Below are 72089 nucleotides of genomic sequence, written 5' to 3' on the forward strand. Positions count from 1 at the left end.
TAAAGACTTGTTGGCATGTCTTATGCATATATGTTATGGCCTTTACAGTGATTAGAGTTTCAGATTCTATCAAACTTAGAGGGGCATCTACTGTGATAGAATAAAAGACGCAGAATGACCTTAACAAACTTGAATGGTTGACTGGAATCTGCGAGATGAAATTTAGCAAAAAGAATCAAACATCTGGCCTCGTGTTTGTACAAATAGTTGATTCTGATTTGGCAACAATTTATTAATAAGAAATCTGAAGTTTTAATAAACAATCAGCTTACTAAGCAACAGTGTTAAAGCACAGGAAATGAAGTACACAGATGAAGACCCGAGGGCCCATCATTAGTTAAAATTAAGAACTTGAGGCTGGAGAGATTGCTCAGTGGTTAGTGACTGAGAGTGTTTCTTGCTCTTGCACAGGACTAGAGTTCAGCTACCAGCCCCCATCAGGTGTTTCCCAGCTGCCTATAACTCTAGCTCCAGGGGACCTGATGTCTTCTTTTGACCTCTGAGGGCATCTGCACGCACATATGCATACGTACATATGCACACACACACACATAAAATTAATCTTTAAGAAATAAAGAACTCTTAGGGGGCAGAATTATACAGGATCCAAGAAAATTGGATTAGGTTTTATCCAAAAAAAGCCAAACTTAATTAATCAGAATATATTGTGTTATAGCTAATTAGTGAGCCTGAAATATAAAGCTAAATGGACTGATATAGAAAAACATACTCAGAAAGCACACTAAAAACAAAACCAAAACCAAAACCCACTCTTTTCCTTGTTTGAAATATTTTTAACTAATAAAGGTAACATGTGATTGCTATATTAAATGCAAACAGTGTAGATGGGTCTACTGAAAAGTCAAAACCTGCTTCCTGTGACATGGTTTCACTTCCTAATAATGTTCTCTGTGTATAGTGGTAGGTATATCGTCATATTTTTATGTTTATTTATGAGTCTATAATATGAATTTTTTAAAAACAGAAATTAAGTTATACTACATGCAAAAATGTTAACATAGACAACTCCCATTCTTTGGGTAGAAGACCTAGGAATTCTAAGAATTTATGCATCCCCTTTCCATAGCTTATTTCTTTTAAAAAATTAAGAACAGTGCTGCAAGTGGGTTGGGGAGATGGCTCAGTTGTTAACATTTTTGCTGTGCAACCACAAAGACCCAAGTTTGATCCTCCATGTTCATATAGAAGTCCAGCAGTGGCAAAGGCCTGTTCCTGGTCCAGCCAGTCTAGCCTCATTGATCAAGAGGGAGATCCTGTCCCCAAGGAAGCAGGTGGCATTGCAGAAGCTGATGCCAGAGGTTGTCTACTGGCTTGCACAGATATCCACACACACATACACACTTTCATTAAAAAGGAAACTATTACACTTGTGTATGTATCTTTATAGCTGCCCCTGGTTGGCCTCTGTGCTGAGAGCCCAGAATCTTGATCATATTAGGCAATTAGAATCTTCCTGAGCTTGGTATTTTACAGTCCTTGGAGAGGTGAATGGCTGAGCCATTCTAGAAACACAAAGCGCATAATCAGTATAAATGGTAAGTATACATCACACCTATGAGTATTAGTGTCAACTGCTGCCCAGGATGAAGCTATTCATAGTTAGACCCACTCTGGCCTGAGTAACCTTCTCTTTCCTTACTTAGGCCTGAGAATCACCACTGAGGTTGCCTACTTGATTACACAGGGGTGCTCATTTATTGACTTTTTTTTTTTTTATCTTTGTAGTCAAGGGAAGTCATATCAGGGGAAGGTTTTCTTTCCTTCACGTTTGGCAAGATGCTTGCTACCTATTGGGAAATGGGAGATACTGTGCGGTGTAGTCTCCACTGACCTCTCTTTAACCCGAGAGCTCCATAGATCTAGCTCACCCACCCAAAGTGCTATGAGAAATGTTCTCTGATGAAACTTCATTTAGGGTGAACCCTAGCCTGGGCTGAGCCCAGAGCACTTCCTAAAATTCAGATTCTGGTTCCAATGGCCTAATGTGGGTCAGTGCTGGTCTCAGGGCACATCTTAGAGTCACCTAAGGAGATATTTGTTTGTTTGTTGAGGCAGAGTCTGGTTGGCCTGGAACTCACTGTATAGACCAGGTAACCTTCACACTCACAGAAACCTACCTGCCTCTGCTTCCTGAAGGCTGACTGAAGGTGTGCACCCCACCACACCCAGCATTACAAGAGTTTGTAACCCAGGTGAACTAAAATTGAGAGGACCTCAGATGTCCTTCCTAACTGCGGTACTTAAAAACCAATTATAAAAAGACACATATGCAAAAATAAATCCAATTAGCTATGACCAAGGGATATCTTTAAAAACATTCTGGCCACTGAAATATGCTAGGGTTAAGAGGCCTGGATGTGCCACAGCGGTTTTCAAATTCTCCCTACACGGAAACAACAAAATCTCTGGGGACCTTGTTAGACATGCAAATATCTCAGGTCCTTCCTGCCTGCCAAGCAGAAACTCTGATTTGGGTGGAGGCCAGTGGTCTGCTTGAATAAGCTCTGCAGGGGACACTCTTCCTTGCAAAGTCTAAATGCCTCTGGTACCACAGAGGGAAGCACAGTATTGCTAGCAGAGCCCTTCTCCAAGATTTGGCTCTCTGGTCCAACAGTCTCTGGCTGGAAGTACCTTTTGGTACATTTCCGGATGCCTGAAAACCTTTCTTTCGGTAGATATAGATAGAGATATAGATATATATATATATAGATAATATATATATATATATATATATATTTTTATTACATTATCTCAATAGTTATCCCATCTCTTGTATCCTCCCAATCCCTCCTCCCATTTTCCCCTTACTCCCCTCCCCTATGACTGTGACTGAGGGGGACCTCCTCCCCCTGTATATGCTCATAGGGTATCAAGTCTCTTCTTGGTAGCCTGCTATCTTTCCTCTGAGTGCCACCACACCTCCTCATCAAGGGGACATGGTCAAATATGGGGCACCAGAGTTTGTGTGAAAGTAAGTCCCCATTCTCCACTCAACTGTGGAGAATGTCCTGTCCATTGGCTAGATCTGAGTAGGGGTTCGAAGTTTATTGCACATATTGTCCTTGGCTAGTGCCATAGTTTGAGCAGGACCCCTCAGCCCAGATCTGCCCGTCATAATGTTCTTCTTGTAGGTTTCTAGGACCCTCTGGATCCTTCTATTTTCCCATTCTCCCATGCTTCTCTCACCTAGAGTTCCAGTGGGATGTCCTTCCCCCTGTCCCACCTTTCTGATGCCAAAGTTCTGCAGGGATATGTGGCTTTAGAAGCAGAGGGTGCTGACTCTGTGGCTGAGCAGAGATGGCAGCTCCCAGCCTGAAAGGTGGCCTGACTGTTACTGCCTGACTTGGGCTGGATCTACTTATCTTACATGCACTGACCCCCATCACATTCAGGCATGGTGATATGCCGGGAACCAGACCCACCATTGCAGAGAGAGAGAGAGAGAGAGAGAGAGAGAGAGAGAGAGAGAGAGAGAGAGAGAGAGAGAGAGAGAGAGAGAGAGGGGAGAGAGAGAGAGAGAGAGAGAGAGACTGAGGAGTTGGGTGAGTCACGACCATGCTGTGGGGCCCTCAGAAGCCTCTGCATGAGATGTTTACTAGCTAACTTTGTGAAACTTGAAATGCATTTATAATGCTAGCAAGTGCGATATGGTCTGCTCAGTTCCTCTGAGAGAAAGAGAAATGGTTTCAGGCTTTGACTTAGGCAAAGTGATGCTCTTTTGGGTGTGAAGAAGACACGATCACACACAGCAGGTGCTTGGAGAGTAGCATGGTCAGACAAAGGATACTCAGCTCAATTTCACTTTATAAGGAATTAACAAATTGGGTTTTTAAAAATCATGAGTATGGCCCCCAAATATTGCATAGGACATTTACACTCAAAATTATTTACTGTTTGATGAAATTTAAATTTTGCCAGTTATTTTAAAAGGACATTTAAAAATTATTCTTGAACAATTTCATAAAAGTATGTGATGTATCTTGATTACATCCAACACTATTCCTCCCTCCCACTCCTCCATTTCCCCTCCCACTTTCATGTCCTGTTCTACTCCTTTGCTTTATATACTGTATAGCCCTCTGTGTCCAGTCACTGATGTCTGCATGCCCATAGGTGTATGGATAGTCACTGGGCATGGGCAACCGACCGGTGGCCACATATCCCCCTAAGAGCTCCCCTTTGCCAGTTGCTCTTTAGATAAGGGTGGGTGGATCCTCATAGGCCCCTCTCCCACCCATGCTAGGGTGTTTGACTGGCTTGACCTTGTGACCCAAAGCTGCTGTGAGTTGATGTCATGTCCCGAGGACAGCATTCCTTCCCAATTCTGGCTCTTTCTGCCCCATTTCCTGCAATGTTTCCCGAGTCTTGAGGAGCAGGGAGAACAGTTGATATCGATGTCCAGTTTAGGACAATAGCCATCCATCTTCAGCACTTTAACCAGAGTCTCTTTATTGATGTCTGTTGCCCACTGCAAAAGGAAGGCCCCCCCCCCCCGTATCACGCCTGAGCCCAGCACTTATCTGGAAAAACAAAGACAAATATTTAAAAGACAGTTTGGTAACATTCGAAAAACAGACAATAGTAGCATCTCTTCTGGGCCTGTGCATTCTCCGGCTATGGGCTTCTGACCAAGTTTACAGTACCAGGCATGGATTTCTTCTAGCGGAGAAGTTGGCTGTGTTCAAAATTGCTACACTAGGTAAGCCAGTTAAAGCGGGTGCTTTGCTTGCTGTCTTCTCTCTGACTTTTAAAAAGGATGGATTATTACTGTAATTATTTCTATTCTTTTGAGATGGTCCTTCACTGTGTTGCCTAGACTGCTCTCGAACTCCTGAACTCGGGTGATCCTTCTGCTTCAGCCTCCTAAGGAGCTGGGACAACAGCTGTACATCATGATGGCTGCTGAAAAGAGAACGAATGTTACTGCAGCACCCAGGCTGTCCTGCAGTAGACAGACCTTCACAGCCATGCCTCACCACTTTGTATGGATCATTGCTTTCATTTTGTTTTTTGCTTTTTTTTTCTTTTCATTGAAATAAGACTCATGTAACTTAAACTAACCATTTTGATGTATGTATTTGATGGAAATTAGCACATCACAATATTGTGCTACTCTCTGCTACCTAATTCTGAAACATTGTATCATGTGTGATGGTTAATTTTCATTGTCAGCTTGACTAGGCTTGGAGTCATCTAGGAGACACTTCTGGGCTAAGTGTGAGGATGGTTGCAGAGAAGTGTAACTCAGGAGGGAAGATCTGTCCTGAGTGTGGGTAGCATCCCCCCCCCACCACGGAAGAGGGTCCCAGACTGAATGAAAAGGAAAAGGAGGAAACCAACCAAGTATCAGCTTTCACCAACAGCGACCAGCACCTCATTCTCCCGCTGAATGCCTTCTCCACTATGAAGGACCGTGTCCTCTCAGACCGTGAGCCAAACTCTTCCTCCCTTAAGTTGTTTATTGTCAAGTATTTTGTTACAACTGTAAGTAATACATCACCTGAAAAGGAAACCCCACACTCACATAAAACTATCACTGCCCCTTCCTCACCATGGCCTCTAGCAAGCACAAGTCTGTATTCTGTTCTTAAGGGTTTACTTCCTGGGGTCCCTGGAATAACACGAATGGATCTATTTGTGTCTAGCTTCTTTTACATAGCGTAATATTGTGAAATTCATTCATGTTCCTCTCATTCATACTTTTTAACAAATATTTATTGAAGATGTACTATACATCAGGCCTAGGGGATGACATGATGTAAGTTTGTGGATCTTATGTGCTGTTGAGTGAGACAAATGATAAGACAAGCAGTATGTGAGGCATATTAGATAGTGACGCATAGAAAAAGAGAAAGAAAGAACAGGGAACAGAGGATATGAAGGGTTGGAGTGAGAAATTGAAAATTTTAAACAGAGGCCAGGAGAAAACTGTATTTAAAAAGTGACCTTGGGTTGGGGAGATGGCTCAGTGGGTAACAGTGCATGCCATACAAGCATGAGAAATGGAGCTTGAATCCCTACCACCGTATATAAACCAGGCATGACAGCGTGTACCTCTAGCATCAGCATTGGAGGGAGACACAGGTGGATTCTGGGAACAAATTGGTTAGCCAGTACAGCAGGGTTGATGAGCTTCATTCAGGCTCAGTGAGAGACTCTGTCTCAAGGGACTAAGGTGGGGATCAATACAGGAAGATACTGGATATCCTTCATTGGTTTTCATATGCCTGTGCATGAGCACAGACACACACCTGAACACAGACATGCACACACATACTCCTCTCTTTCTTTCGTGCATGCACACATGCATACATGAACATGTGCACACACACTCACGCATATGCACAGACACACACACACATGCGCACGTGCGCGCACACACACACTTCTATCAGCTCTAAAACAAGTGATCTTGAGACAGAATGGTTGCTTAATCGCCCAGCTCAAGAACGTCTGTTCAGTGACATCTGTCAAAGGCAGAGGACTATTTTGGCTGTTGCCCTCGTGAGCAACTGTCAGAACCCTGAAGGAGGACTTCCCAGCTCTAGAATGACAAAATGTACACCTCTGTTTTTGAAAACATCCAGGCTATGGGATTCCATGACAACAAATGCACCTTGGTAGAAAGGCAAGAATTGCCTTGGTTTGGAGCTTAGGGTTCCCTAAAAATGAATGGACTTCACCTTTGAGGATCATGCCTCACTGTTAAATTCTGAGACCACACATGAACAGCGATCACTCTTGAAGTGAAATGCTCCATGAGTCTGCCAACTTAAAAACTTCCCAATAGCACACAAAGTTCCCACCCATCTCTAAGAGGTTGAAGTACAACTGCTGGAGAGATGGCTCAGGGGTTAAGGGCACTGACTCCAGAGGTCCTGAGTTCAATTCCCAGCCACATGGGTGGCTCACAACCATCTATAATGTGATTTGATGCCCTCTTCTGGTCTGCAGGTGTACGTGCTGGAAGAGCACTGTATACATATTAAAAACTAAATAAATCTTTGAAAAAAAAAGACTATCTGTTCAGTGTATCTTGGCATACACACACACACACACACACACACACACACACACACACACACACATATATCAAAAAAAATAAGAGCCAAAAATAAAACAAGCAAAAAATTGCCTTAACAAACAGCTCAAGTGAAAGAGGGAACAAACATCTGGGGAAGAATGTCTGCTTGGGACGGGAAACCCCAACTTAAAATGTTGTAATACACACACTTAAATAGTTAAAAGGAACAAGTGGAGTGGACCTTAATATTTGTATGTGGTATATCATGTATGTATGTAAGTGAAGGAGAGATAAACCTGTTTTTTAGGATCCCAAGTGTGGGATCGGAATGGACTTTTGAGAGAACAGATGATGTTAATCCACTAGAAGACCAGCCACCTTGTGCAGGAGCTTGATTGTTTCCAGCTGAAAAGATCCCATGAACAGACTCTGGGAGGAGATATATAAATGAGCCATGAACTGGAGGTGAGGCTTTTTGGAGAGTTCGGGTAGTTTTGGCTGTTCATCGCTGCACTTCAAGATGCTCCTAGAGAGAACTGCTCGAGGGAAGGCTTTGTGGCTCTGGCTCCAGCTGACATTCCAGGTTCTGGTTACTCCAAGTTCCAGAAAAAAAAAAAAAATCTTGCTGATTACACCAGGAGAATCGTTCCTTGGAACGGATATCCTTACGGTTTTGTTAGTGTGTTCCTTAATCCCTTTTTCCTATTGTTTTGGTTAGTCGGGTTATAAGTGATGTACGCTTGGTTAATAAGTTGTAATAAAATATATTGGTTAAGAAAATTAAGCCTGGGCTGGAGAGATGGCTCAGTGGTTAAGAATGCCACCAGAGGTCCTGAGTTCAATTCCCAGCAACCACATGGTGGCTCACAACCATCTATAATATGATCTGATGCCCTCTTCTGGCCTGCAGGTGCACATGCAGGCAGACCACTGTATACAAAATAATAAGTAAATCTTAAAAAAAAGAAAAAAGAAGAAAAGAAAATTGAGCCTACATGTAAGTGTGCATGGGGATACATATGTATACCTTTAATAATATTTTATGTTTTCCAGTGTGTATCTCCTTTATATTTAAACTAGTTTGTGTTGAATTTTCTGTGACCTTCAACTTAAGGGCTCTTAAATTGATGCAGTACAAGTAAGTCTACCTTGTTTTGATTTATACACACACACATACATATATATGTGTATATATACATATATACACACATATATGTGTGTGTGTATATATATATATACATATATATACGTATATATATGTCATACTATTTTACCAGGTTGGTCTTTAACTCACAATTGCAGGTGATCTGAGGAGCTGGGATGGATAGTAGGCGTGCACAGTCATGCCTTGCTTCTGTCTCATGTTCTTCATGGGCTTTGCTTTGACTGCATCACAGCCTAGTTACTGGAAATTAAGATATTACTATGGCCATTTCTAGTACTAACTCACACTCGCATTCAGGTCTATCAGTGTGATAAATTCTTAGAAGTCAGGTTGGAGCTCTTCAGACGATATCTAGGGATACGTTCTGAACTGTGAAGGTAAAAGCCTCTAGGCCAGGAAGTTTGGTGAATTAAGGATGAATGCTGCTTTTTGGCTTGTTTCTCTGGCTTGCTCAGCTACTGTTGCTTTGCTGTTGTTTTTCTATATCTATTATCATTTATCACTTGTACAAAATGATGGGTTTCATGCGTGCATATACAAAACTTTGATCACCTTCAATACCTGATTACCATACACTGCCACCGTTGCCACATCTGCCACCATGCCCTCCTATTGCTTTTGTGTATGACCTCTATTTCTTTTTTTTCTTCATTATTGCTAGATGTATAATACATATAAACATATAAATACAACCTGCTGAGCTCATTTAGTGTTGCTTTTAACACTATAATACATGTTAGGGCTGGCCACTTGGTATTGGATAACCAATTTGGGGGACTCATCCCCGGGGGGGGGGCGGGGAACTGGTCTTCTCACAGCAGGCATTAATTGCTTGCAGCTCTTCATTTATGAGTGGAGGCTTGTGAAATGTCCCACATCATCCACGCTGTGGCATCGATTGATATTGTCATCATTCCGGTTTTGTTTAGGCGCCCATGGTGTTGAGATTTCAATATAGAAGACACAGCCTCAGAGCAGATATCTTGGTTCCACTTTCAGGGTGTTATCTGACCCTTGGGTGTAGGAGCTGTGTTGTAGTTGGGGTTGGCGTCCCTCTCCATGGTCAGTTGTTTTCTGAATTTTGACCGATTGTGTATTTCTGTGGTGCTCTCTACCTGCTGCAAAAGAAGCTTTCTTTGATGGTGGGGGAGAGCCACCCTCATCCCTGTGTATAAATATTTAGAATGCAATTAAAATACATACTGGCTTAGGAAGCTGTCAGTAGTAGCCTCTTCTCTAGAGTCCACAATCTCAGCAGCCATGGGTAGTTGGTTAGGCCTGCAGTTCTATCATCCTTTTGGGCAGGCCTTAAGTCTAATTAGACATCTGTTCATTATCCCCAAGAATAAGTTCCACTGTTGTACTTTTGGGAATAGCTTATTGTACTGTTGGATGTCATAAGCATTATAGTTACTTTCCCCCCTTGGAAGCTTGTATGGCACCTTACAGTAATATAAAAGCTAGTCCTAAGGGAGGCGGCTTCCAAGTCAGTTCCAGCAAATACCTCCAAGTCCTGTATCTATTTGTCTTCTTTCCCTGGAAAAAGCCATGTGGTGAGTTGGGGTGGGTGGGTTCTGGGCAAACAGTGTTTAGTGGAACTGATTTTCTACCTGTGAAATGTGTTGCAAAATTTCTTTTTGTTAGTGGTGGCTTCTTTGTCTTATTATTAAAAAAATAATTATACTAAATAATGGATGCTCTCATTTTTCAGTTATCTCTATTTTTTGTTTTTTATTATTTTACTTTTTACATATACATTTATATTATTAGTTATATATACAATAAACTACCTGCAGCAAGAATAACAATGGAACAATCAGGAATTATATAAATGTTACATTCATAGGGGTTTTTTTTCTATTTGTATTTGGCAACTTTGAAGAAAACTTATTTTCTATCTCGGTGAGTCTAAAATTCTGAATGTAAATCAATATCTATCATAGCTCATCTCTATCAACTTAAAACATTTAACTAGTCCTAAAAACGTCTTCACCCCTAAAGAACTAAGCTGAATTGTAAAACTTAACTATCTGGTCTTCAACCCCATCAGAGACTTGAGAAGGAATAAAATTTATTACTGTTATCTCCATTTTATATATATTTTATTTTTTATACTAATTCAAAATGTATGCAAAGTGGAGATCATAGCATACTGAGCCCCCAGGACCTGTCACTCAGTTTTAACAATGATCAATTTTTGTTTTCTTTTATACTGCTACTTTTTTTCTCACCAAAATTTTATTTTGCAGCCAGTTTAAAGTCGATTATTTCTTTGTCTCTGGCAGTCCTGCAGGTTGAAGACAGGTGCATGTCCAGTGGCTGCCCCACCAGTATGTGCAACTTCTACAAATATTTGAGTGTGTTATCAGAAAAGTTGTCTTTTTCTGTTTCCTAGAAATACCAGAAATATAAGTCAGGCCATCAAGCCCAGTGTCAAGGCAAATGCTTAGGCATTTAATCTGATGGCTTGTTCATGACATGAGCAACCAGTATTACTATTAGCTCCTGATTTATGAAGCCACATGTTCAGTTGTATGACGGATGTCATTAACATCGGCGTGGCAGGTTCATTCATCTGTCTCTGCCCAGAGCTCTTCAGTCATGAATGCACTCAACAGATGGGGAATTTCATGGTCCCAAATGGAATTGTTTATCCTCTCATTGTTCCCTTGTCAGCAATCAGACTAAACCCATTACCCACCAATAAAAAGATCAGCCTGCTGCCAGTTCAGCTGTGGAAGGAGCGAAGCTATGTTGAAGGGATTTAGAGTTTTAGAAGAGATAAAAGATGCAATAAGAAGCCACATAAAAATTAAGACCCCAGAGGGAAAAAATTGAGTCTCTCACTCTAAACCCACAGGATTAAGGGATTAGGAAAAGAAGAGCTAGTAAGTCTCCTTTTTCTTTAACATAAGTACTATAGAGCCCCATTTAATTATAAACATTGCATAGCTTCCACTGTATGCTGACGACTTTATTATGTCAGCTTAAAGTTCATAAAACACTCAAAATGTTTTCATTTTTCTTTTGTGGGTGTTGTTTCTTTGGCTGGTTGGGTTCGGTTTTCCACAGGGCTTCTCTGTGTAGCCTTGGCTGTTCTGTGTGCTGGGAAAGGCAAAGTTTGCTTTGCTTTGGTGTGTCTGCTGTCAGTAAATACATGGCTTTAAGAACTGAGGTTCTAAAGAGCAGTCTCCAGACAACAGAAGAAAATTCCAGGGTAAAGGCCTTTGCTTACCAATACTACAAGGTGAGCAAACCACTGTCTGCTCGTGGGCAACAACAAAAGACAGCCATCTAACCTGGCCTCAGGACCTTGTAGAGCCAAGAGGAAAGAGAGACAATGTGAGGTCCCTACTCAGACTGATGGCTATTTATAGCTGAATGTTTTCAAGGGTCTGCATGGCTAGTGGTGAACAAAAGTGTTGGAGAAAAAATACTGATAACATCCAAACAGAAGGTGTCTTATAATGGAATAATCAATATGAGAAATATCAAATAGTTTCTACCCAGTATTAAGTTTAATTTCTAATGCACTGAAGTTGGCTATCCATTAATATTCACATGGACTAATTGGTCTACTGTAGTTTCCCCGTCCCTTTTTTTTTTTTTTTTTTTTTTTAGGTCTTCAAACAATTATTTCACTTTAACTTGTACACTTCCACAAAGCACTCGTGACAATCTGCAGACTAGTTTCAACAGACAAATAACACCTCTAAGCAGACATGACTGCCCTAAATTGTTTATTGGGCATGAATCTTAGAAACATTACGTGTCTTAGCGGTGATGGTGGAGTTGGAGAGTATTGCCCTTTCTCCGGGCTGCATGGCCAGAGCCACCGATAGTGTAGTGGAAGTTGTGGCCCCTTTCCAAGTCCACGGCTCTTGCGGCCAGCAGATGTCAGCCCACGCATCTCTCTGTGTTTGTGGACTGGTTTGGTGATCCACTGGGTGTCAGGATTTCTTCTGATAGCTTTATGGGATGGATCAATGAGGGTAACCTCAAACAATTTATATGTGGAATCTTCGCCCACCTAGTAGGAATTCAGGACTCTTAAAGCCCCACAATGGCATCCAGCTCTCTCTTCAGCAGCAGACTGATGGCTTCGTGCAAGTTTTAGCTGGTTAATACCGTAGTGGACAGGCTTGCCTTAAGTTGTACCCTTAGGAACTGGGGGCATTTGTGGCTACCACGGCGGACACAAATCCTGTAAACGACATGGCCTTGCTTGGCCTTGTATCCCTGCCTGTCAGTATTGCCAGCCGCGGATCCTAAGAAGAAAGCGCACCACGTTGGACTGCTTCTTCTGGGATAGCTCCTGGATGTATTTGTATGCACCCATCTTGGCTCATCTGATGGCTGCCGGCAGAGAGAAAGAAAATGTTCTATTTTTGAAGACTATCAAGAAAAGTAAAGATGTTTTATTGGTCAGGTTTAATGAGGTGAAACAAAAAACAAAACAAACAAAAAACCCAACCCTGTATTTACATTAGCTACTGGGTCTCAGTAACCACCCATGACTTTTCCTCTGTATAAGTACCAACAATTTAAAAATATCCAAATCTGTAAGTATGCTATATACTTCAATGCTTTTGTGAACCTTTATTATGAAATTTTCAAGAATAAAGCATCATAGAAATGTGGAAACAAACAGACAAACACTCAAACTGGGCTTTGAAGCAAGAGGAAACATCAGCTTCATAACAGGAAGGCTGCTGAGGTGGACGCTCCTCGGGACTGTCTGGACACTTTATGTCAATAACTTTGCTCTTTAGAGAGGGCTGCTCTCGCTCAGCTTGCGGGTTCTCTGTCCACTGACCTGGTAGATCTCAGGCTCCCCCAGGCTGATCTAGCATCTGAAGTGGACCATGGAACCTTGTTTTTAGGATGTGACTTCTGGAACACTCCTTACCTTTTGTTCTAATACGATATTATGGGAAAGAGGTGTTGGCTCAAGCACTCATCCATGCAGCTGAGGATCTGGGCACGAAGCCTTTCTCACTCAGGATGTGAGACTTCAGCCAACAAAAATAGCCTGTTTCATTCTTGTTCTATTTCTATTCTTCAAATACATATTGCCAAGTTACTGCTGTGGATACTGGCTATAACAGGAGAGGATGAAGATCTTCCATGATAAAGACAGACATAAAGGTCCTTTACCCCTCGTTTACATATTAAGAAGAGAAATGGGGCAGATAATAAATGACAGACAGGCATATAGATAGGCAACAGCCACACAGACAGACAGGCACACACACAGACAGGCACACAGACAGACAGGCACACACACAGACAGGCACATAGATAGGCAACAGCCACACAGACAGACAGGCACACACACAGACAGTCACATAGATAGGCAACAGCCACACAGACAGACAGGCACACACACAGAAAAGCACAGATACAGACAGGCACACAGAGGATGCTCAGAGGCCACTTCAAATCTGGGTTTCTTGATTTCTATAGGGAGAGAAACAGCCCCTGAGAGATTTTTTTTTTCCTTTTCTGTTCCTTCCTTCATTCCTTTCTTCTTTTCTCCTCTTTTTTGCTGTTGACTGTGTGGATGATGAAACCCAGGAACTCACTAATGCTACTCAGATGCCACTGAGCTGTGTTCCCATCCCCTACTGAAAGATTTCGACGAAAGTATATTTTATGGTGACCATTCTGGATCCATGGAAGGGAACGGCATGTAAAATGTTTAGAGATCGAGGCAAGAAAGTGCTTAGAACAGTACTTGTGTAATCTAACCTCAGTGTAATCTCCTATTTTTCTCTTTGGGACTGTCTTTTCCAGCATGGACTATTATAACAAGTATCTGTAACCTAGGTTATAACATTTATTTCTTACGGCTCTGGAGGCTGGGCAAGCCAACATGCATATTCTACCTGGAATAACCTCTTGAAAGGAAGGTGTCCTATTTCTTACTGGATGTTTATGTGTAGAGAGAAAGAGCTGTGGCTTCTTTTGCTTAAGGAGCCATAGCCTTATGACTTCAATTAAACTTAATCATTCCCCAAAGCTCTGAAGACACTTGGAGTCCTGGCTTCAGCACTGGGAAGATACAAATAAGTGGGTCCATGGGCGATGTTTCCATGGGTGGAAAACTAGGAAGAGTGAAACAAGAGGGATGGTTACAGATTGGTGGGGAAGAAAGGTGTGGCAGGAGGGACATCATCCTCCAAAAGGGTCTCTAGGGGCCTCTGTCCTACAGGGAGCCCTCCTTGTTGTTGAAGGCCAGCAAGGTGGGAGTTTGGGGACAGAGAGGTCACAGAGAGGCTTGTCTGTTTAGTGCCTGGAACTAAGCTTAGATATTGTGTGGAACTAAGAGTTTGCCCTTTTTTTGTGGGTGACAGGATTCCACCATCTCTCTCTGTCTTGGTAGCCCATGGCACAGCACTCCTTCTCCTTCCTTCCTTTCATAGTTTTTAATCCTTGTCACACAGTCGCAATTGTGAAAACTGATGAGAATGACAAAGCAAGAGGGATGACTGGGCTTAAGGAACTCTCCTTCTAGAAAGTAGAGAGAACACTGCCTTCTTTATAAGATACTAAAAAAAAAAAAAATCAGATCTGTCCAAGAGCCAGCATCACGGTCTCATTCTTACACTTAACTGTTCAATCTACACATTCCTGAAGGTCTCCACGGCAACTTAGCAATTACTTCTATGATTCAAGTGATGACACTTTGTTTTTGATGGATGGCGAGCTCTTTAAGGGGCAGGACTTTATTTTACTAGTCTCTGTAGTCCCAGAACCTGTCATAAGCACTTTATACTGGGAGGTTACCCAAAGCAAGATCTGTATGTAGGGCCAAATCATTTGCCAGCACTGTGATCTTCATCAAATAATGTGACTTCTCTGAGGCCCGGCTTTATCATCCATAAGATGGAGACAACTTTAAGCTTTACAAAGCTGTTTTAATCAGCAAATGGTGCAACACATGCAATATACATCTAGTGACCAACACAAGCATAAGATCAATATTGGGTTTATGGTTAACATTGCTGAGTTAATGTCCTGGGGCCTGGTTTGACAAGGCTGCTTTGGGGGTAAACTCTGGCAAGGCATTTTACCTTTGGGAGCCTCTATTTTTTAAAACGACCATCTTCATTTGTAAAGGATAGGTGGCAAACCAATGTGGGACAAGATGTTCACTATCATGTCATGAATCAAATCTGTGACAATAGCTCCCTACAAATCTGCTAGAATGACTGTGAGAAAACAACCGTGTAGGTCTCAGGATGTAGCGTAGTTGGTGGAGGCTTTGTCTAGAATGCATGGAGCCCTAGGTTCAATTCCCGGTACCACATGAACCCAGCTGTGAGGGTGCATTGCACACTGGTAGTGCAGCAGGCTTGAGGCTAGCTTGAGCTATATGAGCTTCTGTTTTTAAATAGAAGAGTAGTTTGTCTTATAAATATTTGCCCTGTAACTATTGTCAATGCCATCAAGGGAGCATGTACACATCTAGCTTCCAGAAGTTTCTGATTAGAGAAGCAATTTAGACCCTTGGGGCCAGGGGCGGGTCTTGGGGACGGCTCTCTGTCTCTCTCTCAGCTCTCACAGGGCAGCAATCCTTGCACTTACACACCCAGATGACTAGTAGAAAAAAGCATTTGTATATTGTTCTCAGCTAGCAAAACCATGGCTCATGACTGTGATAATGCAGGCCTGTTGTCTAGGGAACCAATCCCAGGGGTCCAAGAAGGCAAAAATAATTAACAGATAAATAAATAAATAAAAATAAGGCAAAAAGGAAAAAAATTGGTGGTTTATAGTTTCATTTTCACTTCACTCAAATTTTATAAGTTGATTTGAGTTCATCTGAGCTGTGCACTGTCAAGCTATCCAGTCATCTCTCCATCTCTATGCATTCTGCAGATTCAAGTGAGCCTAGAACAAAAATATTCAGGGGACAATCGCACCTAAGGCCACACACACTATTGTTCTTGCTATGTAGTGTCTTGTGCCCCAGCAGGTCTCTGCTAACATAAAGACATCACCAAATGTAGTCCTAGATCCTGCATCTCCACACACCTGCTTCTGCCATCTCAGCTCAGTGGCGCCTCCAGCGCACTGAATGCCAGCTGAAGGCAGCAGGGGTGGCAAGGGAGGTGTTTCCTATTCTGTGGCTTGTTCCAAGATGGCTGCCTGCAAACCAGGGAACAGGTTAGAGGATGTCTTAGTATAACGGGCCTTATAGTATGACACTGATGGAAAAAAGGATGTGGTCAGAAGTCCAAGGAACCCTTACTTTGCAGAGGACTCTTCAAATGCCTGGTATGAAAAAAATAGGTAAGACTTTATCACTAATCTTTGAGCAGGAAGTCAAATTAAATTGGCTTGAGAGGGGTCCCAATCTCTCTCTCTCTCTCTCTCTCTCTCTCTCTCTCTCTCTCTCTCTCTCTCTCTCTCTCTCTCTCTCTCTCTCTCACACTCACACACACACACACACACTCACACACACACACACCTGTGTTAGACATATACAGACTTTCCTCATGCTTGACATTCCCTAAACAACACAAAATAATTTTTTATACTGTATCAGACAACGTAAGTCATCTCCAGATAATCTAAATTATATGGGATTATAAGTAACATCTATATCATTTTATACAAAAGACTTGAGCATCTTAAGATTCTGGTACCCAAGGAATGTTCTGGAAACTCCCTGGGTACCAAAGGCAAACCGTCCTGACTTAAAACACACACACACACACACACACACACACACACACACACACACACACACCAAAAAAACAACAACAACAACCAACCAACCAAACAAACAAAAAGTGTGAATGAACCTCACTGCATCTGTCATGGTGCTAGGGTTCATGCTGAAGAGAAAGACAAGGAAGGGCATGAGGAGGCAACCCTAAAGTGAGGTACTCAGTACATTTACAAATATGAGTCAAAAGCTCATGCTTAAAATGTAAGACTTCAACGTGGGGAAACTCAAGAGAGGGACTGAGAGTGTGAGAACTGCACAGATACTTCCATCTTCCGCGTCAGGACTCCACGGACACTCCCATCATCTGCCCCTGCTCTGCTGGGAGTGGAAATTTAAGTCATCTCAGTCACCTGTATTACAGATGACTGATTAAAATTCCAAATTGTGAACCACTGTGTGCCTTTTAAAGGAGTGATTATGAAGATTGTGTGGAAACATGGGAAAGCTTAAAATGCTGTATCTCCTGGGAAAAGAGCTGAAAACTACCCATAACTCCCATGTGGGGACAAAAATGGAAAGAGAAGATGACACGACAACAGTCGTGTTTGGGTAAAGGGATCATATGCCAGTTTTCTTTTCTCTTGAGTATTTTAATTAGTTTCCAAGGTATAAAAATGTCTACAGATTACAAAGTGATTAAACCACCCAGTTAAAAATTGAATATTTAAAGCCATAAAGAATGAAGGTTTGAAGTTAGCTGTCCTGGGTGTTCTCATGAGGGCTACCCCATGGGATGTCTAAAGCAGTTGTTGCAGTTTGAAGGGAGATTTCATTTAAGCTGAGAGTGATTGGAGTTGAAAAATCAGAGGAGCAATAACAGAAGGAACCTGGCCCTCCCAAGCCAGCTGCCAGCAATTCAACCAAGGGCTTTAAGAACTAATTTCAGTCCCACTCACTGTGGTTGTGCTCAGGAGACCTGCTTCCCCAGGCTATTGTAATGGGGATGGCCTTGTCTGCCAACGGCTCCCCGGGGGCCAGGCACTTAATGGCAGCTGTCTGCTTGGGGTTACTGGCATCAGAAAAATCACATGCTGTGCAGTGTCTACCCGGAGGTGAACAGTTGTCCTATGCTCACACCCCCTCCCCAGGGTAGCGTGCCTCATTAGGGTACAGTTTCTAATGCAAACAACCATTAATCTTTTTTATTTTTTTCAGGGTTAAAAGGCCAGAAAAGCAGTTTTGTGCACACGCTTGCTTTCTGTTTTGAAACTGTATTTGTGTTTTACAAGAGCAGAATCACTTTATTGAATACTTAAAAAACACCCTACAGCTGTGTCCAGAGTTATACAGACAATGCCAAACTCAACATAGCCCCTCCTGGTCATGGAGAAGGGACAAGAGAGCAAAACCAGTCATCTGTTTATTGTGGCGTGTGACAATAAATCATGGTAACGTGGCCTAACTGAGAATGAATTAGCAATGTATGATTAAGTAAAAATGCTATCATATGTGATAATTCTATGAATGTAGCATTATATAAACTCTTAGATGTTATTTGCTTAATTTCCCCTTCTTTGCCAAGAAAACCAAGTAAACCTGCAACTTTAGAAATGTTTTTAAAAGAAAATCAATAGAAAACTAGGATTTGATTTTTTTTTTTTTTTTTTTTTTTTTGAGCCGGGGTTTCTCTGTGTCACCTTGGCTGCCCTAGACTTGGTTTGTAGACCAGCTGGCCTCAAACTCACAGCAATCTGCCTGCCTCTGCCTCCCTGAGTACTGAGATAACAGATAACAAAACACTTCTTTTTCCATTTTTTCAAATTGTAAAGAGCAAAATGATGAACAAAATTAGGGAAAAAAAAAAAAAAAAAAAAAAAAAAAAAAGACTTCCTAAATCTGTTTCTTAATGCATGGCCTTTAAATTTTTCCTTTGCAGAGTCATTGTCAATACGAACACCAGACATTTCTGGTGAGTCACATTTAGACATCTGGCTACTGTTAGGAAAAAGCATCAAATATATGAGGGATAAAGAATTCATTTTTATATCTCAAATTGTTTTTCATTAATTTTCTTGAATTCAAAATCTCACATTCAAGAGTAGGTAATGAATAAAATATATTCATAATATTTTCAAGCTAAAGAGGGCTTTGGCTAAGTAAAGTAAGATTCAGATGACAGAAAAAAATCCAGCACCTCGAAGTCTTCATGTTGCTCCCCACCTTGTGTTTTGAGAAATGATCTCTCATTAAACCTGGAGCTCACCAACAGATGAGGTAGCTGGCCAGGGATCTTGGGACAGCCTGATGTTTCTGCACCCCTGGAGGTGGGGTGCCAGGTGCACACTGCTGCACCAGCTGTTAATGTGTGCGCTGTGGATTCAAGGTCAGGTCCTCAGGCCTGTGTGGCAAACACATTACTAACTTTTGCCTTGCTTGTCGTGTGTGTGTGCGTGTGTGTGTGTGTGTGTGTGTGTGTGTGTGTGTGTGTGTGTGTGTGTCTACAGTGCATGACTGTGTGCATGTATGCTTTCGTGTGCATGTGTAGAGGCCAGAGGTAGACATTAGGTGTCTTCCTATTACTCTACACCTTATTTGTTGAGACAAGGTCTCTTGATGAATCTGGCCAGGGTGCTCAGTGAGCCCTGGGGATCTGCTTGTCTCCAGATGCCACCCCAGTGCCAAGTTTACAGCTGTATGAAGCTGTAGCTAGCATTTGCATGGATGTGGGGGAAGGCTCTGAATTCAAGTCTTCATGTATGGATGGCAAGCGCTTTACCTGTGGAGCCATCTTCCCAGCCCTGCCTTCCCCCTTTCAGATTAGAAAACTGCTTTCTTTAAAAAAAAAACCTAGACAATATAAATATGTATAGAACACAAAGTGAGAGGACAGGCTTGGTGTGGTGTGCATTTATATCTCAGTGCTGGGAAGACAGCAGTAAAAAGACCCAAGATTCAAGAGCAGCTTTGACTATGTAGAAAGTTGAAGGCAGGCCTTAAACTACAGCTACATATCAAATTTGAGGCTATTTTGGGAATGGATACAAGAGATTTATTCTCAACAAGCAAACCAACAAACTTGTGATGTCTGATGCCTCCCCATTCTAGCTGCTTTAAACCCCAAGAGCTGAGGATGTGGCTCCATGGTAGGTCACAGCCTAATGTGTGCAAGACCCTGGGTTCTAACCTCAGTACCTTAGAAGAAACCCGAATGCATAAAACACTAAGTGCACATTTCACCTTTGTTTTCTATTCCTCCAGTTTCCTGATGTCTTTTATTATTTTGATCTGTAACTTTTCTCTATATAGATACATTTATATATAATTGAAGAGTTAAGTCAGAGTGCACCATTATATAATTTTTCTGCCACCTGTTTTCTGCCAACACTCTTTATGAAACAGGCATATTTCCAAGAGATTTACTTCATCTTTATTAACCTACCATGTACTATATTAGAATGTATACATGAATATTTAGATCGTTTTAATTTTTATTACCCAAATAGTGCTGTCAGACATCCTTGTCATATTTCTTTGCACACTAATGCTAGTATTTCTTTAGGATAAATCTCTAGACCCTGCAGTGTCTAGACATAGGCTACACATATTTATGCATTTGGTGGAAGGTTTGGTCCATTTGGCACATGGACTGAGAGGCAGAATGTGGAGTGGGGTTTGGTGCAGGAACACTGACCCCTGGGGTGTGGCCCATTGGTTTTACAGATTGAACGGCAAGGACTCTCCCAAAGGATAGAATCATATCACATTTAAATTAAGTGTGGAGATAAAAAGACAAAGGTGGAGCCTGATCAACGTCTTCTCTCTGTAACCTGTTGCCAGGGCCAATGGTGATTCTTCCCAATAAATGGTAATTAGTACAGTTTCATCGATGCCTCAAACAAAGCAGACAAATCCTCTTCGGAATGAGCACGGGGTGCAAGCTTCGTTACCCTTTCCTGAAACATTAAATAAAAGGAGTTATCTTGGGCTTGGGAACAATAGTTTGCCAATGCTATGTGGTTATGTAAATCAGCTTGGTCATTAGGGACAATGGCTATATGTTTTCAATATCCTATGGAAATATCTTGGTGTGTTAATACATTCCTATAACCCAGTACTTGAGAGGCAGGTCAGGAGGGTCATGAATTCAAGGCCAACCTGGGCTATATAGAAAGATTCTGGTTCAAAACAAGACGAGCAAAAACAAAAACAAACAAACAAACAAACAAACAACAACAAAGACCAACAACAACAAAAAACTCGTACCCTCAGGTCTCAAGCCATATTCCTTGAATGGTCTGGGTTAATTCTCAACTCTCATTTATCAAGAACGACTTTTTTATGAGGTCATCTTCTGCTCAAACGTCCAAAACCAACCCAGCCTGTACACCGATCAAACTGGGCCAGTCAACAGCCTCTGGCAGCTGTTGCTGTACAGAGAGTCTATGCCTGGTAAGGACAATGAAGCAATGCTAAGAGAAATGTAACTGCTTTTCCTTGATCAAGGCCACTTACTTCAGGGCTTGCTTTTAAGACACAGCCAAAAGGACTTTCTGCAGGACATGACTGTTCAGGCTAAGTGAAACAAGGAATTCAGTTTTTTCCCCCCCTTATTGGCCAAAGTTTTATATTTACTTTTCCAAACTAGTCTGTTTAATTTCTCCAGTGATTTTTTTGTGGGTGGAGCTAGTGATGTCAACATCCTATGGCTGTATGTCCTCTCAATGGCTCCACAGCCTTTTAGGAGCCATGGAACTAAAAGATGATGGTCACCTCCCACCCAGACAAAAGGAACAAACACAAACTCTTGTGGGCTCCGTTTTCTTGTGGTAAGCAGGGGTTTGGTGTATATCCTGTTAGCAGGCAAGCACAGGAAGACAGAAGCCCAGCTGTGTTTGGTGCTCTGGCCATCTTCATCGTAGTGCTTAACATGCAGTAACTGTATTATCAGCAATAAGTTGTTGAGTTAATGAAGGTGGTCGGCAGAGGGAATCTTGGCATCTGACAGGTCACACATACAGGACAGACTTCTGACTCTACTCAGCCCTCCCATTTTCCTTATTTCAGTTCAGACCAAAAAAAAAAAATAAATAAATAAATAAAATAAATCTCAAGTATATCTTTACGTGAAGGTTCCCTTGACCTGAAATTTCAGTCTATCAGCAAGTCTTTCAGACCAAGCTTCAAGATGAGCTATGTCCCCTTGCACCACAATCTATCTCAGAGGCATCACCATGCCCCTGTCCTAACAACAATCCTGCAATGGGTTGTTTCCAATTTTTGCTCCACTATCGCCCTCTAGTGGTTATTCTCTCGACAGTAGCCGGATCTCCTTTACCCTACAAGCAGAGACCTGAATGTACAAATTCTGGATAACTTCCTTTTGTGATGAGAACAAATTCATGGGGCTGTCTTTTAGCTCAGAAAAGTACTTGCCTAGCATGCAAGAAGCCCAGGATTCCATTTTCAGTACAACAGATCTAGGTATGGTGGCTCCCACTGCTAGTTTTAGCACTCAAGAGCTAGAGGCAGGTGGGCCAAAAATTCAAGGCCATCCTCAGTTACATATCAAATTTGAGGCTATTTTGGGATGGATACAAGAGATTTATTCTCAACAAGCAAACAAACAAACCTGTGATGTCTGATGCCTCCCCATTCCGGCTGCTTCTCAGCGCCCCCTCTCCCACTGGCTCACTTCTCCTACTAGTTTGCTGGAGAAAGAGTCCTTATGTAGCCCAGACTAGCTTCAAACTCAGAATTCACCACAGGCTAGTACTACTGATCCTTCTGCCCCTGCTTCCTGAGTGCTGATGTTACAGGTTCATGCCACCAGACTCAGGTCCATCAGCCCTCTTACATTTTAGCCTTTCTCTCCATCCTTTTCCTAGTTGCCATGTCTGGATTGGGCGTGTCACACGAGACACTTGACTACCCTCACTGGAGTTCCCTCCATATTCTCCCCATGGGATTTCTCTCTATCACATTACTCAGGCTCTCCATCCCACTAATGATCATCACCTGAAACTCCTTATACCTCACTCGCCGATGCAGATGCTTGTCTTTCCATGGAGAAAAAAGGCAAGCCCCAGGCATAAACCCTAAAACCCTTGAAGGAACATATGAACAGTACATGTGATATAGTAATGTCCAGAATATAAATATTCTTAGAGCACAAGGGCAAAAATACCAAATGGACCAATCCAGAAATCAGCATTTCTCCAAAGAAAAATACATAATTGGTGCCTAGGCACAGGGCATGATGGTCGGTAGTCTTAGCCTGTAGTAGGGGCACAAATCTAATCCACTCCACACCGCTTAGGATAGCTATCACAGAAATAATGGAAACTAACAAGTGCTGGCAGGATGAAGAGGGCTGGAACCCTTTGTGTTGTTAATAGGAATGTAAGTGACGCAGACACTATGGAAAAATTTTACCAGTGCATCAGAAAGCTAAAGACTGGGCTGAGATTGGAAGCACGAGTTGGAAATCCCAGCACTTGGCAAGTGATAGTGGAGATCACCACTCTGTAATCCTGGCTTACATAGTGAGATCCTGTCTCATACGAACCAAACCAAGCAAGATTAGCATAGGAGTAAGCTGTTGTATTCATAGATACTTACTCCAAAAACACTGAAAGAAGGGACGCAAGCAGACACTTGTACACCAGTGTTCAAAACAGCCAGAGGTGGAACCAACCTAAGTGTCTTTTAACACATACATGAAATGGATAAGCAAACTGTGGTGTATCCACACAAGGAAATATTACTCAGCTGTAAACAGGAACAGGGTTTGACACATGCTACAACACTGGTCAACACATTAAGGTAAAATAAACCAGTCACAGAAGGATTGACAGTGCACGGTTCCATGTACATGGGGTGCCTAGCCTAGGCACTTTTAGAGACAGGAAATAGATCCGAAGCTACTGTGAGAAGCAGGCTGTGAGAAAGGCAACAGGACATTTGTTGTTTGGTGGGTGTAGCGTTATTTGAGATGCTAAAAAAAGTTCTACAGTGGATAATGGTTTACTGTGGATGTGTTAAATAGCACTGAACTATACACATAAAAGTTATTAAAATGATAAATTAATATTACTTTATACAATTAAAAATAAAAATGAGGATGAATATCTTGGAGAAAGTGGGAGAAAATGCTGATAAATATGAATGATACAAAGGCAAAATTTTTATATTCTAGCAGATCTTGTTAATAGTTATTTATCAATCTGTCATTTATCTACATATCTATCCTATCTATCTTTATGCTGTATCTGATTATTTATCATCTATTTGAAAGCAATTGTCTATTTCTTATAATTAATCTATCTATATCTATTTATCATCTATCTATCTTCTATCTCTTTATTATCTATCTATCTATCTATCTATCTATCTATCTATCTATCTATCTTTCTGGTTTGTGGCAGGATGAAGAGCTGAATTTCAGTGTGTGTTATGACCAGAGACATCTTGTTACAACAAAGAAGAGTCCCCTGACGAGCTCAGAGTCTTTCACCACGATCTATCCTGGACTTCCAGGGGCAGCTGAGCCCAAGCCTTTGCTAGCTTTCCCTTTCACATTTCTGGCCCCAGTGATTAGGCAAATACAGACAAAGTGTCTGATCCTACGCCATATAAAAGGCCAACGATTTCAGAATGAAGATGTGTTGAACAATGTGCTATTATTTACAGACAGGAAGACCAAAAAACAACTGATTAACATGGGCACTGAAATAAACACTTCTACTTTTAGCACATTCATAAAATAGCACTGTTTCAGCTGGTCCGTCTACCAAGCGTGGGAGTGCTCACGCTTGGGCAGACAGCTCTCCCCAGTAATGAAATGTTTTGATTTGAAATGTAAATGTTTCTTTCCAGAGGTTTCAGAAATCCAGCTCTGAGGATTAATTTGTTCTTGCCCACTCCCTCTGCAGCTGGGCCACGCAGTTGGAAGCCTCTGTGTGCATTTTCTGCCACTCGCACAGGCTGTGGTATTTGGTTAAGAATACTGGCCTGCTCGTTCCTTCTAGAGAAAACTGACCCCTGACTGCTGAACATAAAAGAGCCTTTATCAAACACAAACCATATTAAACAACCTTTCTGGCAAGGCTATTTGCAGGAGCTAGTATATCCTGCTACATTAAATCTGATAGATATTAATGAGTGAAGATTGGCCCACTGTATGTGTAAAATTCTGAGGTTGCCACCACATTCCTGTAATGTGTACACCAGTTCTTCGTCTACAAGTTACTTCTGTTCTCGTGACAGATCTCTGCTGCTGCGATACAACACTGACCAAATCCACCTTGGGGTAGGGGGTGGCTTATTTCACCTTAACAGCTCTCCAGGCTGCAGTCTGACACTGAGAGAAGTCAGGGCAGGGAGGCAAGGCAGGCACCTAAGGGCAGGATCTGACACAGTGACCGCAGAGGAGTGCTGTTTCCTGGCTTGCTTTCATGCTGCCAAAATCAGTACCTCGTGGGAGACTCTTACATATAACCAAGTTTGGCTACCAGCTTAAGATGCAGCCTTGGCCCACTCTGGACCACAGATTCTGTGTGCTGGCCCTCAGGAAATACATCCCAGAAGATCTTTCAGTGCTGTCGGTCTCTGATTAATCAAAGCTGATTTTTCAGTCCCAACTAACCAGAAGCCACAGAGTCTTACTTCAAAATGGCAACCAAATGGCCTGTCTTCCCTGTGAAACTCTGTGAGCCAGTGCTCCATCATCCGCCTCTCTCTCTAAAATGCAAGCTCCCATGAGAGCTTTGTAAGCCCTGAGGACTCAGTGGCCTCAAGCCCAAAGTCTCTAGATCCTTCTACAAAACTCTCAAAACAATATGGCGATGTCTATCACCACAATACCACATTCTCTGGTACCAATTTCTGTTCTAGTTTGGTGTCTGTTGCCGTGAGATAAACACCACACTCCAAAGCAACTTTGGGAGGACAGTTGTTGTTGTTGTTTTGAATTGATTTACAGGTTATAGTTTATCACTAAGCGAAGTCAAGGCAGGCACTGAAGCAGAGAACAACCGGGTGTTGCTTACTGGCTTGTTCTCTCTGTGGCTTGCTCAGCTGCCCAGGGGTAGCAGTATTGCCACTCCCTGTGGGATGGTTCCTCCCATGACACTAATCCCTACAAACAAGAGCACAGGCTGCTCTGATGGAGGCACGTCCTCAGCTGGGGTCTCCTCTTCCCTGATGAGTCCAGTTTGTGTCATGTTACAAAAACCAACTAGCACAATAATGCTTGGAAGTAAGAAAAGTCATATTCTTTTAATTAAAAAAAGTCACATTGTTATTTATTATGTGCACTATGGTACATGTGTGGTGGCCAGAGGACAACTTGTGGGAGCCAGTTTTCTCTACCATGTGGGTACCCGGATTGAACTCAAGTCATTCTGTTTTAACAGCAAGCACCGTTACCTGCCCAGTCACCTCATTGGTCTAAGAAATTCATACTCTTGAAATGGTCCTGGGATAAACTTCAGAAAAGACTATCCCTGAGAAAATGCCATGAAGCCAGAAGCCACATTAAAATCATGGTGGCCACTGGGTCTCTGGAATTTGTGGACAGGCTTTCATGGCTGCCTTGGTTTCACTCAGTCGTAGCTAACACCAAGCCACTCGCTCACCTGGGCAGAAGGCTTAGGAGGAGAAGCTTCAGGTGTGATTCATTCAACATGCCAACCATCTGCCAGGCTGTGCTGGGTGCAGCCGAGGAGGGAGGGGCAAAGCAGATCCCTAGGCTTGAATAAAACAACTACAATAGCTATACAAGCTCTTACATTTGCCTCAATAGGCTGCAACTATGGATTGGCTTGGCACCAAGGCTCCTTCTCAAGACACTGTTTTTCCTACTCATTTACACCATTAGATACCATTGGATCCACTGGGCTGGAATCTAAGTCAGAGAAACTAGTAGTCCATAGGCCATATTTCATTAGTATACTGAGAGGCCACAGAACTGGGTGCATTAAGCCCTCAGTTGATGATTTTCTTAAAAGTTGGAAACTTTTAAACTACTCACACAGGAACCTAAATTTATACTTAATTATAATATAAAGGCTGCTCATCCAATTACATGGGTCATTTTTTCCCAGCTCACTGAAGTTCCCTACTCCCTGTTACCTCAAATTACTTTGTTCACTGCTGTTCCCCACATTGCTTCTGTGGACACATGAACCTGTGAGCTAAAACTGTACAGGCATCCTCTGTGAGTGGTGAGGTCAACAGTCTGATCAGAGATAGAGTGGGCAAGAACGTACTAGTTTGAGCCCTTGCTTTCCTGGAGTGGGGCGAGGAAAAGGCACCACTCTTTCTGGTAAACAAGCTGGTACTTAGTGGATATTCTAGCTGCCTGCTGTCTCAGTGTCGGGGGTGGGGGGGGCGCGGGGTGGAGGGTTGGGGGTGGGGTGGGGTCTGTGAGTGGCTAATGCTGGACAAAAGAGCCCCATGGTGATTCCAGCTCTCCTGCTTTCCCTACTGACAAAGAGGACATGAGGAGCACACTGGGAGTGGTAAGCATGGTGTGGTCCATGGACCCAGGATCTGCAATTTATGGTAAATTGCAATAAATCAGGATCATTGCCTATTACAATCTGGGTGGACTAGCTCCAGAGAGGTCCAAACAGACCACATCTTCATGTGGTTCTTGAGAGACGGAGTTTTTTATCCATAATGATTCTATGTTATAAATGGGAGTGATTCAGTTCACACTCTTTAGCAAAATTTAAGTGAATAAAATAAGGCGTGGAGGGACACAGATGTGCATGAAATATATACAACGCCCCCAAATGTTTCCAATGCGAACTTGGAATAGTTTCAACTTAAAAGCAATGCTGTATTCCACAGAACAGTTGGGATCTGTGATGTTTTATGGCGGGAAATCACATTGGTGGTCCTTTTGAAATGGTTTTGCACCGTCTTGCAAGGGAACTTATGAAACAGGAGCAATGTGGGGAAGGCAGAGGCTTCCATAGCTCATGTCAGTTTGGCAGTTTGCACCTCGGATTTTCATAAAGGATCCTTTTAGTTTTGCCACAATTTATGGACCATCATAAAAGCACAGGGGCCAGGCTAGTTTTTCACTGTGGGTTCTCTACTGGCGGTGAGGGGTGCTGCAAGGTCACGAGGAGACCTGATTGTGGTCCCCTCTGGCTCTTGGGCTTGGCAAGCATGAAGGTCGTGGTGTGACTCTTACCTGGGGCAGTGTTCCTTTCACCAGTGAAGGGATGTCATCCTTGGAGTAGCCAAGGGCCGAGAGACCATCATCAACATTTAGGTCAAATAGGAATTTTCGGAGGGTATCTGCCAACACAGGCCCAGCATCTTGGATCCTGGCAGTGCGGATATCAGCTCCTGGAAGACAAGTTCAGACCATAGCAAGAGAGAGATGTAGCTTCCAGGTGTAGCTCAGTTATGATACCAGCTGCGTATGTAATTTGTACATGATGCCACCTCCAAACACTGAGGTCCAAGGCACCACTAGAATTCCCTGAGATGTTTCTGTAATCAGTGGTCATGCCCACGCATGACACACTGGCAAAGTCAGGCTGAAGAACCAACAGCTCTTTAAGACGAGTTGACTGGGGACTCTGGTTCCTCCCCGTCCCCCACCCACTTTTGTGGTGGGGAGTAGAGTGACAAAGCCAAGAAAGGAGGTGCTGAGCAGAGAGAGAAGGCAGGAAAGATGGCTTGTGCCAGGATGAAGAGATGACGCATTTTTAGGGGGCAGAGCTTATATGGCTTTCAGGGCTTAGCATTTATTGACAGCTAGAGGTGTGCACGTTCAATGTCTTTTTTAACAGCAGCACAGAAAAACACAAGGCTTTTGTAAACAGCCTTAGGTAAGGACATAGAACTACAAATGCCATACATTGACCACCAAAAAAAGGAAGAAAATAAAAGGACAAAACTCTGTTATGTGTGACTGGGGAAAGAAAGGTTTCCTCTTTATATCTTAAAAAAAGTTTTTGGTCTATGTTGCCAAAGGACAGGGCATTGCAGCTGGGCAGGACCAAGAACACCAGACTCAGGGAATACTACTCCCTGTGGACATAATGATACAAAGGTGGTTGCCAGGGTTTGAAGATTTGTAAGGACAGAAGTTTCATGATTCAAAGCATAAACAATAACAGAGATGCCAGTCTGGAAAAGGCACTGGGTTCTGTTCTTAGGCAGAGCAGTGGGCAAATTCCCAGGGGAAGGAACCAGGTTTTCCCACCCTTCCTTAGCCCCCACCCATCGCCCATCTAAGTGGACCACGTGAGCTGCCCACAAGGCTGGCATTCTGCAAGCGGAGGTAGCATTGGAGGTCCTATAAACAAAATGCCTACAAGGGAGGGAAGCTGCCCACCCCCTTTCACTGCAGCATGCCATAAATCAGATCTAAGCCTCTTCCCTCTGTGAGGGTCAGAGCTGCTGCTTTAGTTCCAGGAAAAGGTAAACAGAAGCAGATACAGGCCAGGTGGAGAGCAACAAGATGAAAGGTAAACCGGGCCTGGAAAGATCGGTCTGCCATACCCAGCAGCAGCTAAGAGCAGATTAGGTGAGAGGCGTGACACAGGATAGGGGTTACGGCTTTCTGATCCTGGGATAGCTGCCATTGAACACACTGCACAAACTTCTAGGCTTTCCTATGAAGTATTTTTAGGGAAAAAAAAAAAAAAAAAAAGAGGATAGGAAAAAAAAAAAAAAAAAAAAAAAAAAAAAAAAAAAAAAAAGAACTGGTCTAGCCAAGAAAAAAAAAAAAAACCTAAGATTTCATAGAGAATCAATATATTTAACTGGCAATATAGGACAGCACTGAAATTCTTAAGCAATTAAGAAGAAAACGCTGAGTTCTTCTCACAGTTTTTTATAACAGAGGATCTGCCTGGAGTATGCCCTGTAAATTCACTAAGATTTTTTTTTTTTTTTGCCATTTATAGTAGATCTAGCCTACAGTTTTGGGCCCCTCTCCCCTCTAATTTTTACCATCTGCTTATTTACAAAGGCCAGACCTTTGCCCCAGCATGGCCACATTCCCCTCCCTAAAGGGAAAAGGACACAGGCCCCTAGTATCGAGTCAGTGTGTTCATAGGGCACAACTGCAAACTGAAGCCTAGGTTTGGCTTGAGGTCCTGGGCTTCTGACATTAACATTCACAGCACAGCACCTGGAGGCCCTGGGGCACACAAAGGGCTGGTGTGCGAGGGGCGGCCCGGGCGCAGCCCTGTGGGAGGATGTCTGTGGTCAGTCCTGCCTGCCTCCTTGGGGATAATCGTTCCAACGGCTCAAGCTACAAGCTACGAGAGCACAATGAAGAATCGAGTTTTCATTACTGCCTTTCTTTTCCCGCCCTCAACGCAAGTAAGTAAGGGAATAGGATGTTTTACAAGTTAATCAAGTTCTCCAAGTCACCTGAAAAAAAAAAAAAAGAGTTCTTGTTTCAGAAACACAGTAAGTTGTTTTTTTTTAAACCTCCTACTACGGCTATCCAGAATATAATTTTATTTTCTGTAAGAGTCGAAAGGCACAGTGACATCTAATTGGAGAGGTTACAGGGTGGCAAACAGCTTGCTCATTCAGAATTGCTTTTGTTTCTTGTTTAGCGACTCTGTGATTGGGAGGTTACTACTGCTTTCTTGATTCCTTTTATCAGTGGCTCTGCAGAGCAAAACTCAGTGAGGCCATTATTTGTGTGCCAAGCGGTACTTTTTTTTTTTTTTTATAGAGGTGATCCAAGAACAAATAGCACCAAGACATACTTAATAGAAGCAATATTAGGGTCCCATTTCATTGCAGAATCCTTAGAAGCCTAAAACTGTTTAGGTGCTGTCTGGGGTTTTAGACAAGTCACTGACGTTTTAGCACTGAGCTACTCCACAGTGACAACTTTTGTTAGTATTCCCGGGAAACGGTCCACCTTGGAGGGCCACAGATTTGTAAGTGATGGTTTATACCTAGTATTTCTGCTGTCTCCAGGTGCCGCTCCGGAAACATCTGGGCTGTGAAGGTGAACACTGCTGGAGATGTGAGCACCACAGAAAGGCCATGGGGCTGAGGAGAGATGGACAGAGCAGCTGTTCCTCGTCAAGTCTCTAGCCACGACAGGAGAGTGCTCTGAGCAGTGTGGGCTGGGTGCACCTTAGTGGCAGGGTTCTTCCCAGTTCACTCCCCAGCCCCACCCCCACTGACAGATATACTTATAGAAATAGTGACAATTATAAGATTTAGTTGAGTAATTTATTATTAAATATATATATATATATTTACCACCAAAGGGTGATCCACATTGTATTCCTTGGCCTTATATGTCTTCACTAAACCTGAAATTGGGTAAGACATGCCATGGCTGGAAAAGAAAAAAAGAATCTGTTGTCCACACACAGCTGTCAGAATTCAATAACACAGACGTTGTTACAGGAGTGCCCCTCACATCTCTGGACTGTATTGTGTGTGCACCTCACAGAGCTCTACATGATGTGTTTCTTGGGTGCAGAGATATACTGTGACGCTCTCCAAGATTACTGAGGCCATTAACAAAACCGCTGAAACGATCAGACTCCAGCGATCAAAGAGTTGTACACATCGGATAATATGCAAGCAGGATCCACTCCTGACACGCTCTGCAAACAGTCGGCGGACTGTGTCAAATGTTGTGTGTTAATGGTGCTGAATAACGAAGGACTAGTCTAGTCTGAGAAGCTAATCAGTTCTATTTAACTGACTTTTCTTTTCCTGCTTTTTAACCTTTGCAAGTCTGTGCGCAAGCCCGGGGCAGAAGAAGACATTGGGTGGCCTGCTCTACTATTCTTTCCTTTCTTTATTCCCTTGAGACAGGGTTTGAATCTAGGGCTAGGCTGGCAGCATCAAGCCCCGGAGACTCTGCATCTCATCGTGCCGGGGTTATAGGTAGTTGTGGCCGTGCTCAGCTTCAGATTTTTAGGTGAGTGCTAGGATCCGAACTCCGGTCCTCATGCTTGCCCCAGAAAGCACTCTACCGGTTGAGCCAACCACTCTCCAGCCCACAGTGGGTCTTGCTTTTACCAGGAAACAGAAACTTTATATCCTTTTGAACTTTTAGGGAACAAATAGGAAAACACTGTAGTTTAATAGATAGTCCAGAATATAAATATTGGAACAAGTTAATGTATAATATTCACAATTGATATCATAAAAATGAAATGCTTAACATGAGCAAAATGGTTTCATCCTTTTAATATGGACTACTGGAGGACTGCAAAAGATTTCATGACAAGTATTTTTGATGAATTATACAAGTATTTATCCAAAAGTTCTCAGACATCTTTTAAAAAAAGAGATTTATTTATTTGTCACATATATAGTGTTCTGCCTGCATGTATGCCTGCATGTCAGATGAGGGCACCACATCTCATTATAGATGATTATGAGCCTCTTTGTGGTGGTTGGGAATTGAACTCAGGACATCTGGAAGAACAGACAGTGCTCTTAACCACTGAGCCATCTCTCTAGCCCCTATTCTCAGACATCTTGCATGGGAGCTACTGCTTCTTTGAGTTACTGGATCCTTTAAAACGGACTTTACCTTTCTTGGAATCAGAAAATTCTTGCTTAGTATGCTTTCAAGAAGTGTTAGGGTTCATGTAGCTTTCAAGGGCACTTTTACAGCAACACTTAAAAACTTTGTTTTTAATAGTTGTTTATGTTTCTTGTACAACATAAAATTATTCATATTCCCTTTCCTTCTAGCCATTGTATACATATATTTAATTTATTATCATATGAACATGTAGTTTCTAGATTTTTTTCTTCCTTTCTCATTTCATGTGTTTGCATGTTTTGCCTGGATCTATGTCTGTGTACTCCGTGCCTGCAGTGCCCATGGAGGCCAGCAAAGGGCATTTGACCACCTGGAATTGGAGCTATAGAGGGCAGTAGACTGCCACATGGGTGCTGAAAATTGAACCTGGGTCATTTGGAAGAGCAGATGTTGATCTCTAAACTGCTGAGCCATCTCTCATTGCTTTTGTAGCCTAACATTCTTTCTGTTTGTTTTAAGACTGAGTCTCATGTAGGCCAGGCTCGTCTCAACATGGCTATGTGCTTGGGATGACCTTAAACTCTTGATCCTCCGGCCTCCACCTCATAAGTGCTGGGGTTACAAGTGTGACCTACTGTGCCTGGTGTTATAGAATATCCTTTACGAATACATCCCTATATAAATTTGCCTTAAATATTATTCTTAATGACTTTACTTTATTCTTCAAGTGATATGTATTAGTTGAGTAATAACTATTGGAAATCAAACAGGCATCCAAAATTTTCAATTATAAATTACACTTAAGTGAACTTCTTTATAAGGAAACCTATTGCACACACCATGAGTATTTATATAGGCTAGACTCCTAACAGTGAAATAGTGGGCCAAGGGGCCTAAACATTTTGGGCTCTAGTACATCTCACTTACTTGCTTTGGTATAATAAATTCATGCTCCCTTGCTGCAGAGCTTGCCACTCACCACTGTCTTGCATGCCAGCGAAGCCTTCCTCTTATGGCTCAGTGCTTTCTTTTCTTTCTTTCTTTCTTTCTTTCTTTTTTTTTTTTCTGCCTTAAGGCTCTATTTCAATAAAGGTTCAGTCAAAGACTGACTTCGGACTATTACCAAGTTCTGATTTGTTCCCTTTCTCTTTTGTGTGTGAGCGATCAAGGAAAGATCCTGCATGTGAGAGTTTACATTACAAATCATAATAACCCTCATCTAATGCTGGTGTGAGTGAAAAATGGTGTAAGCCCTAAAGGAGTGATGGTTTCTAAAAAAAATTAATACAAAATTACCACAGATCCAGAAGTTCCATTAATTTGTATCAAGTAAGGGAAATTAAAAAAAAAAAAAAGTGTCCACAAAAACATGTAACAGGACATGATTTATAACAACGAATGTCCACCAACCGGTATCAGGTCAAATAAAATGTGGTTTCTCCAAACGCAAGAACATTACTTGGCAGTAAAAAGAAGTGAAGTGCTCACACATGAGTGACCATGAAGCATCAACAGCGTCTAAATAAAACACGGCAGACACAGAGGACCATGTGATTTCATGTCCATGACACGCCCAAAATGGAGAATTCCAAAGAGATGGAAAGTTGTTCTGTGGCTTCTAAGCATTGAGGGAGAGGTGAGCAGTAACTGAGAATGTGGGATTTTTTTTTTTTAAAAACAGGAGTAATAAAATGTTCTAAAACTAATGGTTGTAGGACTTCATGCATAGAGTAAAAGCCATTGAGTTATATGTATTTTAAATGATCAGACTGTATGGTATATATAGAAATTGCATTTTTAAAGCTGTTATAAGAAATCCATTAAAAAAAATCCATGACCTAATAAACTGAATTCCAATTAAGAAAATGTTTGGGGAATCTTAGATCCCTTCTTTGTATAACATATTTAAAATTTTCCACTTGTCCTTAAATATATATATATATATATATATATATATATATATATATATATATATATATATATATATATATATATATATATATATACATATATATATGTAAATTTAGAGGCAGTAGTTTGAGTTAAGAAAATATATTACACACTCACTCACCACAGATGAACACCAGCATTTCCAAAGCCAATGCCAGCAAAAGCACTTGCCAGGTGCATACTAGACCTTGCTTCCAGATCATCAGGATAATTGACAGCCCTGTGAATTATATAAATAAATACGTAGCAACACACCAACATTGGCATTTCCTTCTGAATAAAGATCTGCCTTAGGGAAAGGCGAGGAGGGGGAATGTCACTCAGTAGGAAGAAAAATTAGGCAGGCTGCTCAAACAACTCCTTGTCTTCCCAGTGGGAACTGAAGGCAAGCATGTTTTTCTCACCAGCGGTTTCACCAAGGGCAGAATAGGTCCTCTGTCAGCCGCTTACTGATAGGACGGTGCCCGGGAAGCAAAGCCCTGACCTTGCACCGTGAGTGGTGCTATAGGGAGCTGGGCTTTGCTCTTCTTCATGTGTCAGTCACCCTGACGTGTGTGAATGGGCTGAGAGGGAACATGTTCTCAGAAGGCACCCAGAGCCCTGTCTCCCCAGGCTACCTGCAGGCCAAGCCAGCCAGCTTAGCCAGCTTTCTCTTCGTGACACTGATCCGAATGGAACTGTATGGTTTTGCTGTTTCAGGACTCAGTTCCCATTGATTCTCACATAAATAATGGCTGTAAATATGGATACTTATATATTTGTATTCTTTAAAATATTTAAAGATTAATCAACTTTTAAAATATTTTGCTAGAGAGATGGCTGAGAGGTTAAGAGCACTGGCTGCTTTTCCAGGGGATCCGGCTTCAATTCCCAGCAACCACATGGCAGCTCACAACTGTCTTCAACGCCACTTGCAGGGGATCTGCAACACCCTCACACAGATATACATGGAGGCAAAACACTAATGCACAGAAAATAAAAATAAAAAATAAAAGAAACCTTTGTCTCAAAAAACAAAACAACAAAGAAAAAATTTAAGATGGGCGGTGGTGGTACATACCTTTAACTCCAGAACTTGATGGGGGGGTGGGGGGGATAGGCAGAGACAGGTGGATCTCTGTGAGTTTGAGGCCAGCCTGGTCTACAAAGTGAGTTCCAGGACAGCCAGGGCTACACAGAGAAACCCTGTCTCACAAAAAACAAACAAACAAATAAATAAAATATTTAATTAAAATTTGTGTTTTTAGCTATGAAGTCTTGTTACATTGCCCTGGCTGGTCTCAAATTGCTATGCTCTGCTTCAGAGTCCCCAGAAGTCAGGACTTCCAGTGTGTGACACGACACCCAGATTGTATTTGTATTCTTAAATCTTTCAAAATCTTCCAGGAATCTTTTTATACTTTCTGTCTCTTAAGTGTCTACATTTTATTTTTCTTGACTTTAATTCATGTGAGCTTTCTCAATAGGTTGCTTCTGTGTGCCTTTTGGGGTACAGATGACACAGCCAACATCTTTCTGTGTGGTCCTTATCTTTCCCAGTCTCATAGACATCTCCCTCATGCCAGCTTGAAGAAGTCTTGCTTTGTAACTCTGCCTGGTCTAATACTAACTAGGTAGCACAGACTGGCCTCAAACTCATGGCAAGCCTCCTGTATCAGTCTCCCAAGTTATGGAACTATAGGTGTGTACCCACGTCTGGCTAACCTGGGGGCTTTGGTGAGCAAACCTCTTTTCATTTCATCTGTATCCTTTATACATTAGGAACTTCAGTTGTTTTCTGAGACTGTTGCCTTTTTGGACCAAGGGGTCAACTTTCCTCCGGCCTGTCCTCAGATCCCTTCAGATGTCACAGGTGACTGATCTGGTCAGCAGACCTTTCAGCACCAGGCATGTCAGTTGTCACCTAAGAGCAGCTCATGAGTTTCTGCCCCATCTCTTGCTCTTTGTGGTGACATACCTCTTCAGATACTTAGCAACAATCCGCAGTGCGTGGACTGCCCAGATGTCGCTGATTGGGTTGCTGCCCTGGTAGGCTGGCCGTTGGATGGGGTTGGAAGGGCAGGGGCTCCGCATGCTGTAGGGAAGGGCGGTGTAGGATTCCAGAGCATGGCTGAAGAGAAATGTTTAACACACACACACACACAGTGAGCACTGCCTCTCTCCATCTCTTGCAAAGCTTACTCTTCTATAAGTACATTTTCAATTCTTGACCTGAAAAAAAATTGCTATTTGAGTATTTCAGGGCTGCCTCCACCCACTGGCCTGTGCCTCAGCTGCAGGTGCAACTGGAACATCTAGCTAGTGACACACAATGACCTCAGTGGAACATGAGTGATGTTTTTCAGGGATCATAGCTCCAACTGTTAGATAGTGAATTCACTCTCTTCTTCAGGTAAGAGGCAGAAAAGCCACCTTTCGGACAAAGCATTAGAAGCTAAAGAAAAAAGTGCAGTTGGAAGATGGATGCTGAGGTTTTATAGTTTTCCCTGAGGATTATAGAAGTGCAAGAATAATCATTTCCAATGGGAGGACAGAGCAGTACTAGTGGTTGGATCTGGAACATCCCACAAAGTCCATGTGCTAAAGAAAAAAGAGGCCCCTCTGAGAAATGGTAGAACTTTTAGTAGGTGAGGCTGCAAGGGGGAAGTTAGGCCACTGGGGATGTATTGACAGGGATAATGGGAGACTCTTTTTGTCTCTGTTTGCTTTCTGGCTGCCATGTGTTCCTGCCACAGACTCAAAGCAATAAAGCCAAGTGACCATGGACATACCCAAACCACAAGCCAAAACAAACCCTTTCTCCACTAAAAGTTTTTTCGAGTGATTTATTTACTTTTATATTTTTTTGTGCATTCTTGTTACTGTGTGGTCTGTGTGAGGGTGTCAGAATTACAGACAGTTGTGAGGAGCTGCCATGTGGGTACTGGGAATTGAACCTGGATCCTCTGGAAAATCAGCTAGTGCTCTTAACTGCGGAGCCATCTCTCTAGTCCCAACCTTTCCTTTTTTTTTTTTTTTTTTTTTTTGCTTTGTTTTGTTTGCTTTTTGAGACAAAGTCTCTCTGTGTAGCCTTGGCTGTCCTAGACTCGCTTTGTAGACTAGGCTGGCCTGGAACTCACAGTGATTCACCTGTCTCTGCCTCCTGAGTGCTGGGATTAAAGGAGTGTGCCACCACGCCCGGCCAACCTTTCCTCTTTTTAACATGATTGTTTCAGATATTTTGTCACGGTGATAGAAAGAAAGGCGGCTAAAAAGCAAGTATGGAACTCTCCCCTCTGGCCCACTTCCTCTTTAGGAAGTGAGGTCTGGGCTTGAGTCATCATCCCCTTAGAGGTAGAGTTATTATATACTTTATAGCTAGGAAGGGTAATTTTATTTCCCTTATTTCTAAGCAATTGGGAGACATGTCATCAAATTTCTGATAACATTGAATGGGATGGAGTTAGACAGTTTCCTAGGCAATAGAACACAGTAAAGAACACAGACCAGGTATCAGACAGACTAATGATCTAGACTTGTGGTCATGCCTGGCTCATGTGACCACCATGATGTGACAGTCAGATGGTCTGGGGACAATGCCAGGGCCTAGAGTAAGGTGCCCCTTTCCTCACCAGGCTCACAGTGCCATGGGGAAGATGGGCAAAGGAAAGGCATGGTGGATGCTCAGCTAATTCAGCAGGGGCTTAGGGTGGAGCTTCTAGTGTGTTGGCCAGATCAGGAAGCAGACAGCAGGACAGGAAGCAGAGCCAGGCTGTAACCCCCAAAAGTCTTCCCCTAGTGATGTATTCCACCACTCAGGCACCACCTCCTCTAGGTTGCATGGTCTCTGAAGCAGCACCACCAGCTAGGGACCAAGTGTTCAAGGGTCGTGTGTGTGCATGCTCTTCCGGAAGCTTGTGAGAGAGAGATGGAAAGACTGTGGGATGGAATTGGGGACACTCCTAAGGAGGCTACTGCAGTGGTCCAAGTAAGGGCTGAGGCTTCCTAAAGCTTGAGAAGACAGAACAGGTGCGAGAGAGTCAAGTGGCACAAGAAACGCTTTGCTGACTGAGTGTGGGCATGACGAGAGAAGAGGAAAGCTTATAGCAAGTCTTGCTCCTTTAGGAGATGGTGGATGCAAGAGAAACTAAGGTGAAAGATGATTAAGAAAAGGCCCCATGTCATTCAAGTGCCATCATTTTAGAAAGGCACCATCAAGTGCATCATGACATGTGATGCTAAGATGTGGCACTTTGTTTTTGTTTGTTTATTTTTTTTTTTTTTGAGACAGGGTTTCTCTGTGTAGCCTTGGCTGTCCTAGACTCTCTTTGTAGACCAGGCTGGCCTCATACTCACAGCAGTCCGCCTGCCTCTGCCTCCTGAGTGCTGGGATTACAGGCGTGTGTCACCATGCCCGGCTGAGATGTGCTATTTTGAAACACACTGCTGGGATGAAAATTACATATCATGTACAGATGCTATGATGGCTGGACAGTGGTGATACACACCTTTAACCTCAGCACTCAGGAGGCAGAAGTAGGTGGGTTTTGTGAGTTTGAAGCCAGCTTGGTCTATCTAGTGAGTACCAAGACAGTCAGGGCTATGTAGAGAGGCCTTACCCTAAAAGAAAAAAGAAAAAAGGAAAAAAGGTCTTATTTCAAAGATACAAAAATGTAGCAAAATGTGCTTGTACCAGTGGATGAGCTATGGTGGTTTGAGACTTGCTGAAAGTGGAAAGAATCTGTGTGCTCCTCAGGGAGATGGTCACTGATGGCCTCGCTCAGGGACAGGGCCTGCAGTATATATACAGATGGGATCTTGGCATGTCACAGCCAAAAGCACAGGAGTCTACTGCGAGCCTGCTCAAGTCACTAAGGACAGGAAACCTTTTTCTATCGGTGAGAGTCTCACGTTACACAGGGTTAAGAAAGGTGATAGCGCGAGGTGCTGAGAGCATACACCATGGGCCTACACCCCAGAGACACCAGCCCCTTAACTGATCTTCCCCTGGGTACAGACCTAAGCCTTCCCTAGTTTGTGTGGCCAGAGAGGCAGGATTTCCTGCGTTGACATTTTCACCTAGCTAGGGGTCAAGGGCAGCTAATATGAGGGGTGCTAGACAGTGTTGACCAGTGAAGGCTTATCAGGACTGTATACAGGCAAAGTACTGTTCACAGCCCAGTCCCGGAAAGCCCACCCAGGAGGGGCCGGTACATACCAAAGGACGTCGAAGCCACTGTTGGCGACCACCTGGCAAGGCATGTGGAGAGTGTGTAGGGGGTCAACTAGTCCCAGGGTGGGTTTGATGGCTCGTGAAGCAATGCCTACAGGCAAAGAACATTTTAATACATTAAAGATGTGGGCACCATTATAACCTTAATAATCTTAGGACAAAAAAAAAAGTCAAAACAAAAGTATGAGAAAAGATTCATTTTCATGTAGTGACACAAGAAGCAGTGGAAGGAGATTTGGGACCAGAACCCGTGCTTTCAGTGTGGTGCCGTGCTGGCTTCCCCAGATCCCAGGAGCCGGTTCATGTAGCCCTTTTAGCTGCCTGGAGGAGTGATGCCGATGGCCCAGCTGGCAGTGTTTATACACAGAATCTGACAAGAACTACCAACTAGGGCTATTCTTATTCAATTCCCAAATGCTGTTTGCTAGCATACCACTGGCCATTGTTCTACGCCTTGCTATGAGACAGCGGGCAGGTAGGTCACTTAATCACTCAGAGCTCTGGTTCGGTCCTACACACACACACACACACACACACACACACACACACACACACACACACACACACACACACACACACACACACACACACACAGAGAGAGAGAGAGAGAGAGAGAGAGAGAGAGAGAGAGTTCTCAAGACCTATAAGGATAAAAAAACCATAAGGCTAAATTTATTTATTTGGTTCTTTGAGACAGGGTTTCTCTGTGTAGCCTTGGCTGCCCTGGACTCACTTTGTAGACCAGGCTGTCCTCGAACTCACACAGATCCACCTGCCTCTGCCTTCCCAAGTGCTGAGATTAAAGGCGTGCACTACCATGTCCAGTCATAAGGCTGAATTTAGGTGTTGATGTGGTTAAGGAGGTCAAGGGATCATGCAATTTAAAACAAAGAAATTACTCTGAATGTATAGTCGAATGTCAGCTTATTTGGCTCCAGATGCTGGAAGGAGTATATAGAGCCAAACTTATTCCTACAGCAGCAGCCAAGAGTCCAAGAGACGGTGGTAGGCCCAAAATGACCAAGAATGCAGAATGTAGAACAGAAGTGACCTGGGGATGGGCCAGGAAGGATTGGCTGGGATGGAACCTGGGGCAACTGTAGAGTTATGGGATTGTAGAATCTTGATTTGCCGAAATCCATCAAACAGACCCTTGAAAAGTATACAGGTTGTTGTATAACATCGTGATTGGATAAAATTAATTGAAAATGTTAAAAAACGTCAGAGAGAGGGAGCAGCTGTGTGTCATTGACCTGACCACTGATGTGGGCAGGAGCATGGTCTGTTAAGACTCGTGGCATTGGGGGCTGGGAAGACGGCCCAGTGGTGAAGACAATTACTGCTTCTTCAAACCGAAGTTGGGTTCCCAGCACCCAGGGCAAGTGGCTCAGTACTGCCTGTGACTCCAGCTCCAGGCGATCTGGCCCATTCTTCTGGCCTCAACTATGGAGTTGTATGTGTTAAACATACAGATAAATAGAAATATGTACAAAAAGAGATTCATGACACTTTGATAAACCTTTCAGGTAACTTATTTATTTTCAAAGAAACTTAGCAGACTATTTTCATATATACTTGAGAAGAAAAAAAATGTGTGTTCTAATTAACAACACCAAAGACAACAGAACGAGATAGAGAGGCGAGGAAGAGAATTTCTTACCAGTTTTTACTTTCAAATGTTCATAGTCAAAAATGGCAACCCCGGTAGTCTCACTGCCGGTTCCTGAGGTAGTTGGAACTTGAACAAGATAATATTAATATTAGGAGGAATCTGAGCAGAGGTTAGCAGAGATACTTCATTCTACCCCAGAAACAAGGGGCAAAGTTAGAAGAGGAAGTATGACCGATTTTGCTGCCTGTCTGACATGTATATCTGTGTAACATATATGTTAAGGATGTGGGTGATATCCATGCATGCATTAACATGTGATTGTTCCCATCAGCATGTCTGTGGCTACAGTAGCATACATGTATGCAATCTGTATCTGTGCTAGCATTTATATATATGTGTGAGTATATATATGTACACACACATATATACATATATATAAAATGTTTAACATATATTATGGTATTCATGCTTAATATAAATCATATCTGTCTGTATTAACTTCATGTTTAACATTTACTGGGCTTCTATATCTGTGTTAACATGCCCACATCATATACATAGCTGCATTAGCATGTATGCATGGTTAACATACATGGGTGTTTAATATGCATGTTATTTGTATATGTACAACTGCAGTTTGTGAATTTATATTGAATACATGATAAATTAACATACATGTATGGTTAATATGTATGCATATTTAACACACATGCATCTGTGTCTGTGCAAATACATATGTTGTCTGTGTCTGCGCTAACATGAATTTGTGTTGAATATAGGATCTCTGTTGTAACACACATATATGATTGTATGTTGTCTGTGTAAATTTTTTTTTTTTTTCTGAGACAGAGTTTCTCTGTGTAGCCTTGGCTGTCCTCGACTCACTTTGTAGACCAGGCTCACAGCCATCCACCTACCTCTGCCTCCCTGAGTGCTGGGTACCACATCCGGCTGTCTGTGTCAGTTTTAACGTGTGTGTGTTAATCATGCCTGTGTGGGAAGTCTGTGCCATATTAGCAGTGATGAGCTCTGGGACACCTGGCTCTCTAGAGGCAGAGATCAGTTACCCAGCACCTCTGGTAGGGACGCTTGCACATCCTGTCTCTCAAAGACATCTTTATTCCCTCTTGGCAGCAGGGACAGGAAGGAGCTGCTTTTGCTGGGCCCTGTGGTTTTGTAGTTCTGACAAGTTTCTAGGCTTTACTAATCACCTCTCTGTGTGATGCCGGCATGGTTTCGCCAGTGGGTTCCATTTGCCAGACTCCAATTACGCTGCTCCCTGCTGACTCCTCATTCATGTCAGAGCAGTTGATGAGCCTCTGACTCCTCAAGTCCCTACCATGGCCGTGTACAGCAGGGGCAGAAGAGGGAGTAGTTAAATGGAGGATGGTACCCTATTCCCGGGTAGTATATTTTAACAACAGAACCTCAGTGAGCAGTGTGCTAACGGCTGTAGAAATGAGAGGGAAGAAAAGACTAGAACACCCCAAGTCCCTCTGGGGAACATTCAAGCTATTTTTGGTATGGATTTGTGCACTGGGCAGGCATGGAGCAGATGTCTTCCAAAATAACATGTCCATACTGGCCACAAGTCACACAGACAGGGAACTATAGGTCAGCCGGGAGCCGTTCTATGGACAAAAGGGTTGAGTCACTGAAAGAACACAGCAAATGTCCTCAAACTCCACGCTGGCTGGGAAATGATCCAAAGCAGACAGCTCTGCAGACGGCTTCCAATGGACACCAAATATCAATGAAAAAGAAAAAATGTCCCTCCTCCACACAGTGACACCATGGCCTACAACTTCAGGCGTCCTCCCACTGACCCAAATGGTCTATCTGCCATGATGCAGGTCAGAATTTTCAAATGAAGAGGTAGCTGCTGTCAGTTTTGGTCTCTAGATGTGCACTGATTTCAAATGAACAAATTGGAGGTTCTGGAAATGTAGATTAAAAACTTCCTAGCTAGCATGGCCCTTCTATGCTAGTTGTGAAATAAAGTGAAGGAGCAGAGCGCTTACCTGCGATCAGAGGTTTAAGAGGCACAGTCACCGGCTTCCCCTTCCCAATGGGGGCATTCACATAGTCAAGGAACTCAGAGTGAGGGCTGGATGCATACAGATTAGCAGCTTTACAGGTGTCCATGGTGGAGCCCCCACCCACAGCAACATAGGCATCAAAGGCTCCCTTTTTGGCAAATTCAATTGCGTCCATGAAGCTTAGAGAACGGAAAAACAGAGGAGCATTATGTGATATTTAAACAAAACACTGACATGCTGTGAAATAAGGCCTGGGACTAATTATCAATGTCAGCTTTTTTTTTTTTTTTTTTTTTTTTTTTTTTTTTTTTTGTGCTTTGGCTTAAGAACTAACAAGCATTAACATTACCTTCCATCTGTAGGTTCCACCCTCACGTCATCATAAACCTGAAAGCTGACGCCATTCTTTGACAGGGAATCCATTACTATTTGTACAGGAGGGAGCTGGGAGAGGTTCTTGTCTGTCATCAAGCAAACATTCTTAGCTCCCATATTCTGTAGATCCTACAATAAAAATTAACTGAAAGGTTAGGCTTGAGGACATTAACAATTTTGGGTAGGCTTAACATGATCTGTAAGAACAAAGGACTTGGTTATTGGGTCCTTTTACACTTGTGTTTACAAGACATAACACATAGAGATTGCAGATATCTCAAATACTTGCCATGCCCACTTCCTTTGTAACCCCTGCTCCATATCTGATATTTGAAACAGCCATCTGAAAAAAAAATAAAAAAATTAGGTGTATTAGAGCTGGCCAATGTATTTCTAAAACCTTGAGGTGACTTTGCAGTGTTTAGAGAATAAATAACATGTTCTTTAGCATGGCATTCTAGGTCCCCCAGCTTCTGACATCCCCTCTTCCTCAAGCAAACCTTGGCTCCAATCACAACACAAATTTGCATTTGTCTTTTCACAAATAAGTTCTCACTTGTTTCTTCAGCTTCAAATGTCTGCCTTCCATAACTCCCACATTAAAACTCTCAAACTTCTTACTTTCCAATTTATATGTATCGTGCAGTTTTGTCCCTATTTATAGAACCCTTGTGTGCATCTACACATGTCTAATAATGCGTGCATCTACAAACATCCATCCTTGTGAGCATTTACATCTGTTCATTTTTGTGCGCATCTACACACATCTGCTCTTGTGCGCATCTATACACATCTGCCCTTGTGTGCGTCTACACACATCTGCCCTTGTGCGCATCTATACACATCTGCCCTTGTGTGCGTCTACACACATCTGCTCTTGTGCGCATCTACACACATCTGCCCTTGTGTGCATCTACACACATCTGCCCTTGTGTGCATCTATAAACATGTGCCCTTGTGTGCATCCATAAACATCCATCCTTGTGTGCATTTACACATACCTGCCCTTGTGTGCAACTACACATCTCCATCCTTGTGTACATCTATACACATCTGCCCTTGTGTACATCTATAAATTTACATCCTTGTGTGCATCTATACACTTACATCCTTGTGTGCATCTACACACATCCATTCTCATGTGTAAATATATACATCCATCCTTGTGTACATCTATACACTTACATTATGTGCATCTATACACTTATATTCTTGTGTGCAACTACACATTTCCATCCTTGTGTGCATCTACACACATCCATACTTGTTTACAACTACACACTTCCGTCCTTGTGTGCATCTACACACATCCTCCTCATGTGCATCTACACACATCCTCCTCATGTGCATCTACACACATCCTCCTCATGTTGCATCTACACACATCCATCCTCATGTGCATCTACACCACATCCATCCTCATGTGCATCTACACACATCCATCCTCATTGTGCATCTACACAATCCATCCTCAGTGCATCTACACACATCCATCCTATGTGCATCTACACACATCCATCCTCATGTGCATCTACACACATCCATCCTCATGTGCATTATACACACATCCATCCTCAGTGATCTACACACATCCATCCTCACTGTGCATCGACACAACATCCATCCTCTGTGTATCTACACAATCTCCTCATAGTGCATCTACAACCTTCCTCCTCATGTGATCTACAATACATCCTCTCATGTGGCATCTACACACATCCAATCCTCTGGCATCTCACAAATCCTCCTCATGTGCATCTACACACATCCATCCTCATGTGCATCTACACACATCCATCCTCATGTGCATCTACACACATCCTCCTCATGTGCATCTACACACATCCATCCTCATGTGCATCTACACACATCCTCCTCATGTGCATCTACACACATCCATCCTCATGTGCATCTACACACATCCATCCTCATGTGCATCTACACACATCCATCCTCATGTGCATCTACACACATCCTCCTCATGTGCATCTACACACATCCATCCTCATGTGCATCTACACACATCCTCCTCATGTGCATCTACACACATCCATCCTTGTATGCATCTATGCACATTCATATAACCTCCCATGCACCAACACCATTAGGAGTGCTCTGTTGAAGGTCTTGTGCTGGACTCTGGTAACAAGTGACTAAAACATCGATGTGTGGTCCTTTGGTATTTATATACAGAGGCAGCACTTTTGCATGAATACACATAGGCCACTTTTCAGTTAAAGAACAAAGCAAAACGAAACTGTTTGATTCATGATATGTTTAGATTTCCTTTTTTTCTTTCTTTAAAAAAATGGTTAGTAATTCTTTAAAATGAAGATTTAAGAAATCTAACAGAAAATGTACAACTGTAATCCCAGCACTTGGGAGGAAGAGGCACGCAGATTGCTGAGAGTTCAAGGCCAGCCTGGTTTATAAAGCAAGTCCAGGACAGCCAATGCTGCACAGAGAAACCCTGTCTTGAAAAACAAAACAAAACAAACAAAAAAAAAACAAAAAAAAAACAAAAAACAAAACAAAACAAAAAAGAAAAGAAAAAAAAGGGGGGGGGGGTGCTGGAGAGCCAACTCAGCGGTTAAGAGCACTGGCTGCTCTTCCAGAGGTCCTGAGTTCAATTCCCAGCAACCACATGGTGGTTCACAACTATCCACAATGAGACCTGGTGTCCTCTTCTGGCATGCAGGTGTACATGCAGGCAGAATACTGTATACATAATAAATAAATAAATAAATAAATAAATAAATAAATATTAAAAATAAAAAGAAATCCAACACCTGGATCTCTATTACTCTCAAATGATTTAACCAAGATTATATTTTTTAAGTGTCAGCAATCAGATGGGATTGGGCTATCAGATGGCCCCCGGTGACCTAATTTATGATTCCTAAACAAGGAGGGGTAAGAAGTTAAACAATTATAAGTAATTGTGTAACTAGTATGGCAAATTGCACCAGAATTGGTTGTTCCTTTACTCTCGATTCAAAAGATTACTTTGACTTTGTTAAATAAGGCCTAAGGCAAATTTTGAGAGACTTGAAAAATAGTACATGTAATTTTGAGAGTTGGTCATATTTTAACAGCTATATGAAAGGTGCTATTTTAAACATTATTTCTGTTTTCTGACTATATTTCCCTGTCTTCCCAACGCACAATCCTGCATAGTGCCTGATCAAAATGAGACTGGAACATCAGCTAACAACAGATTTAAAAAGAAACACGAATGCTTCAGCAAATATTGTAGGGCTTTTTTTTTTGGTTGTCTGTTTACTTTCCAGGTCATCCATATAGAAAGAATGAAGCAATGAAATCTACCTCGAAGGCGTAATCTGTTGTTTTTCCTGAAGGTGAGGGTCCGGGAGCTAAAAGTACAGAAAATAGCATCAGAATATGCATAAAAAAATACACCTAAATAATTGTATTTTGGTAATAAAACCCAGCAGTGCACATACATAAACACAATTTCCTTGAAATCTTACCTAACAGTATACTTTTTTTTTTTTTTTTTTTTTTGCATTTTATGGTTGTACATCAAAAGTAGGCCAGTATGAAAATACTAAAAACTATTCTTTCTTTTTTTTTCTTCTTCTGTAAAGCTAGTTGTTATCTGGGGCAATAAGGGGCCATCAATAAATTTCAGAATGAAAAAGTTATTACTGCTGTGTGTACGTGATGATTGTGTATGCCACAGCATGCATATGGAGGTCAGAGCACAACTTTGTGGAGTTGACCCACCTTCATGCAAGTTCTGATCCAACTCAGGCCAGCAGGCTTGCATGGCTAACTGTTCTGCTGAGCCAGCTCCTGGGCCCTTCTCTTTCTTTTCTTCCTTCCTTCCTTTTATAAATAATTTATTTCTTTTTATTTTATGTACATTGGTGTTCTGCCTGCATATATATCTGTGTGAGGGTGTTGGATCCCCTTGACCTGAGTTACAGACAATTGTGAACTGCCATGTGGGTACTGGGAATTGAACTGGGGTCCTTTGGAAGAACAGCCAGTGCTCTTAACCACTTAGCCATCTCCAGCCCCCCCTTTTCTTTTCTTCTTTCTTTCTTTCTTTCTTTCTTTCTTTCTTTCTCTCTCTCTCTCTCTCTCCCCTCCTCCTTTTGTTTTTTTTGTTTTTTTTTTTTTTTTTTGTTTTTTTGTTTTTTTGTTGTTTGTTTTTCAAGACAGGGTTTCTCTGTGTAGCCTTGACTGTCCTGGACTTGCTTTGTAGACCAGGCTGGCCTCGAACCCATGAAGATCTGTCTGACTCTGCCTCCCTGAGTGCTGGGATTACAGGCGTGCCCCCACCACGCCCATCTCTTATCTTTCTTTTTAACCTCCTTATCTATTATCAGTTCTGGTCAGCTACAGGATAAGGGAAAGTCAACAGAATAATTTGTACCACCCTTTTTTTTTTTTTTTTTTTTTTTTTTTTTTTTTTGGCTATTAAAGAAAGAGAGACCAGAACTAGACGACGACAACAACAACAACAACAACACACAACACTGTTCCCTGAAGGCAAAGGCATCTTATTAAAACCCACATTGCGCTGATTCCTCTAAGGCTTTGTGGATGCTCTGGCTACAACTACTACTACTGCTGCCCCTGCTACTGAAGCTGAGCTCAAACAGTAAGTTGGAGTTATCTTTCTCTAAGCCATTTTCCAACTTAAAAAAAAAAAGATGCCAACAAAGATTAGAGAAGACAGGTGGAAAGAAAATTGTGCTGTTTTCCCCAGGGCCTCAGTGGCTGGCTCCCTTCATGGCTGGTGGCTAGAGGCCCCATCTGCTCTGAGGGTGAACCACTTACCAAGCAGGAAAGGCCTTGGCCTCTGACCTCTCTGGACTCTTCAGGCCCGCAGTGCCTTCTGCTCAGGAGTGCACGTGGTCTGGCCTCCCCTTCCCTGCCTCTCTGTTTATAGCTTACCTCCTTCCAAGAAGATAATCAGTGTCTGTATGGATCACGTGAGAACCTGGGGACATGCTGAAGCTACAGTGAACTTTAGGGACCATGGAGTCGGTCAGGGATTAAGATGATGGGAGCTGAAGGCTTTTGTTATTATTTTTAATTATTATTTTTAATTATTAAGAAATAGCTTATTTAAACAATGGATCTGAGCAGAGTGTGTTTTTCTTCTGGAAATCACATTAGTTTAGCTTTTAGGGATGCTTTTTAACACAAAAGTATTATTCCTGAAGAACCTAAACATTCTTTAAATATCATAAGTGTGTTTTCAGTTTTGAAAAATACTGTATCTCAAGTGGAAAGCATTAACTATTGCGCACTCAGTCAACCTGTCAGTCAATCTCTATGGAGCTTTGCACTGCCGGCTTCACAATGAGAAGAGGCAGCTACTTTCACCACCCCGCCTCACACATGCCTTGATTTCCCTTTCCCACACTTTACCCAACTGTCAGTGGTAGAAAGCAAAGTGGAAGCTGATGTAAAAAAAAAAAAAAACTCAAAATGCATTACCTTGGGAGTAAGTATGAGAATGTGTTGGACACTGGCATCTGGGGAAAAGAAAAAAAGGAAAATAGAAACAGAAACCAAAAATAAGAAGCCTTAAAGTAACTTACAATAATACATTCTAGTCTGGAGAGGAAACTGCTTGGCAGCTGGCAGAGGGTAGAACAGCAAGCAACAAAAACCCAAACCCGCTATCCCGCCAAAGGCAAAGGCTAACCCCGCACTGTCTTTCCAGCATTCCAGATAATCCTTTTCATGAGGTTATTTATTCAGGCTCTACTTAGCCAAGGCCTTCGGGCAGCTATGAGAAACGCGCTGAGGGCGCACGCTGATTTCTGAGGCTCTGGCCCTGACAGGTCAGGAACTTTGCACCCTGTGCCTCTTCTTACTCAGTGCTCAACCCTGGCAATGTTCTCCGTACTTCTCCCACATCTTCAAGTTTAATCTTCAAACTGGCTCTGTACCACTGGCCTTTCAGGTCAGGTGTTCATGTCCCACCACTCCATCCTCGACTACAGCCTCAGGCTCCGTGAGCTGGTCTGTCTCTACAGCGCACACACCTACAACACTCTCCTTGCTGAAGCCCTTTACTTTCCACTTTCTCTTTTCTGGAAACTTCCCTCCCTACCATGCCACCTCAGCTATTTCTCGGACAGTCCCTCCCCCTGACTCCAGTTTCTTCCGTTCATTTCTCTCTTTATGGCTCAGGAGACCTCGCCTTAACGGGGTGTCGGCAAATACTTGACTGCATAGCCTCCTCTCCTCCGCCGCGCCAAAATTCAAATTTGGAATTAAATCACCCAGGGAGGGAAAAGGTAAAGGGAGGAAAAGGGTGGTTACTCTGGCGGTCAGGAGCTCAGAGCTGCGGGAGGTTAAAACAAAACATGAAGCAAGGCTGCCACCTAGTGGCCGCCTACTTCCTGCAGATGCGGAGAAAGCAGGCCAGGCCTCTAGGCCCAGCTAGATTTTCCTATTCCAGAACATGCCCGCATTAAGTGTCTAAGGACAAGGCAAGAGAAACAAAGGGAAGAAAGACAGCGAAATAAATGCCGCAGGCGTGGTTGCCTCTTCCCATCCATCGATTTATTTTAAATTCTAAGTCTAGTTAATTCACTTTTAGTCCTTAGCTGAGGTTCCTGCCTGGCCCTGTCTTGCTTTCTGAGGATGTCCACCTGTTGTTTATCTCCTCAGCTCCCTCCTCACTATCCTTCCTGTCCTATTAAGAGCTTCAGTCGGCACCGCTTAGGCTCGCTTGTCCTCTGGTTCCCCCCCCCCCCCCCCGGCCTACATTTGAGAGCTGTATCCTATGGCTAGCATACTCCTTGGTCCTTGAAATTGAGTCACAGCTTTAAGGCTGGACCTTTACATTGTTACTGAAGCTCTGGTAGTCTTCATAACTAGGCTTGGTCACTCGTTCTCAGTAGGCCAATTAAGGAGTCAAAAAAAGTCACAAACAGAGAGACATTTATTCAATATAGCTGCAGCGGAGGGGGGTCTCCAGTGACCTGAAAAATTCTCTCCTTTCACTATCTCCCTCCCTCCCACATCATGAACTTTGCCCTAGATATTTCCTTGCTTGGAATCCACTTTCCTTCCCTTCTCCTTTCTTCTAGGTAAGTGAGTTTCTTTCCTGTCTATTCTGGGGTAGTCTTCTGGGCCCCGGGGAGGAACCCTGTTTTCTGTGTCCCAATGTATGCATGTCTTCCCTAAAACTGCCTCCAAGGGCTGGAGAGATGGCTCAGTGCTTGGGACAGCTGCCCTTCCAGAGGCGGGCTCGATTCTCAGAACACACAAGGTGGCACACGACCCTCTACAACTTCAGTTCCAGGCACTCAAAGTGCCCTCTTCGGTCCTCTCCAGACACACAAGTGACGCCCAGGCACACACATGGGCAGGCAAGGCACCCACACATGTAAAACACACTGCTTCAGAACTCACCCCATACTTCTACTTTTCCCTCCACTTCCCACTGGCTGACATAACCACCACGCTCATCCCATGTTCCCTTCCCGGGCGGCTGTCCCATGTTCTGGGTGATATGGGCCCTAAGGGATATAGTGCTGCTCTTAAAAAGTATGAAGGCACGGGTGACCACAAAAGAATGGAAGCGCTATCCTCCTTGCAGGGCTTCAAGTCAGTGAGATGAATTCAGTGAGAAGCAGCTCCCCAGGTTTACCTGGCCACGGGAACTTTCACCACAAGGCATCCTGAGACACTAGAGCATCATGGTGAAACACGGCTTTGGTAGCTTTCTGTTGTCAATAGAGCACATCTTACCATTTCATTATGGCTGGGGAAGGAGGACCGCAAAGCCAAGGTTCAACCCACCGCTGTTCCGCTGCTTAGCTATGCGGCACTGAACAAATTATTCCCCAGGCTTTTATTATGCTAGAGGAAATTCATCAGTATGCTAGAGTCGTCATAGAGACCATTCCTGCTTCTAACAGTTCACATGTAGTGTATGCAACCTGGAACATATGCATCAGCTGTTTTCCTAGTTAGGTCTTGGCCCTTACTGCCTCCTGGGAGGGCAGGCCCAGGCTCTCCACTCTCCCTTGGGTGTGGCTCTTCCCTCTGCTGGAATCCCTCTCCAGTCTCTCACCTTTCCCTATGTCCTGTCAGCTCAAGCTTCCATTTCCCAGGCGTGCGCATTCACTCAGCCTTTCTGGAAGGAATCAGGTCAGGGAGGGTAACTCTGTGTGGTCCTTCCCTTTTTACAACCCATCTGCTGAGCCCTGCAACTTGTGGATCTGAGTAGCCCGTGCTCCTCAGCCTTCCGTCGTAGTCTCAGAAAAGAGCAGTTTCTGCACAGAGCCCATAGTACAGACAAGCTGCGTCACCGCTGTCTTACCAACAATGCCAAGTCCTACACTACATCTCACACTGTGGGACCAGACTGGCTTCTCTGGGAATATCTCCTTGGTGGTAGCTATGCCACACTGCACCATCCTGAGCCACCACGGGATCAGGCCCTGCATAGCTTATTGTATACGGTGGCACCTGCTTTTCTGCAAGTATCCCAATTCTGATTGCCTGCCCAGGTGCACGAAGGGGTTGCCAAGGACTGTGGTATCCTTGGTGCAGCCTGTACTCACGCTGCGCTTTGCAGGTGCTTCAGCAAGTGTGTGACCCTCGCGCGTGCAGCTGCAGCCATGGCAGTCTTCCTTGTCCTCTGGCTGCTCCACCCCCACTGCCAGCCAATCAGGGCAGCTGGACTCTAGGAGAAAAACATTTGCCTCCAACTCACTTTGCAAGGTCACCTGACTCAGCTTTGGCTCATTTTCCAGGAATCAGAACCAGCTGCCAACTCTGAAATCGCCTGGATGGCAACAACTCCACAGTCTTCTGTACACTTCAATGCCAGTTCTGTGCCTCACTTAAAAAAAAAAAAGGGGGCTCAAACCGACCAACCAAAATCTGCAAAACAAATCTTTGAATGTCAACAGCTTTGGTTTTGATAAAGGTCTCCACATGCCTTTAGCCTCATAGATACTTAGAATGATAAACTGGCAGGGCTCAGCGGTGCCTCACCTGCCATGCCACGGTGTAAGAGTTCAGTGAGATGGCCAAGTCCAATGAACTTAATTAGAACTTTATCCAAAGCCATCAACAACCCATATTTTATTAGTTATTATGAAAGGAGTTGAGCTTTCCTTTCATTTTCTAAAAGTAACCGTATAAAAACACTAAACACTCCCCTCCAGTCCAGTCCTAAACGTCTTATCAACTGGCAGATCAACTTGCTTTACAGAAAACGCCTGCACCCGCGATTCTGGATTTTCTATTAATAATTTTCAGGAAATATTTGTGCAAAGATAAGTTTATTAAGATCAAAATAAGACATTAATGACAGGGAAAAACATCCAGGGCAGCAATAAATATGATCTCTCTTGCTGGGCATGGCTGCTCATTTATAATTTCAGCACTTTGGAGACAGCGCCACAAGGCCTCAAGTTCCAGGTCAGCCTCGGCTCCACAGCGAATTTGGTCAGCGCTGGCTAAAAACTACAACCCCAGCCAATTAAACAAAGATCACTGGTTATAAACAAAATGACAAGTATTTTCTGGAGTAACAAAGTTTTAATTACCATTATTTACTGTGGTTCCAATTTTTCTTTTAAAGCAATGTGTTCATTTGGGCTACTGTACCACCTGCACCAACACCAGTCCCAGTATACTTTTATTATAGTTGGCGCCAAGAGAAAATTTGAGTTTCCGAATACAAGTGGCCTACCTATAACCAGTATAACCACTTTGTGTTTTTTCAAGCATACTCTATATTGGTAGGCAGACCACTGGCTTCATGTAAAACTTCTCCAGACAGTAAAGGTTAAAAGCAACACCAGGTATCCAAACCTTTAAATACCTGGTAAATCACAGGCAGATGTAGTTTTTCCCATTCTCCCTGGTTTGATAAATATATAGGCTTTGTTACAAAAATAACGCAAAAATGTTGAAACCAATCTGCTATAACTCAGAAGTCTGATCAACCCTTACCGAGTATCCAAAGAGTTAAAAAAAAAAAAAAAAAAAAAAAAAAAAAAAAAAAAGGCAAAGGAGGCTGTTAACTTATTCCTGGTTCTGACCATATTATTTCTATAATTCTCATAATACACACTTAATTTCCAGCCAATGTCCCCATTGTGGGGAAAAACATTAATTCGTAGTCCAGCACTGATTCTTAAGGGGAGGCAAACCAGCCCCTTCCATGTCCAGCTCAAAGAAGGTAGCGCCACCTCCTGCACCGTGTGCAACATAACCCTTAGCACAGACAGTCCTAGCTTTGCAGAACAGTCCAGTGGGGGAGAACACTACTTCCGCCTCTTCCCACCTTGGTGCAATCCTTTCTTCTTGCCACCTAAAGCAGGCGGCCTGGAATGTTTCTTGCCGCCCAAACTTCCTTTCCTTTTCTCTCCCTGGCCCGGCGGGCCGCCTTTTCTCTTGCCCGGAGGTCCCTGCCGGGCCCCCTTTCTCTTGCCTTTCTGGCCCATTTTCCTCCTCTTAGCAGCCTCCTCTTGGTCCTCCTCCCTCATCTGCTTGTTGGTGGCTCTCGTCACGTCCAGCCGAGGCTTCTTGCTGTTCATGACTCGAAGTAGCTCTAACTGGTTCTTTTTCTCGACTGCAAAGTCCCCAAAGAGAGGCTGGAACTTCCTCTTCTTGCCGGAGCCCCGGGGAGCCTTCTCCTTGGGGAGGCGCTCCTGGAAGCGTCCCACGGAGGCGGTGGAGACCTTGGCCACTTGCATGGCGCGGCCGAGTTCCTCCTTACTCTGGTGGCCGGTAGGGTGCAGGCCGGCTGAGCTGGGCATCTGCATCTTGTGCGCGCGGGCCAGGTTCCGGAGCCGGTTCAGCTCGTTCTTGGCCACGCGTTCCTTCTTGGCCTGAATCCGCTTGGCGAACTGGTCTTCCATGGGGTCGGCGCCCCCAGGAACCTCGATCAACCATTCCTTGGTGTCGTCCCGGGCGCGCTTGTAGCCCCAACGGCGCCGCCACTGGCCACTCACCTCGTCCCACACGATGTTGGTCTTCTTCTTGGGACGGATACCCTTCAGGCGAGCGAACTGCTGCCAGCGGGTGAGCGGCCGGGGCCGGGGCAGCGGCTTCTCGCGGGGAAGGCGTGTGGCGGGCTCCGGCAAGCGCGCTACCACCGCCTCCTCCACGCGCTCGGTCGGCAGCTGCCACAGCTGGTTGATGAGCAGCTGCGTGTTGTCTCGCGCCAGGGCTCGCAGTTCGGCATCGGGCGAGGGCCCGGCCTGGCGCAGCACCGTCGGGGGGTTGCGGTCCGAAGCCAGCAGGTTGCCCAGGTCGAACTCCAGCTCCAGCTCCTTGTGCACCGTGATGCGCTGCAGCTTCTCCGTCTCCTCCTGTTCCGCCTTGGCCAGCAGCTCCTCCACGCTCTGGCCCTCCATGGCTCCCGCTGCGGCTCGATTCCCTCACTTTGGGGCAGCAGCAGCAGCAGCACCAGCAACACCAGCAGCAGCACCAGCACTCAACTAACCGGCAACCACGTGCGGATGTCGGGACTCGCAACCCGGAAAAGGAAAGTTCACTTCCGGGGTACCCGGAACCGGCTCACAACTAAGCAAGGCCGGCAGAGGGCGGCATTGGAGAGCTGATGTTTTTAGAGGCGGACCTGAGCTCGCAACTGGATGTCGGCGGGACTGGCGCTGAGGGTTGGTTGGTTGAAGATTTAACAGGCTCCGCGCCTGGTTGGGACGGACTACATTTCCCAGCATGCTGCGGGGCAGTGGGAAGTAGTGGTACCTGGCGGGCTGCTCAAATTCTTAGGGTTGCAAGCGCCATAGCTTCTGGGTAGTGTATGCAAAACTTGGTCGGCTGGTAAATCTATTACAGAGGCGTTTGGCTAATCAGCTCTTCTTGGGTCGAGACAAATTATTTCCCCAGAGTCACAGCCCCTTCTCTGTGCTCTAGTAGTGAGCAAAGACAGATCCCACGAATACACTTAGAGGCAGCTATAGAAGGTTGATTGTTTTTCAACTTAGTAGGGCTTGCTGTTCTGTTACGCTGGGTGGTTGCATGGCCTCGCTCCAGTTCTGGCTGTGCCACTGTTTGGTCGTGGGTTATTTATTTAGGCCTGAAAAATCGTGTAAGATGGAGACTCAAACAGTAATCCGTATCCAGGACTTCTAAAGGTGAATGTGTTAATGTGCTTTAAGGAGGTCTAAAATTCAGTGAAAACCAAATAGCAGTTTTTATTCAGTAGTTGGCTTGGGGAGCCAAGGCAGTATTATACCTGCCTCACTTTACTATTTACTGCGATCTACATTGATAGGTTGTTTTACCTCAGCCCTGCTCATATGTATGAAACCTTAAGTAGTAACTGGTGTAAAGGAAGGACTCAATAAACAAGATCTATTGTTGTTTCCACTAACGAAAAGGCACACTTAGGAGGTGAATTGACTTACTGAGGTCAGACAACTAAGGAAATATGGTAGGCATTTTGGCCCTGGTATTAGAATGGGCACATATTCAGTGTAATGCTATAAAAAAAAAAAAAAAATTAAAAAAAAAAATCGCATCAGCAGACTTTAAAAAAAATTTTTTAAAATTAATTTATTCTTGTTACATCTCAATGTTTATCCCATCCCTTGCATCCTCCCATTCCTCCCCCCCCCCCATTTTCCCATTATTCCCCTCCCCTATGACTGTGACTGAGGGGGATTACCTCCGCCTGTATATTCTCATAGGGTATCAAGTCTCTTCTTGGCAACCTGCATCAGCAGACTTTTTATTTCACTGATTTTATTTAGAAGTCCAGATTGCCTAACTAAAGTATATCTAAACAGACACACTTTGAACACAAAATTGAGTCTGAGCTTGAACTCCCAAATAGTGGAGGAGGCCTTGAATTCTTGATCTTCTTCCCTCTCCCAAGCGCTAGCATTACAGTTATGGCTTACCATACCCAGCTTTATTTTTAAAATGAAATTTTAGGTTAGCATGCTAAGTAATCGTTTTCAGTGCGGTGCTTTCATACACGCCTCATAATCGTTTCACTCCTTCACTGTCTTTCCTCATTCCCCCTTATTAGACATTTTGAAAATGTTGGCTAAATTGGGTACAGCGGCCTATGCCTATATAATCCCAGCACTCTGGAGGTAGAGGCCAGAGGGTCAGGTGTTCAAAGCCTTAGTTGTATAGCTTGTCATCCAAATTATTTTTTGTTTTTAATGTGTCTTACATTTGCTATATGGCTAAGGCTGGTCTTGGAATTGATCCTTCTGCCTCTGCCTCCCAAATTCTGGGATGACAGGCAGGAGCCACTATATTCATTTAAAGAGCTTTCTTCTTGGTGCTAGGCCAGTGTCTATTATTCTAAATTCAATATGTCTAAAACTACACGGCACACAATCTCCCCTCAAAGTTGCCCTTTCTTCCATCATCCACCTCTCATCCTTTTCTTCCGCCAAATGTGGATAGGTTGCCTTTGCTGCCCAAGGAACCATGGCATTGGAAATACAACAGAGACTACAGTCCCCTGGGATGTCAAAACCATTCTAGTCTAGTAACTTGCTCTAATGATGGCAAGTTGATCTTTGTCTTTTCCTGCCTCCTAATCTAATCAGTTCCAAAGCCTTGATGGGCTTGTCTGTGTTTGTGTCCTTTCCACGCCCACTGCCATGGCCTTACCTGATCTGAGCCTGGGTCCCTTCTATCTGCTTCTCCACATTGTCTTTCTGCCTCACAAGCAGCACTAGTATCTAGCCGATTTTCATCAGGAGGAAACAGTGATCAAAAGATATGAGGAGAATGGGGTCTGTAGACTTATGTGTCTAGTCCCCTGTAGACTCATCAGAAGGCCTTTGTCACCATCGAAAATGACAGCCTGGGAACCATCTTCTGGCTCCAGAAGCTCCTTTGGTTCAATTGAGAACCTTGCAAGGTTTCCTGAAGCTGCGCACATGGCTTTGTAGATATTCCTGTTGTTTGTCTTTCTGTTTGCTGCCAGGTCTCTTACTAATTCCTGAGGCTGTTCTGGGAATTCTGAAATGTTACCTGCCATGAATGTGGCCAGAGCAAATGCTTTTTGTGTATACCAGGCTCACGATTTTTCTTGGCTCTGTTTGCTGATCACCCGGCTTCAAGTCACCCTTAGAAGTCCTAAGTCAGAATAGCCATCCTCACACTTGTTTTTGGCCCATTCTTCATTTTAGCTCCAAAGGCAAAAATGAGACCAAGGGTGGAAAATCATCAATTAGAGTTCTGTGACACCTTTGTGTCCTTTCTCATGAAGAGAGGTCTTCTGTTTTTTGTTCCCACATCATCCCAAAGAGAAGAGGTTTAAAGACACAAAACTAATACTTTTCACCATCTCTCAATATATGTTTACTTTGATCAGTGCAACTAGTTTTGGAAACAATTTCACCAGTCTTAAGATCACATGAACTTAGATTTACTTTCTTTTTAAAACATGAAACTAAGTACTTCAGGTGTGGAGGTCAGAGGACAGTTTTCTTTGGGTTGTGGGACTTGAACTCAGGTTGTCAGGTTTGGAAGCACATGCCTTTACCCAGTGAGCCATCTTGTTGGCTCTTGCTTTCTCAGTGAGGCTCAGCTTTCTCCCCTTTTGATGGTGGGAATTATTCAGGATGAGCCAGCCAGTTTTTAAATCTGCAGTGAACATTTTTTTCTCTCTGAATATTTTTGTCCAAGAAATCCAGTATACCTGTTAACTTGATAAAATATTAGCTAAGGCATCTTAAACTACTTAAATTATTTCCACATGGTTCACTTCATAACTTTATGTTGGAGGTACTTCAATAAAGATTTTTTAATTTAATTTTTTTTGTGCATGTGTGCGCGCATGCATGTGAGGTGTGCGTTCATGTTTGTGAGTAGGCTGTAGAACAGTGCTTCTCAACCTTCCTAATGCTGTGACCCTTTAATACACCTCATGTTGTGGTGACCCTCAACCATAAAATTATTTTTGTTGTTACTTCCTAACTGCAAGTTTGCTAATGCAAATATTTGTGTTTTCTCATGCCCACTTGAAAGCATTGCCCCTTTGATGGGTCGTGACCCACGGCTTGAGAATCATGCCACAGGAGGACAGTGGGTGTCTTGCTCCATGACTCTCCACCTTATTTCCCTGAGACAGTATCTCTCACTGACCCTGCATCTAGGCTGGGGACCAGCAAACCCCAGACACCTTCCTCTGCACCCTTCCCACAGCTCAGGTACGGGCATGCACAGCCCCGCTGACTCCCTAAGTCAGGTGTGAGTATTCAGATTCAGTCCTCATGCTCACCCACGAAGCCCTCTCTCCAGCCCTGCTTGGAAAAATGGCGTAATCAAAGGCAAACTTTGTTTCAGCTTTGGTCAGAAACCTATACTAAAAATCCATTATTTTAAAAAGAAACAAAGAAGGCATAGCTATTAGAGTTTGCGTAGTTAGTGGAGAGGCAGAGTAGCTACCAAACACTGCATCTTTGTATACATGGTTTTTATTTTTTTAAGATTTATTATTTATACAGTATTCTGCCTGCATGCCAGAAGAGGGCACCAGACCGCATAGATGATTGTGAGCCACCATGCGGTTGCTGGGAATTGAACTCACAACCTTTAGAAGAACAGCCAGTGCTCTTAACCTCTGAGCCATCTCTCCAGCCTGAACTTCGGGTTTTAACACTGAAACTGAGCCAACTTGTTTTGCTGTCTGGGAAGGCTTAATATTTTTTTTTCTAAAAATTAATCAATAAAGCTTGCCATAATCTTTTTTTTAACACATAAAAATATTTAATTAGATTTGTAGAATTTATCATACTTGCCATAATCTTATCACCAGCTGTAAGATGACAGAATGAGATTTGTGTTAGGTCTGAGATGTTGTTTCTAGAAGGAGATTAATCTGTACATGTGAGAGGCAAGTATAAAAGAAAGCTGTCGTTCTGGAAATTTAGAAGTATTTGTATTCAGTATATCCAATTAGATAGAAATTTAGGTATACTTATTAAATAATTATTTTAAAATACATTTAAATTTATGAAAGCAAAATTGCAATGAGCAAAAAATCCTAACGGGTTATTGACAGTGTATGCCTGTAGTCTGTGCACACAGGAGGAGTCTAAATTTGAGGCCAGTCTTGTCTACATAGCTATATTAAAATAAATAAATAGATTTAATCTCTCTGTGTGTGTGTTTGTGTGGGAGGAAGAGGAGGAGGGAGGGAGGGAGGGAGGGAGGGAGGGAGGAGAGAGAGAGAGAGAGAGAGAGAGAGAGAGAGAGAGAGAGAGAGAGAGAGAATATGAGAATGTGAGTTCGAGGCCAGCCTGGTTTACGAAGTGAATCCAGGTCAGCCAAAGCTATACAGAGAAACCCTATCTTGAAAAAACAAAAAACAAAACAAAACAAAAATGAGAGAGAGAGAGAGAGAGAGAGAGAGAGAGAGAGAGAGAGAGAGATAGATCTCATTTTGTAGCTCTGCCTAGGTTGGAACTCGCTGTGTAGACTAGACTAGTCTTGAATTCAGAGATCAGCCTGCCTCTGCTTTCTAAGTATTGAGATTAAAGATGTATGCTGGTGGCGCACGCCTTTAATCCCAGCACTCAGGAGACAGAGGCAAGTGGATCACTGTGAGTTCAAGGCCAGCCTGGTCTACAAAAGTGAGCCTAGGACAGCCAAGGCTACACAGAAAAACCCTGTCTTGAAAAACAAAAAACAAAACAAACAAAAACAAACAAACAAAAAACAACAACAAAAAGATGTATGCCACCATACCTAGCAACCCTTTAATTCTTTTGAAAGAGTACATTCACTTAAGACACAGCAATTGAGTCATCAGTAACTTTGTCAGTCCCTGTTCTCCACACAATTGTGGAGAATGTGCTGTCCATTGGCTAGATCCGGATAGGGGTTCTAGGTTTACTGCATGCATTGTCCTTGGTTGGTACAGTAGTTTGTGTTGACCCACCTGATTCGCCAGCCTTAATGGTCTTCTTGTAGGTTTCTAGAACCCTCTGGATCCTTCTTTTTCTCCATTCTTCCTAATCTTTCTCACCTAGAGCCTCAATAGGAAGTCCCAATCTCCTGCTAAGTGAAGACTTTGATTTCATAGGTGTTTTCACTTGCCAAATGGAGATAGCAAGGAAAAGAGCCTCCTAGTGGCAAGTAGGTGTCACTGCATCTGAGCCCCTGCCCCTCTCTATCCCTGGGATCCTCTGGTGCAGCAGAGGGTCCTGGTCCTGGGATGTATAAATAATAACTCTGGCACTTCCCAGGCATGACTTCCTTTGTCTCATTATCTAGGATATGTGAATTTATGGAAGGGTAAGATAAATGTAGGGGTGCTCCTGGTCTCTTTCCTTTGGGATTTCAAAGTCTCAGGTTCTAGCTAATGAAGGGTTTGAATAGGTAGGTTTTGCAGCTCATCTTCTGATCTTGTTAAAATCCTGTATTCTTTAGGTGCTCCAATATTATTATTTTTCTTATAAAGTGCTTTCTTTTCTGGATGCCCTCCTCCTGGGTCATGAATAGACATACATGAAAACAAATAAAAGTGAAAACAAAACTCCAAAACAACTTTTATTGTGGAATATTGTCTTTTCTTCTCTCTGGAAAACTGTGTGTGTGTGTGTGTGTGTGTGTGTGTGTGTGTGTGTGTGTGTGTGTGTGTGTGTGTGTGTGTGTGTCTCTGTGTGTTCCTTGGAGCTGCTTCCATATCTTTTCTATGTTTTCCCCCTTTGTTTTGGTTTCTCTCCATGTTGTAGCTTCTCTCTATTTGATGTGGATCCTGTTTATTTCACTTGTGGTTACTACTTGGGTTTTTAGCAGTAGTATTTAAAAAAAATCTTTTATTAATTTATTCATATTACATCTCAATTGTTAGCCCATCCCTTGTATCCTCTTATTCCTCCCTCCCTCCTGCTTTCCCCCTACTCCCCTCCCCTATGACTGTGACTGATGGGGACCTCCTCCCCCTGTATATGCTCATAGGGTATCAAGTCTCTTCTTGGTAGCCTGCTGTCCTTCCTCTGAGTGCTACCAGGTCTCCCCAACAAGGGGACATGGTCAAATATGGGGCACCAGAGTTCGCATAAAAGTCAGATCCCACTCTCCACTCAACGGTGAAGAATGTCCTGTCCATTGGCTAGACCTGGGAAGGGGTTCGAAGTTTACTGCACATATTGTCCTTGGCTGGTGCCATAGTTTGAGCAGGACCCCTGGATCCAGATCTGCCTATCATAATGTTCTTCTTGTAGGTTTCTAGGACCCTCTGGATCCTTCTATTTTCCCATTCTCCCATGCTTCTCTCACCTAAAGTCCCAGTAGGATGTTCTCCCCTCTGACCCACTTTCCTGGTAAGTGAAGACTTTCATGGGACATGCCCCTTGGGCTAGTGTGTATATACTATTTGACTCTTTCTGCTTCTGGGTTAACTCACTCATTATGATCATTTCTAGTTCAATCCATTTGTCCACAAATTTCGGGAATTCCTTGTTTTTAATAGCTGAGTAGTATTCCATAGTGTAAATATGCCACAGTTTCTTTATCCATTCTTTTACTGAGGGACACCTAGACTGTTTCCATGTTCTGGCTATTATGAGTAACCCAGAAAATGCTCCACCATACAACAGGGACATATGCTCAACCATGTTCATAGCTGCCTTATTCATAATAGCCAGAACATGGACGCAGTAGTATTTTTGAGTTGTTCCCTTTCTTAGCTATTTAAAATCCAGAAATAAAGTTTTATTTTTTAACATGTTAAATGTTTTTTTCCTTTAAATAAGTCTACCCCCAAATTATCATTATGTTTTATTAACGTTCTTTTCAGAGCATTCTCTCACATCAAACTTGCTAGCTAGGCTTCCTCTGTGCAGTAATAGTGCACACTTTCTGTGCCTGCTCATGTCAGCTAGAGGGAGCTGGATCCCAGCTGGCATTTGGATTCTGTAAGAGCAGCTTGTCTTCAGCGCTGAGGAGGTCAGTGTGTATCTTCTAGTCCTGTCTCAGAGAACCTTAACACTGCCTTATACTTGTGCAGAGAAACCAGTTTTTTTTCTGGCTGACTGAAGGCCCTTAGTCCTCAGGTCAGACCCCAATAGTCCTTTGGGCAATGGGAAAAATCACCTCCCTAAATCTCTGAAAGAACCCGGTAATGCAACAATTAGTGAAAAGGCTATTAGGGCAGTGCTGGCTTTCTTAAATTTGTAGGCAGGCATCATACCAGAGAGATTTCCAAATTCATTCCCGTAGAACTTTACTTAAATCAAGATGACTTAAACTCTTCCAAGAGGAGGCCCTAGAATTCTGGAATGAGGTTCTTCTATTCATACCGTGGGTGCTGCCAGTTTCTGACTCTGATGTTTGGCGCCCATTGCCCATCTGGATCATAGAAAGGAAATACAGGAAGGCTATCTTTACCCCTCTCCCTCCTCCCCATAATAGCTCCCATCTGGCAGTTCACAGTGAAAAAAACAAACAAGCAGACAAACAACAACAACAACAACAACAACAACAACAACAACAACCACCACCCAAGCTTAAAGGTGATCCATTAAAGAGAAAAACACAGGAAGATAAAGGCAAAGACTCAAATGAGAAGACCCTGAGGATTGCTCTGTGGCTAACTTAGCCACCCTAGAAAAGGCAAATGATTTAATTAGACAAAAGTTACTCCCTGATCCCCCTCCCCCCTTTCCCCTTACTTGCCCTCATTGGCTTCAGAGGACAAAGACATGGAAAGCAAGACCCCAGGTTCCTAAAAGCGCCCAGATGAGCCCTCCCACACCCCCAGCGCCACCATCTACGGCACCTTTCCCTATTGACACCTCTGTATGACAACAATATCCACAGGCATCTTAGCCACAATGGCCCAAGGATCCAGAACCTCTAACCATAGGGACCTTCCCCGTTAATCTACACATAAGGAGATAATATCTGCTGGTTTGGTACCCTCTCCTAGCAACAGACTTAAAGGTGTTGGGCCAAGCTGTCTGTGAAGGTAGAATTCATGCCCCATGGACCAAATCTATTTTACGGTGTTTCAATAGCACCCTGTTAACGCCCCAAGACTGGAGAGATATACGCTGACCCTAGCCCTCTGTTCGTACAATGGGAGGCCCTATTTAGAGATGAATATCAGATGCAGGCTAGAGAAAAAAGAGAGAAATGCATAACCAACAGATACAGCCTCAGCAAAGACAACCCTCCTCCCCCCAGTTAATAAACTAGAATTATCACCAAGTGTTTGGCCAGGGTAGCTTCTCCACAGGGATTTGGCAAGCTTTATTCCCTGCCTGCTGCTTTGATCAGGTCTGCTTATGTGCATTCCAGGCCTGGGACCATTAAACCCCCTTGTTTACAGTGCCTGGAGAGGCCTCTCCACTGACCTCCCTACAACAAAAACCAACTGAGGCTCTCCCAGACTTTATACTAAGGGGACAATAATAGACCCCGAAGCCAAATCTGTGCTCCTAAACCATCTTATCTGGGGAAGGAATGACCCCGGAACACAGTCATTATGACAAATGGACTGTGGCTACCCATGATATTGGGGCTGCCAGTGTGTGTTTCCAGCAGAAACAAGTCTACTCATCACCAGTGCCTCACTAACGTTACTCTTTCCAGGCCATCATGTGTTACCTCTTTTATTCTTCTCTGGTGTAAAGGAAGCAGCCAACTATATGTTGACTGCTCTTTGTCTGTGGTTTGAATACCTGTAATGGCTACCCCCTCCCCCAGGTATACCTGTTTGAGGAAGAAGAAGCTGCCTTCCTCCCCATACCCACTCACAGAGAGAAATGTTCATCCCTCTTCTAGTGGGACTTGGAGTCAGCCTCTCCTTGGGCACTGAGGGTGCTGCAACTGCCACCATCAGGCAGGCCCATCCTCTATCAGGTGACTTTCAAAACAAGCTTGATGAGGCCATGACATCGATGACTGAGAACCTTGAATCACTCCAGAATTGAAGAGCCTTTGATCTAAGAACTGCAGAACAAGGAGGACCTGTGTGGTCTTGGGAGAGGAATGCTGTTTCCTTGTTAATGTGTCCAGTCTAGTGGAACACAATGTAAAGACCCTTAAAGCCCTGTGCGAAGATTTCTTGGCCTGGTATCAGCCTCAGGAACCTTCATCGTGATTCCAAAACACCTTGTTTTGTTGGCTCCTACCTCTTTTTTTTTTTTTTTTTTTTTTTTCAAGACAGGATTTCTCTGTGTGGCCTTGGCTGTCCTGGACTTGCTTTGTAGACCAGGCTGGTATCGAACTCACAGTGATCTGCCTGCTTCTGCCTCCCGAATGCTGGGGTTAAAGGTGTGAGCCACCACACCTGGCAGCTCCTACCTCTTATTAGCCATTTAATTATATTATGTTTTATTTTGTTGCTCGCCCCTTGCCTCATATAATTCCTCTGGCGACAGATTACCATCATTCCTAGAATCACCACCAACCAAGTCATGGTCCATTACCAGACCCTGGATCCCTCTTATACAAGATGGCAGGTTTCTCAAAGCTCATGATGACACCTGTCCACTCTAAAACAGAGGGTCATGTTGGAGAACTCTGCTGTTTAAGGTCATAGTCCACCACGTTTGGATAGCTCTCTGAGCTTGGCACAAAATGGAGGACTCTCTTCCCCTAGCAGGGCCTTGTACTCTCTGCCTGACCTTACTTGGAAGATGTCTCTGGGCATGGATGCTTGACATTATCTAAAATATGACCTTTGGCAGTTCCCTGCAAACATTCACCCCCTGACTCCCATAGGATAATTAGGTATTGTGCTCTGGTCCATGTTAGGACTGACTGTGCTGCCAAATGCAAACAAAGCACACCGTAAGCACATATTAGGTGATGCCCTCCTGCCCCCCCCCCCCCCCCCCCCCCCCCCGGCTAGTGCCCCTGCCCTGTATGTCCCCTCACCTCCCTTGAATAAAGCTGTCTTACTGAAGCTGTTTCTGGAAGTCTTTCTGTCATATACACAGGCCATCCAAACCGTGTTTGCTGCAGCTGCTTCCCTTGTCCTCATGGGCAGGTGGCCAAGAACCTACTCCTCAGAAAGAAGAGACCCACACTAGCCCATAATGGAAATAACACTGTGGTTTTCCCTGTTAGTGTTTAATCCACTCATTCTTTGCCCCTATATTGGTATCCCTACCAGGCCAATGAATTCAAAGAGCTTATACAAAAGGTACAAGAGGATGGTATTCTTGCCCTTTGGGCAAAATTCATTCTCCTGAACCTCTGTGCCACCCTTAATACACCACAGGACTCTGTGACATCTGTTAATCTTCCTTGTCTAGACCCACGTTCCTTCTATGGGAGGTTTTATACAGGGATTAATGCTTCCAATAGACCAGAACAAGTCAAAATTAAAACCAACAAAATGTTCCTTGGGACTTTGATGAGCTTTTCAGCCAAGGTAACTTCTCCACATGAGCACAACAGGCTACCTAAACTTTGGGGTTGCTTTGCTAAGTACACTTCAGGCATGGGATCACATACCCCTCTTCTGCATTTCAAGATGAGGATTCCTTGTTTTTCTTCTTCTGGCAAGGAACTCCTCTTGACTTTGCCTTAGAACAAAAATGAGCCCAGAATGCAAAAATCTTTGATCCTATGGCTAGAGAAATCTTTCTTAAAAGCAGAAATTGGAAAAGTATGACATTGGAACATTACCTGGCATGTTAGGGTTTGAAAAATGAACATTACTAGGATGGCTTCCAATAAGGTCATGGTCCCTTGCCCAGGCCTTTATGGTGGCTCTTAAGAGGAAAAAAATTTTTTTTTACATTCTTAATCCTTTATTTATATTTATTTATTTTTATGTGCAGTTAATTTTTTAAAAATTTTATTTTATTATTTTATTCGTATTACATCTTAATTGTTATCTCATCCCTTGTATCCTCCCATTCTTCCCTCCCTCTCATTTTCCCCTTACTCCCCTCCCCTATGAGGTCCCCCTCAGTCACAGTCATAGAAGAGGAAAATGTTTTAATGTGAAAAGGAGGGACACTGGAAAGACAAATGTCCTAACTCAGGCCTATCTAAGGGGTTGGAAGCTGCCCCTTCTAAAACTATCTGTCCCCAATGCCATAAGAGAGTCCATTGGAAAAAGAATTGTTGTTGTACTTATGATAAAGATGGTAAGGCTGTTTGTAGATATAAGGTTATTTTGTAGTTTAAATTCTGATCTCTTGTCTAAATGTGTAAATTCTGCTCCCCAACCACCCCCTGATATGTTAATAAAGCATCTTACAGCCAATGGATGAGCAGGGGAAAGAATAAGGATGGACTTCCTGCCAGCCAGGGGAGGAGAGGCGTTAGTAGAGGAAGCAGGGTATTGAGCCATGGGTAGAGGTCCGAGAAAGATCAGGAGGAAGGAGCTGGAGCCAAGGAAAGCTACAAAGTGCAAGTATCACTGGGATGTTTGCTGGGAGTACGACAAAATAACAGAGGATTAAGAACAGATTTACATGGCTTAAGATTGTGTTGTGAAGCTTAATTAAAAATATATATAAGAGTCTCTATTTGTATGATAGCCAGGTTAAGAGAGAAACTAAGAGAAACAAATGCTGTTTTATAAAATAACTTCACTCCTTGAGTCTTTAAACTCCAAAAAGGGCAACTGTCAGTCCTGACAATAAGAGGGGAATCCCACAAAATCTTTTGGGTCACTAACATTTTGGAAGACTCATATCCCAAACTCAATATAAAAATTGGGAGAAAACCATTTAAATCCCCAGTTTACATTGAAGAAGACAGGACTATTTAAAAATAACCTGAGGTCTCACAGCATTGGGAACTAATCCCTGGGCCATAACTAATGGGCACAGGAGGCTCCTCCCAGGCATATACCACAGACCTCTTACTCAGGAAAACTATCTATCACAGTTGAAGGAGAAGTAAAAGTTTTTGAGGTAAACAAACTAAAAGAATTTTGACCATTATTTTAGTTCTATAGAGGAATTATGTGGCATGCTGCAAGGTTGGAACAAGTATTGCTGGCTGCTGGGGGTGTTCCAGGGAGTGTTCCCAAGATGGAACCCAGACATGGCTGGGCTGGTGGCCCAAGATGCTGAAGTTTCTTCCCAAGCTTTCCTGCCCCTTGGATTCCAACATCATACCGTCTCCTACACATGTGATAAGGTACCTTCAAAACAGAGCAGAAGTCTTATGGATTGGATTTGACTGATCACAAGTCAAAACTAGTTAAAATGATTAAAGGGGAGATTAATTAAAGTAGCTGAGAAAAAAAGTGGTAAAAAACACAACAGAAGACTGCTGTTGAATATGCATAAGAGGCTCATTTATAATGTCAGCCTGTGTAAGGAGAATCATCTCTGTGAGGAAAATGAACTAAGGAGAGCAGCAGAATCAGATGGAATAGATCTTTTTGATCATGTCCATTATTGGGTTAATTATGAATCCATACTGAAAGCATGTCTGATAGGCAGGATGGACATAAAGTCTGATGTTCCAATAGACTATCATGAGGGAAAGAGCATCTTAAATGGCGTGCTTCCTGAGAACCAATGACAGATCCAAAGTCCAGAGAAGCCCAAGCCATGCCTAGTTCCAAAAAGTCTTCAGTAAAATTACTATATGCACTAAATGAAAGAACATCAGTGAAGTTGTCTCAGTTTATAATTCATAATAGTTGATCATCATGATGATTCCTTGAAAACAGCAGCAATTATTAGGCTAAGCCAGTGGTTCTCAACCTGTGGTTTTTGTCTCCTTTGTGGGGGTGTCAAACAGTCCTTTCATAGGGGTTGCCTAAGACCATTGGAAAACACAGATATTTATATTATAATTCATAACAGTAGCAAAATTCCAGTTATAAAGTAGCAATGAAATAATTTTATGGTTGAGGTCAACACAGCATGAAGAATTTATTATATTAAGGGTCACAGCATGAGGAAGGTTGAGAACCACTAAGGTCAGCCATGAGAGACAAGGTAACTTCTCGGTACAGGTTGTTGAGAATGTTGAAAAAAACCAGAAACATAACTTGGTCATCTCCTGGAAAAGTGTGATTCATTTATTCCAAACAAAGATACAGGTTTGTACTATGGAAAATGCAGTTCATTTCCAAGGAAGATGATACAATATCATGCTGATTTTTGTGTTTTCTTCCATCAAGCATTTATCTTCAGATGCCAATTGGGAAATATGTGTATCTCAAGTTCAGTGTCATGGGTGCAGAGATAGGAAGACCATATGCATCTGTATCTGACTCTTTACTTTGGAGCTTAAAAAAACAGTTGTTCTCCCTAATAAATACATCTACTTTTTGATAAAAATCTACAATGATGGAGTCATCACACAAGTCCTTGATCACCTTCAGATTGAATATTTTGTTTTTGTAAGCACCCTAACAGCAATTTTAAATTATGTAACCTCAGGAAGTAGATTTTTTTTTTTTTGCTTGACATCTGGAATAAGTCTTCACACCAGTGATTTACACTGACTTACATGTCCAGTCTCAGGAAGAAGTTCCGTTCTTCAATAAAACAGAAGACTAAAAGCATTTGGAAACACCAACTATTAAAATTTACATTTAAAGATAAAAGACTTAATGTTGAACTTGAATTTGTTCTCTAGGCACCTACTTCATAACAGTGACAAACAGGGACACATGCCACAGGCTCTTCTCTCTGAAAAATTTCAAAGACATTTAAAAAATTTGAGAGTCTTTCTTTGCCTCTGGGGACAAGTGTCATTTACACACAAGGGAATATGGTTGCTGCCTTATTTTGACTTTTCCATAGATGGGATCCATAATTCTATGGCATAATGAAGAACTGTTATCTCTTCTAGATTTTAGTTTATCTAAATTTGTGACTGCCTATGATTTTTAAAATAAAAAAGAATGTTTATGTATGTATAAAAGGTTAGCTGAAATCCAGGGTTAGCTAGAATCTTCTGTACAGGTAACTCCTTGGTTTATCTTATTTTACTACTCATATCTGACCTGGAAAGCCAATCACGGCAGAAGATGCAAACAAGAGTTTTCCTTATGAACTTCACACTACCTTACCACTGAAATTACATCATTATTCTGCGATTAATAGTTGTGTTTCACAATAAAGCAAGCAATCATTTTGATCATGTTTTTATGGTATAAGATGTCAATGTGCAACACAGATTAAATTCTATGCTACTTTATTTACTGAGGAATTGATGATGTATGTTCTTACTAATACTCAAGCGTGGAATGCAGTAACTTTTAAAAAAGGAGTGCTGGAAAGAATACTTTATTTGAAGAGGATAAGTACACAAAATGTGCCACAGGGGAAAAATAACACAGCCTGGTACTGCTTGTAAGACATAGTAGAAAGCACTACAAATTAAACATCTTTCAATAGCAATGCCGTAGTGTAATGAACTCAATTTTCCAGAAAAAGAGAGGATATTGCATTAGAAAACAGGATCTATCTTATTTTTGCATCTAAGAAACACACTGTCACCAAAGAAAAATATTAGAATTGGTTTAAAAAATGGAAAAGGCATTCCAAGACAGTAGAACTAAGGATAAGCAGGCATAGCTATTCTTATACCTGAGAAATTAGACTTCAATCCAAAACTAGTCAGAAGAAATAAAGATCACTCTTTCTTTTTTAAATTTTATTTTATTAATTGACTCATATTACATCTCAATGGTTATCCCATCCCCTGTATCCTCCCATTCCTCCCTCCCTCCCATTTTTCCCTTACTCCCCTCCCCTATGACTGTTCCTGAGGGTGACCTCCTCCCCCCTGTATATGCTCATAGGGTATCAAGTCTCTTCTTGGTAGCCTGCTATCCTTCCTCTGAGTGCTACCAGGTCTCCCCTTCCAGGGGACGTGGCCAAATATGAGGCACCAGAGTTCGCATGAAAGTCAGACCCCACTCTCCACTCAACACTCTTTCTTGATTAGTGGATCCATCCATCCAGTGGATAGCACAATTCTGAACATGTATGTACCCAACATGTCACACAACATTTCAGAAAACAGTATAAAATAAAGTCACAGATTAACTATAACATAGTAATTTTGGGTGATTTTAATAAGTTACTCAGAAAACAAACAGAAAAAAAAATTATTACACTTAAATGACATCATTAATGAGTCTAGCGGCCATATAAGCGACATCCCACTAAATATTAAGGAATATAAAGTCTCTCAGCAGAGCATAGATATTTCTCAAGCCATGGTTCACATATTAGGACATGCCGTATGTCTCAATAAGTATGAAAAAATTGGGGCTGGAAAGATGGCGCTGGAATTAAAAGTGTTTGCTACTGTTTCAAAGGATCTAAGTTTGGTTCCCAACACTCATGTAGGTGACTCAAAATCATCTGTACATCCAGCTCAAGAGAATTTGATGCCTTCTTTTGGCCTCTTTGGCACCTGCACACATGTGGACATATACACACAGAAACCCACATGTACACACACACACACAAATCAGAACACATAAAGGAAAATTGAAATAAACTTTATAATCTATTTGACTACCATGGAATAAAGCAAGATTTCAACAGCACAAAAGAACACAGGAGATTCACAAGCTCATAGACATTAAGCAGTACAACTTTGAATGATCAATAGACCACTAAATAAATAAAGGAAAACATCCTTAGAGTTTAATAAAAATAATTTTTATGTATTAAAGCCCATGGGACACAATGAAGGCAGACCTAAGAGAAAAGCTTATAGATATAAGTATCCATATTAACAATTCTGAGTGAGTGAAATAAGTATGTTAATGATGCATGTAGGACCTTGGAGAAACAAACAAAAACACTAAGTAGTAGAAAGAAGGAGATAATTAAGATCAGGACAGAAATTAATGAAACACAAACAAAAACTACAAAGCATCAATGAAATGAATAATTAGTTCTTAGAAAACATAAATGAAATTGACAAACTATTTGCCAAGCTAACCAACAGAGAGAAGACATCGTTAATAAAATTAGATATTAAAAGAGAACCCATTACAATGGATAGCAACAGAATTCATAAAATCATGAAATATACCCCAAGAAGAAATGTTCTACCAAATTGGAAAATTAAAAGAAATACATATACACCATATAAATAAATAAATCTATTTATTATGGGTCTTTATTTATAAACAAACCAAGATTGAAAAAATAGTAATTCCTATGAACCTGTAAGAAATGGCAAGATTGAAGTAACAATTTAAAAATCATCCAAGTTAAATGCTCAGGTCAAATGTACTTACTGTACAATTCTGCCAGAACTTCAAAAAAGAACTAAAAGCCTAAAAGCTCTAGCTGGATTTTTGGATACTTTATTAGGTTTTTTCCCCTACCTTTCTACACCACTCCTATCACTTCAATGCCGTGACACAAGGCATGAGAGGAAGAAGGTTAGAGAGGAAAGGGGGGCATCAGTATGATTAGACTACTTCCTTCTGATTAGTAGTGACAAGTTCCTTGGAGATGAGTTTAATCTTCATCATCAGGATATCTCTAACCAGCATCTAGCAGTCTAGCAACTAGCAGCCAGCAATAACATCAGCATCAGCATCAGCATCAGCATCAGCAGCAGGGAGAGCAGCATCAG

General features: G+C 42.8%; 2 protein-coding genes and 1 pseudogene across 4 annotated transcripts; all 3 read right to left on the reverse strand.

The window, feature by feature from the left end:
• Positions 1-11884: 11884 nt before the first annotated feature.
• On the reverse strand, positions 11885-12549 carry LOC127206650 (60S ribosomal protein L15-like; annotated as a pseudogene).
• A 7689-nt stretch (positions 12550-20238) lies between these two features.
• Adhfe1 (alcohol dehydrogenase iron containing 1) lies at positions 20239-54065 on the reverse strand. 3 transcript variants are annotated; one of them, XM_051159339.1, is made up of 14 exons: positions 54034-54065; positions 49062-49099; positions 46914-46960; positions 43876-43929; positions 43561-43715; positions 43194-43390; positions 41221-41298; positions 39546-39651; positions 36306-36458; positions 34470-34568; positions 31150-31228; positions 30837-30933; positions 28094-28251; positions 20239-20843 (listed from the first exon to the last, which is right to left on the reverse strand). In XM_051159339.1, the coding sequence occupies exons 4-14, from the start codon at positions 43927-43929 to the stop codon at positions 20760-20762; spliced, it is 1260 nt and encodes a 419-aa protein (XP_051015296.1). In that variant the 5' UTR covers positions 46914-46960; positions 49062-49099; positions 54034-54065; the 3' UTR covers positions 20239-20759. The 3 variants fall into 3 exon arrangements, with proteins under 3 accessions (XP_051015296.1, XP_051015281.1, XP_051015289.1); XM_051159324.1 differs by lacking the exon at positions 54034-54065 and adding an exon at positions 52151-52343; XM_051159332.1 differs by lacking the exons at positions 34470-34568; positions 54034-54065 and adding an exon at positions 52151-52346.
• Rrs1 (ribosome biogenesis regulator 1 homolog) lies at positions 53599-55013 on the reverse strand. The gene has a single exon (XM_051159350.1). It carries the CDS (start codon positions 54959-54961, stop codon positions 53867-53869), a length of 1095 nt encoding a protein of 364 aa, XP_051015307.1. The 5' UTR covers positions 54962-55013; the 3' UTR covers positions 53599-53866.
• Between the last annotated feature and the right edge of the window lie 17076 nt (positions 55014-72089).

This window comes from Acomys russatus, chromosome 2 (genome assembly GCF_903995435.1).
Source record: "Acomys russatus chromosome 2, mAcoRus1.1, whole genome shotgun sequence".
NCBI lineage: Eukaryota > Metazoa > Chordata > Mammalia > Rodentia > Muridae > Acomys > Acomys russatus.

What these genes read in the sequence shown, in the direction of transcription:
- Adhfe1 (XM_051159324.1), bottom strand. Translation starts at nt 52,209, where the DNA reads ATGGCTGCAGCTGCACGCGCGAGGGTCACACACTTGCTGAAGCACCTG. An exon ending in GTGGAACCTACAGATGGAAG is followed by an intron (nt 43,391 to 43,560) that starts GTAATGTTAATG and finishes CCGTTCTCTAAG; the next exon opens with CTTCATGGACGCAATTGAAT. An exon ending in AATGCTGGTGTTCATCTGTG is followed by an intron (nt 31,229 to 34,469) that starts GTGAGTGAGTGT and finishes TTTCTTTTCCAG; the next exon opens with CCATGGCATGTCTTACCCAA.
- Rrs1 (XM_051159350.1), bottom strand. Translation starts at nt 54,961, where the DNA reads ATGGAGGGCCAGAGCGTGGAGGAGCTGCTGGCCAAGGCGGAACAGGAG.